This window comes from Homalodisca vitripennis, chromosome X, assembly GCF_021130785.1.
Source record: "Homalodisca vitripennis isolate AUS2020 chromosome X, UT_GWSS_2.1, whole genome shotgun sequence".
Taxonomy (NCBI): Eukaryota; Metazoa; Arthropoda; class Insecta; order Hemiptera; family Cicadellidae; genus Homalodisca; species Homalodisca vitripennis.
This window is the reverse complement of record NC_060215.1, coordinates 81,866,931-81,939,019: the sequence shown is the minus strand read 5'-3', so window position 1 is coordinate 81,939,019 and position 72,089 is coordinate 81,866,931. Positions and strand designations below refer to the sequence as shown.

Below are 72,089 nucleotides of genomic sequence, written 5' to 3'. Positions count from 1 at the left end.
CAATGCAAAAAAGAGTATGAAAATAAGTGTATAAGTATATAAGAATTTGTTAATAAACCGTTGTATGGTCATTAATGTTGTCTGGAACAAAAGTAACTCTGAAGAATATGTTTTACTCTTAAGTAACATTATTTTTTTAATTGTTTTCTGTACAATATTTAATGGCTCGAGAGAAGCTTTGAAAGCTGCAGCACCACAGAATATAATTTCAAATGTAATTTGGGATTGAACAAAAGCCTAATAAGTAGTTTTTATTTCCATATCTGTGACAACATCTCGAATTATGTGAAGGCAAATATGTATTTGAGAATTTTATATATAAATAAAAAACTAATGTGTTTAGTCCAATTCATTTCTGAATTAAAAATTACACCAATACATTTGTGTAACACGTCACTTTTAAAATTTCATCATATGCGCAATCGATATTAAAAGCATTACCACAGGCATGTATTTTAAGATTTACAGTAAAACCAATGCTTTAATGTAAAAAGGTCAAATAGAGATTTTTCACGAACCTCCGCCCAGTTCCACCCCACAAACAAATTTCCACGTCATCAGTGAATAAATATAATTTTCCATTAATATATAATCTAGACAAATCATTAATATAAATTTGGACAGCAGAAGCTCTAGAATAATGCCCTGAATAATCAATAGTCCAATTAAGATTATATCTGTGACACAGTTACCGAAAGTTTTCTTTTCAAGACTTGATTTTATCTTACCATTATTATAAATAATGTAATAGATCTTCTAAGCTTTTCGGAAGAATTAAAACTTGTATATTAAGAAACGTTTAAAATTTAAAACGTTTCCTTTTAGAGTTTGCATGTGAATATTAAGTTTTACAAAAGATACATGTGTGTCAAATTCTGTTTAAATATGTTGAGTCCGTATAACTGTCTAAGAATCTCCAGAGAGTTTTGTAGCATCCCTCTCAAGAGCATTCTGCAATCCCAAAACCCGCTGTACTCTCAATTCCTCATTCCTTCATCCTCAATACGGCAATGTTCTGAACGAGTGCCATGACTGGTCCTGAGAGCTTTCCTCCTTGTACCAGAGATTTTGGATGAGGAACCATAACGGCTTCCTGTGTGATGCGAACTAGTGAGTACAACTTCACGTCTACATCCTCATCCGTTCTCTGTACTGAAGACCAGCAGTGACTAAGCTATGCTGTAAGGGATCACATGTTAAAATATTTTAATAATGAACATGAAGTAAACACACCACAATTTTTATTCATTTTCTGAATATACTCTGATTCTTACTAGATAAGCTACTAAAAATCTCCGCACCAATCTATATAAGTAAAATATGTTTTATTAATTAGGTTCTACCTTCAATTGTTATAAAGTAATTACAGTACACCACCACAAGCATTTTAATGTATGTTTCAGCTATACAAAATATTATTCCTGGAATCTGGAGTCATCTTTGTCTCAAGAGATCCAACAAAAGCTGGCGACGAAAAAGCTAAATAGAAACTCTTTGTATCGTTTCGATATGATAGATACCTAGGCTACAAAATATAGGCTACATTAAGAGGTTGTATGATTTGCATTGTTTAGTTGCATTATCACAGTTTTCTTTGCTCAGGTGATGTACCACCATCGATATTCACGAGTTCCTTCAGTTGTCGCCCCATTGGTCTATCTTGCTTGCACAAGATCGAGGAGATCATACAAGAGAGTGGGCTACGCTCCATGGAGTTCTATGCTCTACCAATGAAGCTGCCCAACCGCTGTGTCACTCAACAAGCCTGTGTTGTTCCACCGAATCCTTTCTCCTTCGCTGGCTACGCAGGAGTCACTCACTTTTAAAGAAGTTTTACTGTCATAGAACAAATTAAATTACAAATATAAAACGAAACAGATTAAACAGAGCACCAATAGTAGTATGTATTATTGTTTTTGTTTTTTTTTTACCTTTTCATTGATTATTATGTTTATAACTTATATTTATTACTAATTCGCTGTTTTTTATTACTTATTTTAACACTGTTTGTTATTTAATTATGTATGTATACACTATATTAGTGCTATTAATAATTTATACTCTTTTTAACTTATTACATGTACAAGTGGTGTAATTCCGTTGGAAGAATAAATAAATAGTTTTTTGGAACGTAGGCGTGTTTCAAGATTAATTCAATTGGATACATTTTTGGTTTAGACAGTAAAGTATATAAGAGTTTTATATACAAAAATAGTATTTTATTTATGTAGTTATCAAAACTAGCCCTTTGAAGTACTTTTTAGACTTAGGTGAGCACACTTATGAATTTAATTATGCCTGCGATAATAGTTTTTAAAACATTTTTGAACATTTCTATACTTCTGAAGCGAAATATTTGTCACTTTCTTAAAAGTATGGGTCTGTTTAGTTTTAACAATTTTATGTACAAATTTTTACATAATGTACAATGTAATGTACATGTTGTACAAATGTTTAGTCCTCAACATTTTTTATGTACAAATAAAAATGAGAATTCTGAAATACGTGTAATATTTTTAAGTTGATTGGCTATATGAATTTGTATGGGATTATAATAATTTAACAAACACATCGGATTATTGATGTTCATCACTTTTAAGATGTATGTAATACAACTCCACTTCTTTTATGCCAGGCTCCTACAGATAATAAATACAATTAAGTTATCCTTCTCTAAAAATATTTTAAACGCCTCTGTAATGTGAGTGTTGACTGTACCTGCAAATTAATGCAGGGAAAGGTGAAATTGTGCAAAATTCAACATTCACATTAAATCAACTATTCCCACGATAGCCGTGCCTGCTTAATTCCTTTCTATCTAGATCTATTTAAAGATATTTCACTTTAGACTGCGCTGTAAACTAATTCCATCAGGTTTAAAAGTTGTTTTTTTTATCGAGAAAATGAATGTAATTGTTTGTACAATTATCATAATTTACTATAAAATAATATTATACTATTTCGATTATTTTCAGGTTTAAGGCAAAAAAGACAAAGTAATTATATTACTGTATTATATGGGAATATAAATGTGTTATATATTAAATATATAAAAGTATACTAATAGTAAAATAATTGATGTGTCAACTAAACAGTTTGTTACTAATCATTGTATTCTAACATTAATTAAACATGTATATATATATATATATCTATATATATAAAAATGAAACTGTTCGTGTGTAACAGCATCACTCACAAACGGCTGGACGGATTCGCCTAATTTTTTTTTAAATTTGTTCGTCTTGATCTGTAGAAGGTTATAGGATACTTTTTATCCCTTTCCCGATTCAGGATTCCGCCCCACTGGTTACAGAAATACCCGTAAGAAATGCATTGCAGCAAACATATGTTATTAAGTGAAAGAGTCTTTTCAAATTTTTAATCAGCTGTTCTTTGTAAACATATATAATGCGACAAAAAATATATTTATATATAAATTTCTTTACACTTATAGTTTTAAAGCATAGAGTAAGCTTAAGAGAAACGACAAATTTTGTTTAAACTGTTTCTGCAATCATAATATATAAAAATGAATGTTTGTGTGTTTGTCCTTTATAGACTCAGAAACTATTGGACCGATCACTATGAAAATTTGTATTTTTCTATGTAGAAGGTTTATACGCAATGCCCATTGATGTAACTAACCACCAGGCTGTACTGCAAGATATAAAAGTTATCAAAGCGCCTGCACATTATAAACTGCAATTACAACACAGTAGTTACGTATATTAAAATATCCAAACACTATTTGAAGGCAAAGAAATATACGGGCAAAGCTTAAGAGACGCGTGCGAAGCCGCGGGAAACAGCTAGTATATATATATATATTATATATATATATATATATATATATATATATATATATATTGCAACTTTCCTCGCAACCCTGTATATAGTTGAAATATACATAATTACGAAATATGACGTTAATATCAAAACTTACTTAACTAACCTTGTCGTAATACGCTTTATTATGTTTCAAATATATCCCTTATTTTAAAAGGAAATTCCAAGAAATATGGTACTTTATAACTTTACGGCTCGGCGTTATATTAAAGTGAAATCTGTGTAGTTTCTAAGTTGAATTTGAAATATCTTAAGAGTTAGGAAAGAGCTTGTAAAGATAAAATTTACTTAACATGTCGATATCTAACATTAGCCTAGCTCTAATGTTATACGGTTATCTAAATTACATGTATATACAGTAACCATCACACGCCTACATTGGGGGAGCAGTCTGCGGGGAATGCATGGGAATCTTTAATAGAAGCCTAAGTCAATATGCATATTGTTTTAAAGAGCTTTATTATTAGAATTAGACAGTGGTAAAAACCACAAATCATAAGCTTTATTCATCGAAAAATGGTGGCTTATGAAATAAGATCAGTATTGAACTTTTGACGGCTGCCATCACTGTAACATAAAATAGAGCAATTTTAGTACTTACTCAAAGTACTTGTTTTCTCTTTTGTTCAGAGGGTGATGTATCCCTATCCAAGTAAGGGTTATCCATTATACAGCTATGGACCCACGGTGCTCCGGACAGTCTTACCAATAGTTTTGATATGTATATATATATATATATATATAGTTGATCTTTCGGAATAAGCGCTGAAAAATCACATGAAGCTGTCACGGACCATTTATACTTCACTATAATATAGAAAAATGTCAAAGAAATCTAATTAGTTTTTACTACTAGATTTGCACACCATTCCATGATTTTCCTCGAAAATATTGACATAAAATCTAAACAAAATTATTTATAAATATACTAAAGTGACCCTAACAAAAAAACGGACTTACGTAAAGTCATTTCAAATAATATATTCGTCCTTTAAGTCTTTAATTTCTTCAAACGATATGTTTTAACACGACATCCCATTGCAATGCTGATTCAATGATGATTATCAACAACTAAAGTAACTCACACAACCAGTTTTGTAAAGGTAACTCGGTACTCGGTTGTAGTTTTGGTAATAACTCGGTTGCTCAACCTGTTTAGAGATCGTGTCGAAACGGTGTAATGAGTTAACATTTAGATTCTTCGTAGCCGAATTCTTAAATCTTTTTAGGCAAACATCAGTCAAGTCTTTGATAGCGTCAGGTTCCAGACGCTGCACTAAAAGGTAGGTGACCTTGTGCTAAAATTAATAATCACATTATATTCCTTAATTAAATTTAAAATACTTTCTAAATATGTTTAAAACTTCATAGTAATAATATATTTTCAATATGACTTAAGATTGAATTTTACCCTAATTTTTTGTCTATACTGTAACTTCCTATCGTACTGAAAAGGTTTTTATTTCAAAATATTAAACATGTATTATCTGGCGAGAGCGTAACAAAATATTTCAATAAGTCTAAACCTTCACAACGATATTATTAAAATAATCAGCAACTTCTATAAGTTCTTGCTTGACTTTGCTAAGACAACCTTTACAACCAAGTCGATTTCTAGAAAAGGGGCTATCTCAGACATTTAAATTTTATCAATACAACATCGTAATACACGGAATAGTAAGCAGAAATTGTTTTTAAAACAGAGTATCTATTTCTATATCAGTAATGAAATAGATATTTGAAGATTTAAATAATTATTAACACTTAGGTCTCCCAGCGGCACATTGTTTGAGGCTTGGCTTACACAGAAATATCAGCATGTGTAGGCTACGGGAATGAACGTGTTATATATTGATTCAACACTGGCAATAATATACAATGTTAACACTTTGTCTCCCAGCGGCACATTGTTGAGGCTTGCCTTACACAGAAATATCAGCATGTGTAGGCTACGGGAGTGTGAACGTGTTAAAATAAATATTAACAGTTATTTTCCAAAACAGGTAATCTTTTTTATGTGACTACGCCGATTATATTGTACTTGGATCAACTAATTAGAATTAAGCTTATGTATAAAAATTAAAGATAAATTTATTTTCTTACTATAAAAGGGTGTTTCCAAGGCAGCGTGTAAACAACAGTCAATGAAAAAGTATTGGTTGAAAATCCACACAATTTACGAACAACTATAACATTTATCACCCCCGATCGACCTTTTATAATTTTGTGCAGTAGATTGCGTCTGCTGATAACTCACGTATATAACAAACATTCATGTTACCAAATACCGTCGAAAGGTAACATTTTGACTACTGCCTGTGGGTTTTTTTATCGCCAGCTGGTACATTTTTAAAAGATTTCTCCATAACTTTCGAAATTCTGCCCTCTAGGTTAGAATAGGACAAACTCCTGCTCTATGATTTTTCAAATCGTTGGCTTATACTTTTAAATAACTTCAATTATTTGAACAATTGAATTTAACACTATTTCTGGTATCATCATCGCAAACGATATACAATTCACGGATTTCAATAAGTCCATCTGTGCTGCTTGTAATTATTTCTGTTTACTAATTAGTGTAAATAAACTCAAAATTGCTCCGATTATGGAAAATTGTGTAACATCGTTGAAGGCAGATGAACTTCTCTATCCTGGAACCTGTGTAATGTTGTGATAAAACTAACACAATAATTAGTACCTAATTTTTACCAAAGAATCAGAGATCGTACACAAAATCGTACAGAAAATTTAGCAAGGCTCTTCCTCTATTCCAGTGAGGCATCTCAGTATATGTTGTCTGTGATTAAAGTACCTAGATTACCCCCATTGAATAAATATAACAATGAATTCTGGGCACACATTGTACCTATTTTTAGCTATTCGTTATTTCCTACAAAATTATCGTTAGTTCAATAATAGCAATAATTAGAGATTTAAATTAACTATTAATCACCCAATTTACAGCACGACATTAAGGTTACTTACATTAAAGATGTTTAACTTTGCTAATCGCTTCAGCAGAAGCTAATACATTTTTAAATACACTAAAACTAGTAGAATCATTTATTTTGGTTCGTTTATTCATTTTTGGTGTTGTTCATTCAGCCTCAGTGTTTGGAATATAAAAAAAACAAAGTGGTTGAACGTAAAGAGTGTAAAACAATGGAAAACAATTGTGACCAGATGGAAGGACGGTTATAATATCTTTTTCCACCAAGAGAAGGGTTGCGAAACTTAAAAAGGAAGTACCTACCCCACCTCAAAAAGATATTTTTCTCACACGTGCAACTTTAAAAAAACTGGGACTTAAATAAATTAAGAGTTGAATATCTATTTTCACTAGTATACCGAATATGTTTTATTAAAGATAAGAAGCATTGCGGGTTATTGAGAATATTAACTACATGGAAGGAGGAATGCTCCTTCTAAGAAATTTGTGTTCTTGAAAGGTTCCATATTAATAACTGTTATTTTCATTCATTCAAACGTATTAGTATACCAGTGGCAGTCAACGTAGCATCAGCAATCAGTTGTGGTCGTGAATGTGCCGAGTGTTCACAAAACTAAAACTCCCACAAAAACACGATATATTGTTACATAGTAAGAGTGGAACCTGTATAATTATTTCTTAGGTTGTTAACGTACTGTTTTAGCTAATGTATATTTGTTAATGTATACATGCCATCAAATTTTAATACATAACATTTTTGTGGACTTACTATGTTAAGTTCGTGTTCGATTGGTTAGTTTATTCCCTTTCCAAAAACAAAATCACAGTCTTTAATAAAATAAGGTACGATTTATTTATCATTGTTTGCCATAAATTTAAGCTCGTTATTTTTCAAAGTGTAATGCAAATTTTTTAATGTTTTCTTTGAGGTAAAACCTGTTACAATACTTTATGTATATAATATTTATTAAATTGTAAAGTTTCAAACATCACAGTTAAAATAGCCTAATTATTTTTAGATTAAATTTTAATAAATAACAATTTTTTCTTTTATTTCTTATACCATATTCAAATAGGAATAGACTGATATAATAAATGATTAAAAATATATTGAAATAAAAAGTAGTGTATTATCTCCCTACATCTTTTTCGCTGTCAGTTTTGTTTCTTATGATAAAAGTGAGTTGGTAAGAAGATTTATGTATACTCTTTTATTGAGTCAGGATTATGTACTGGGTTTTTTTAGTTCTACTTGATCTCGGAGATGGTATCAGGACATCTTAAATATAATAGTTGTTATCTGGATTTTTGTGACTCTGTCACTTATAATATATTATCTAAGGTTGTGTTGAAGTTTCAGATAAATTATAAAATAATATGTTTGTGGAATATACCTACTTTCTCTTCAAAATTACCATACGACGTAATATTACATAATAAGTGCTCCTACTAACAAAGCTAATAAACATTAGGATTCTTCCCCTTGGCATATGCCACCTGCACAATATAGATATTCCGCAAGGAATCAGAAAAGAATCTCAAACGACAGAATAGGTCGAGTAGTACATCAAATTATAGATCTTTGTTAGGAGAGTACAATGGCTCAAATCCGACCTCACAAGGTTCACTCTTAAAAAAATTACGCTTGTTGAAAGTTTTACTTACTCTTACTTACTCCTGTGGCCACTCGAAACCCAGATGATTTTTGACCTCGCCAACAATGTCTCTCCAACTTCCTCTATCTTGAGCCACTTCCAGTGTAGCGCCAATCGTTCTTAAATCCTTCTCCACCTGATCTCTCCATCGCATCCTAGGTCTGCCCAATGGCCTCACTCCCTCTGGTTCCCCTCGCCACACCTTCTTTATCATTTTATCCTCTCCCCTACGGGCAACATAGCCCATCTATCTCATTCTTTTACTCCTGATCAGTGCAATCACATCGGGATCTTGGTATATTTCTCTTAATTCTCTGTTCTTCCTGATCCGCTATATGTCTCCTTCTTGAACTGGTCCAAAAATTCTTCTTAGTATTTTGTTTTCAAAGGTTATTAACTTTTTTTGGGGATTTCTTTGTGAGTGCCTATACTTCCGACCCGTACATCAAAACTGGCAAGATCATGGTTTTGTAAATTCTTAATTTAACTTTCCTCATTAATAGTTTGCTTTTGAGAAGTTTTGCAAGGATCCAGTATGTTCTATCTGCTGCTGCTAATCTACATTGGACTTCAACTTCTTCTCTATTGTCATGTGTTATCGTCACTCCTAAATACTTAAATTCCTATGTAGCCTTGAAATCATAGTTGAGTACTTCTAGCTTTTCTCCTTCCTGTTCCATTCTTCTGCTTATTTTCATGTAGTGCGTCTTGTCTTCGTTTATTTGTAATCCTACTTTTGCAGCCTCAACTAAAAAGGCTTCTACTAGTATGTTTAAGTCCCTCTTTCTCTCAGCTAGAATGGCTACATCATCTGCAAATGCCAGGATATTGAACTTATCTCCCAATTTTACTCCTTCAGACATCCCCTTTATCTTTTTTAGTGCTTCTTCCAGAGCAAAGTTGAATAGAATTGGTGATATTCCATCACCTTGCCTCACTCCTGTATTTATATTAAACAAGTTTGTGTACTCCTTTCCCACCTGTACTTTTCCTTTGGAGCTGCTTACACAGAGTCTTGCTAGACTTATCAGTTTATTTGAAATACTAAACCTTTTCAAAATGTTCCATAGACTACTTCTAGAGATACTATCGTATGCTTTTTTAAAGTCTATAAATATTATATACAGATCCTTATTGTATTCATAGTATTTAGAAGCTAGCTCTTTCATTATAAATATCTGGTCTATTGTAGATCTTTCTTTCATGAAGCCTGCTTGATGATCTTCAATGTTTCTATCCGCATACTCTTTGAGTCTATTCAATATTAGCTTGGATAATATTTTGTAGGTTGTGTTGAGTACAGATATACCTCTATAGTTTTTACAGTCCAATTTGTCGCCTTTTTTGTGAATAGGTACAATAACTGCCTCTTTCCATTCTTTCGGGGTTAATTCCGTTCTCCATATTTTTATTATCATTTTGTGGAGGTATTCTAAAAGTGAGTCACTTCCATGTCTTATTAATTCTATTGGTATTGCATCATCTCCTGGTGCTTTTCCCTGTTTTAAGCTTTTTAGCACATCCTTTACTTCTTCTAATGTAGGTTCTGATATCTGTTTGTCATAACCTGGTGGTCTTTCTTGTTGTTCTTCTGTTTCCGCTTTCTCTTGCTCTTCTTCTGTTTCTGATATTGCTTGTTCTTCCGAATTTAAAAGATCTTTGAAATAGTTTTCCAAGACCTTGAGTACTTCTCTAGGTTCATGTATTATTCTTCCTCTTTCATCTTTAACACCCTGGGGTTTTGGTTTAAAACCTTTTTGGAAGAATCTTATTCTTCTATAGAAATCTTTTGTATTGTTGTTAGTGAGGTCTTCTTCCGCTTTCTGGAGGGTGTTATTTATATATTTTCTTTTCTCTGTTCTTAATGTACGGTTAACACATCTGTTGATCTCCTGATACTCTTCTTTGTTTTCGATTTTTGGATTTGTCAGCATCTTCTTCTTTATGTTCCTTCTTTCTTCCACTAACAATCTGCATTCTTCTTTAAACCATGGTTTCTTTGGATTTTTCTTCTGAGTAAAGATTTTCTTTGCTGCTTCTTTTATAGCCATTTTGAAATTTGACCAAACTTCTCCTACTTCTTCTACTTGTCCTTCCCAGTCATTGTATTCAGGTTCTACTTCTTTTGTTTGTAGTGCAGCAAACCTATTACTCACCTCTATTTGGTACTCTACCACTTTGTGTCTCTCAAAGATTATTTTTCCTTCCACTTTATTTTTGTCCCTCTTTTCTATCTTTATTCTTTGTCTAATATTGGTTTTGACTCGATAGTGATCTGATCCTAGTTCTGCTCCTCTCAGGCTTCTAACTTGTGTAACAGTTCTAGCGTGCCTTGCATCCACCAAGACATGGTTAATCTGATTTGTTGTCAGTCCATCTGGTGAGGTCCAAGTTTGCTTATGTATGTTTTTACGGGGAAGTCGTGTGCTGGCTATTGAAAAATTTAATGCATGTGCTAAAGCTTAATAACCGTTCACCGTTGTCATTGGATTTTTCATGTAGACTTTCCGATCCTGCCGTCTTCTTCCACACCGCTTCTCTTCCTATTTTTGCATTAGCATCTCCCATCAAAATTTTAGTATCATAATTTGGTATGTCTAGTGTTACTGCCTGTAGTTGAGCATAGAACACATCTTTATCTTCATCATCACTTTGTTCTGTTGGGGCATAAAAACTAATGACGGATATATTGTTAAATCTACTTCTTAACCTAAGGTAACACATTCTCTCACTAATTGGTTTATAGTCTATCATAGCTTCTAGCCATGTTGAAAGTTTTAAACATTTAAAATGTAGGTCATGTTCTAGATAGTTTAGTGTTCTTGTCTTGGCTCAAATTATGAAATTTTAACTGAGTAAATGAATACTGGACTTAATAAATAGTTTTAGGTAGTTAGTGTCTATTCACAACCAATTAAAGAGGGAATACAAGGAGTTCGTCAACAAAATGTAACATAAGTATAGCTCAAGATGTACATCGTTGTAATGGCGTTGTTTAGCAGAGATTAATAATAAAAGGAAAAACCTAGTATCACTCATTGTGGGCCATCCCCCTGACATGACAAAAAATGGTAGTTATTTTAAAAAAAGGTTGATTTATAGGTTCAGTAATGATGTAAAGTTTTATTGCCTTACCTGTACCCGTTCAGAAATTATCAAGCCCGCGTGGGACGTTATTACATCCTATATATATTATATATATATATATATATATATATATATATATATATATATATATATATATTTCTGTACAAAATCGTAATGTGCTAGCTATGTGATGTGTATATTATTATATTTTCAGTCATGAAAAATCCTAATAAAATCATATGCCTAATGGTCTGAGAGTGAGTGAAAGGGTTGCAGCCTCCGTCCAGCAGTTATCCGTCGTCGCAGCAGTCGGATAATTTGAAATCACAACAGGATAGGAAAGGGAGTCATCTATTTATATATAATTGTATTTATTCAACAACACTGCTTTAGTGGAAAACGATATGCATGTCATATCCTTGCTACATATAGCAGCAAGCCAACGTGTAAATGTCCATAGTGTTTTAACATAGCCTTGTTTAAATTGTGTTCGTTTATTTGATTTAATGCTTTTGTAGAAAATAATGTATTGTACAGATACTTAGTGAGAACGATGGCAACAGATTCTTTGATAATAGATTGACAGCGCAACACTTTCTTTCATTTTAAGTAAATTTTCCGGTTAATTTGGTATGCACGATTTTTATACCTTATTTAAAAACGCAGACAATGAGGTTTTGTGACAAAATGAGAAAAGTATTTCTAAGCTCGATTCTAGTTTACTTGTTTTGCTACCAAATATTGTGCATAGTTAATTGCTATCATATGTGACATAATATGAGTCGCCTTTTGTTTCTGGATGTGTAAAAAGTCAAACGTCGGGTCAATGCTTTTTCAATATATTTGCGGATTTTTGTGCATTGCTTTCAGTTTTTAGTGTTATATCAATATTATAAACTTATTACAATACGATTTTTACACATACCTCGATAAGTGTTTTTGTTAATAAATACATTTTTAATATGATAAATCTCGATTTCTTAAGCCTACTGCAAAGAAGCTGAATATTTCATGTTTTCATGTCATTTCAAGTTTTATTTTTCTGTTGTGTTAGTTGTATGTCAGATTCACGTTGAAGTGAAACACTATTATCTCGAATGGAAAGCTAAAAGATTGATATCTGTGTTTGGAACGTGTGCAAACAAAGCTCAGATCAAGTAAATTAATTTCTTGGTCTTGTTATCACGAACAACTTTTTTTATTTAGTCTTTGCTGTATCCCCTATAGTTTCCAAGATCCCTTCAGTGTGCAAAACATTTGAAACACCTGGTATATTGCTATACTTAAATACCAATTTTAATGTTTATTCAAGTAGATTCATGTTATTTAATGACGACTATCAACATTGAAATGACATAGGATAATGTGCTTTCTAAATTTATGGTATATTATAAAGTATTTCTTGGCTTATAACACATTATATATGTCTGTACACACTTTATAATGATTTAAATTTTATGCAATGAAATATAATTTTGTTTATACAGGGTGTTCTGAAAAAAGGTGCCCATAAGTCAGGGCGTGATTCCTCACATCAAAATAAGAAAAAAAGGTCTAACTAACATAGGTCCGAAAATGCTTAGTTACCAAGTTATACAGGGTGAAAGATTTCGTCTGAATTTCAGTTTCCCCTGCTGCAACGAAGCCCTACGGGTATTTGTTGGCTGTTAATTAAGATGTACAATTTAGCGTACTTTATGTAAAATGAACTGAAAAATTGAATAAAACCGTTTCCAGACCTGTAGCTACAGTAATTTTAAGATATGTGACGAAATAACGCGAGGTTTGAAGCAGATTTACTATGTTAAATGTACAATAAAACACAAAATATTTTTTCACGGTACTTGTAGAAAATTTAATTTCGAAGAGAAAGATGTAAAATAAGTCTATAATATACAAACGCAAACTTTAAAAAATAATCCTTAATTACATACAAAACGCATGAAAAATAGACAAAATCTGTTAAGCTCTCTACAAATGTAATATTGAAATTAAAACAGCTGTTTTATTAAAATATTTGATTTGAGAAACAAAATAATTTCTATTTAAAACATATGTTTTAACAATGTAACATTGTTTATAATAATTTAAATAAACATTACAAGCAGCTATTTTTCCATTGCTCATTAAGTGCGTGTGTTGATCTGTACTTTAATACAAGTTAGTGCGAGTGCCGTTGAAGTTAATTTTTGATAGCTAATAATATCTTATTCATCATGGCAGGTAATATGAATATTATGTACACTAATGGTGAAATGGCAGACATGCATTTAATGTACGGTCTTGCACATTGCAACAGTCCGTCAGGCTAGACGACTCTATCAGGAACATTTTCCTCATAGACAGTTACCGACTCATAAAATGTTTTTCTTCCATTCATAGAAGGCTAAGCGAGACGGGAACCTTTAAATCTGGAAAAGTTGGTAGATCAGGACGGCCACGTACAACGTGTACAGCTGAAATTGGAGGAGGGCGTGTTGGACGAAATAGAGAATCATCCTGGAAGAAGTACTAGAGAACTAGCCTTGGATTTCGGTGTTAGTAATTCAATTGTCTGGAAGATTTTACACGAGCAGCAGTTGCATTCTTATCACTATCAAAAGGGTCCAGGCTCTTTTGCCTCGAGATTAATTTCCTCGTGTTCAGCTATGCCAATGGCTTATCCAAAGGTGCAGAAATCCACATTTTTTAAATTACATTATCTTTACTGATGAAGCAAAATTTTCAAGAATGGCTATTCTTAACACCCACAATACTCACATGTGGGCAATTGAGAAAATCCACGTGCTATTTCAGAGAACCGTCACCAATATCAGTTTTTCTATAAACGTATGGGCTGCTATTCTGGGTGATAAAATTTTTATTAGTTTTTTACCTGATACGCTCAATGGTGAAAATTATTTACATTTCTTGACGACTAATCTGAATGAGTTACTCGAAGATGTGCCACTATACACACGCAACAACATGTGGTTCATGCAGGATGGAGCTCCAGCTCATTACACATTACAAGTAAGAGAATTTTTAAATGAAGCATATCCAAACAGATGGATTGGTCGAGGAGCCCCAGTAGCATGGCCTGCAAGGTCACCTGACCTCAATCCTCTAGACTTTTTCTTATGGGGACATTTTAAAGACGCTTGTCTACGACTCGCCTGTGGATACCATAGAAGAGTTGCGAATAAGGATTGTTAACGGGATTCAAAGGATACGTGAGACACCTGGGATCTTCGTAAGAGTTCGGCAGTCTATGAGAAGACGGCTGGATGCTTGTATTTTGAAAATGAGGGGAAACATTTTGAACATCTACTGTGACGTGGTTAGTTTTTTTAGGACAAGTGTAACTTTTTTGTTGAATGATAATTCAGATAACTTTTTTATGTATGATAATGTATGATTGTTAGTTAAAAAATATTTACTTGATAAAAAATAATAGTAACTCATTAATTTGTTTTAATAAAACAGCTGTTTTAATTTCAATATTAACATTTGTAGAGAGCTTAACAGATTTTGTCTATTTTTCATTGCGTTTTGTATGTAATTAAGGATTATTTTTTAAAGTTTGCGTTTGTCTATTATAGACTTATTTTACATCTTTCTCTTCGAAATTAAATTTTCTACAAGTACCGTGAAAAAATATTTTGTGTTTATTGTACATTTAACATAGTAAATCTGCTTCAAACCTAAATGTAACTTGTTTTTTCAGGACCAAGTTTCGCGTATTTCGTCACATATCTTAAAAATTACTGTAGCTAACAGGTCTGGAAACGGTTTATTCAATTTTTCAGTTCATTTTACATAAAGTACGCTAAATTGTACATCTTAATTAACAGCCAACAAATACCCGTAGGCTTCGTTGCAGCAGGGGAACTGAAATTCAGACGAAATCTTCACCCTGTATAACTTGGTAAACTAAGCATTTTCGGACCTATGTTAGTTAGACCTTTTTTTCTTATTTTGATGTGAGGAATCACGCCCTGACTTATGGGCACCTTTTTTCAGAACACCCTGTATAAATACTGTTTTTCAGAGTTTTAATTTTAGTTCGGAAATACATCTATTTAAGTATTACTAGTTAATTTTGCTATTTCTCAATGTAAATTTAGATAAGTTAAAATAATATGTTACATATTTTCGTTCCACCCCTAGTACCATCACGATGGCGGATTATACGCTGTATTACGGATAGCTTTATAAAATAGAAAAAAAAAACATCACTGTGACATTGAGGTGATCACACTTTATTACGCTGCATTAATGAAACTAATCGTGCTGATATGAATAAATAGTCAACAACGATGGTTTTCCACCCATTGGGAAAGTGGCTTAAACTATCTTTTCTCACAGAGGCAAAACTTGCTGATTACTTAAAATTACAATTTGCATACCTATCAAGAAATAACCAATCACATTGCTTGTATTGTTTTTAAAGACCATACTGACAGTTTTCAGTATCACTTAAACAAAAATTGTGAACAATGTTTACGTTTTAAGACTTCAATACATATTAGTACTTTGATATTATTTAAATTACATTATGTCACTATGAGAACATTATTTTATACAGTGAATACTAACAGTATAAAGAACTATTTGTGTGTTCACATTTCTGAGCTTTACCATAACTTAGATCGGTAGTGTACCTTTAAACCACAATTTAGTGTATCTTGTCACTAGAGGTAAGTATTTAATTTCACAATTTTATCTAAGATTGTGCTATAGTAACTATAAGAAAAAAAATAAAATCTTATAATTGTTATAACATTTCGGGTTCAAACATGCTTTTAAAAGCTGTGTATTTATGTTTTGTTTCAAATTAATGTCATAATCAAAAACACTATAATTAGAATAAATTAACTGAGCTAGTTGGTAAAGAACATTATAAAAAATATAGATAATACAGTCCACCTTGTTGAGCGTGTAGTGCTGCAGACTTGATATGTGAGTAAATATGTATCTTCTTCTCGTTCTATGATTTATTGTATTTACCCATTCCAACATTAGAGATAGCGATTTTACTTGTTCGACTCCAGCTATAACGCTACAGAGTGTAAGTGTTTTTCATAACATTTTATCGGTATTTATTTAATAATTTACTGCTGTATATTATTCTTTAATCTACGACTTTTTAAGTCCACTGTTCCCACGCCGGGTTGCCAAATGAGTTCAAAATCACCCGAAGTCTACTGAGCTATTAATCATAAATCTAAGATTCCGAAGAAGAAATGGTTAATTTATTTACATGAACATAATGAATTACTTATGTTTGTTGTATAACTTATCGGTGTCTTTGTTTTTCTACAACTTGCTGAATAGAAGATTTTAAATAAATATTTGTGCGAAATCCTACGAACTTAGTGTTGCCGAAAATAAATGAAAAGTAATTTAAATTTTTTAATGTATATTCCAATAATGTTTTAATAATTTGACTTGGGATGATTTACTCAAGACCCAAGTTTTCAAAGCTGATTTGAGCAGTATTCGTTTATGTATATCTACCAGAAACATTTTTAAAATTTGCCTGGTGGATATTTTAGACCTAAATTAGTTTTTAATTTACTTAGCCTTTCGTTCCACCCATTATTGTTATCTGAAATCAAGCCAATATGAGCTAGATAGCTATGAATAATCTCTTAACTACAAGCTGATTTAATCCTGTTGTAAACGTATTTTCCCTTCCAGCAAATGCCCGGGTGATGTCTCGATTGACATTTATACTGATCTTGGCCTCAGCCATCATAGCGACCTCAGCATCTCGCCGCAACAACAAACATTGCCGCAGAAATCTCAATACGATCAACTTTAGCCTCCATGATGTAAGTAAGTACACTAAGTAGATGTATGCAATGCTGTATTAAGAGATATGTTTATTTTAACTTTGTTCTTTAAGTTATTCGTTATAGATTTTAGATGCTTCATTTGAATCTGATTGTATGCCTTTATATGTATGCAACATTGTAAATCAATAAAATTACGTGTGTGTGCGTGAGTTTTACTTATATTTATATTAAAATGAACAGTTAAATTAAAGAGCTCAAAATTGATTTTATAAATTTAGTAGAAGTTTAATTTGAAACAAAACGTACTATTAAGGGAATAAAGTCACTAAAAATTATGTTTTAGAGCTATTGCCAGCAACCTCTTTTCGTGACCTTCGCCCAAAAGACTGAGGAAAACCTTATGCTGGACAACATCTGCCTAACATTTTTCCCTTTGCCAGATGATTCTGAAACCTTCCAGGTGTACATGTCCAAGATCTAGTAAGTATGCAGAAATATTATAGTACTTCATTATTTGTGCGATATTACTAAAACTTTTGGACTGTAACATATAATGCGTTTTCTAATATGAACCTCTAACATTCATAAGATTTTCAACTGAAACATCTTCAATGTTCATGATAGTATCAAAACTGTAAAATTAAAGCTATAAAGAATGTTATATTATACAAAAAGAAAATAGCTTTTATCATTCGACAGTTAGATGTAAATTTTGTGGATGCTCTAATAACAGGCCTATAACATTTAAAACTATTTTTAGAGATCATAGTAAAATAGTATTCGGTTCAGTACATAATACTACGGGTGTTGCCAATGTAAAAAGCACTAAGAAGAAAAAAATTAGTAATTTATAATAATTTTATACGCATTACTGTTGACGTTTCTTTCAACATAAAATTATAATTGGAATTTGCGGTTGGCTTGATGAAATTAATAAAGACAATTTGACTTTGTATGATCTGAAAATTTTTTCGTGACCTAAGTGCCAATTAAGTAGAGGTAAATATTTTTTAAATATAATAATAAACTAAAAAGTTTAATTAATAAAAAATAGTTAATTTAAAAATTTTTAATTTTCAAAATGAATCTTGTTTTGCAGTTGTGATGGGTCAAGTGAGATCATTTCTTTTGTAGCAACTCAAATGGAGACCGGCATATCAAAGTTTGCATGTAAGTAATAATTACTAAAAATACTAATTAAGAATTTTAATAAACCTTGTAAGCACTATTTTAAACTTAATAGTAAATTTGCTCTTTTATGTTTTGTCTTTGTTTACCATTAATATTGAAGAGCTGTAGTAATAACTTAAATTTCTCAACAATAACTTTTGCTACCCATATATTTTCTTAATGTTTCAAAGACACGTGTGATAACATTCAGTGTTTAATATGTTTTGTTTTTAGCTCCGTATTGCACATTTACGGATACAGTATTCGGCTACGCTGGCTGTGACACGTACCTCGTCTACCGATGTTTTGAGTTCGGAGGTGAGTCTAATATTATAAATATCGCAGTGAACTGTGATCCTTATATGTTACAAAAATATATAACTCTACGTTTCAATGATTAAAATGTATCCTCTTCCTCAGGTGTTAAAGCCTTTCTGTTGTAATTACATTATTAATTGAGTAAACCGTTAATTGGAAAATTATACAACCTTGTAGGTACAAATGTACCCAATATTGCATACATTGTGTATTCTACGGATTTCAAAGCTAACAAATAGCGGCTGGTTACAGACTGTGGATCGGTGGACGGCACTTTGGTGTTCGGGTTGTCCAAGCAGTGCAAGACCATCGGGCTGTCATGTCTGCGCAAAGTAGAGGAAATCGTGGAGGAGAGCAAGATTCGGAACAAAGAGTATTATGTGCTGCCTATGAAGCTACCCAACCAATGCGTCACTCAGCAGCTCTGTGTGGCACCCCCCAACCCATTCTACAATCATCTGCCAGCTCACACGGCCCGCTCTTTGCATAAATAACAGCGGACATAGAGGGGCCGGCTATTTCATGATATTATCATGATGGTCAGAATTTACGCTTCCTTTTTACTATTTTAACAACAATTTTTGTTTAGTCATTAAACGAAAGCTACTTTTGTTAAATTATTTTCCTTAGCTCTTACGACTGCACTTATTGTGATAAAAGATATAGGGAAATGTGAAACAGATGTAACAGGAAATAACAAAAATAGTAGAAACAAACAAATTTGAACAGTGAAATTGGTAAGACAGTTTAGTTTAGAAAAATGAGTAAAACTACTTAATTTTACTAACAATTTTAGGTTTTAATTTTTAACCTCAGTAATGTATTGTGGTAATGCAAGAATTCAATCTTTAAAGATTCATAGTTTTCAGCTTGAGGCAATAATTCAAATTGCAATCAATATCCATAAAAAGTATTCTAATTCCAGTACTGAAGGATTTATATCAACACCAACAGTGTAATAAAATCTCATTATATTTTCTAGTAGAGATAATATAAGGAATGCGATATTTACTGATATTACTTAAACAATTTTGTGTTCCAGTCTATTTTCACAACCATCTTCAAGCTAGGTATATAGATTAAAACTGGAAATGAAGACCAGTTGGTTGATTGTTTTAAATGTATAAAAGTGCTGACCTTAACGATATGTTGGCTCATACATTTTCTCGATGGTATCTTCAACAAATTTACTCAATCCATAAAAAATGCAGCTCTAATTTTGCTAAGAAAAATATTTATAAACAAAAACCCTTTGTAATAGTGTTTTATGTATGCACGAGAAATTCTAATATAATCTTATTTCTCCTATCACTGATAAACACGATATCATTTTCATTGAACGAGCTATGTTCATAAGTTTCCGTAATCATTGCAACTGAGTGTTAGTATTAATAACTTTTATGAGCGGATAGCAATATTATATGCCGTTGATGTCACTGCAGGCATAAGGTTTTATTTATATGCCGAAGGTTAAGATTACGATTGAATAAACCACTACTCGTCAAGAAATCAAAACCTTATTCATCATGAAACGTCGTAAAAAAGTCTACATTCTTGTGTAATAAGTGTGCGCCCGGTTTTTCAACAGCTTTAAAAACTGTCCAAATTGAGATTTCACTAGACCTTATCGTATTTGATGTTGGAAGCAAGTTTGTTAAGCATCATAATAGGTTTAATAGGGTTGCTGATTTATTACTTACAAACTGCTCATTACTCATCTCCTCACAAAGTCAACAAATAGTAATGATATTGATCCTACAGCGAGAGAAACTACTTTGTTACAATAGCAGACACATTTATGGTTTAAATTATAAATTACATGTTGTAGATTTAGACGAGTCTAACGAAGTTAGCACTTGCCTGACAGTGATATCCGTTTGAGGAAAAATGTGTAATATGGAGGCTGGTAAACGTACCTCTCGTGTAAACAAATCCGACCGTACATGTTCTATTATACTATTTAATAGGTACATGTTTTAAAATCCCTTTAAACTTAATAAACGATTAATTATTAAATGTTGCGATGTGCGTTAATTATTAACTATAAAATTTATTTAATGAATGAATTACTAGAAGACTAGCTGCGGGTTAGCAGGGGGAGTAGCACTGAAAGCTGTAAGCTCTAACAAACAATTGTATCAGATATATGTTCAGGATGAAGACATCGGTAAGAACTGAGTGGAAATATCATGGTTAGATCTTACGTCTAACATCTTTCAGGACGAAAGTGGTGCCCTACACTTCTCCTAACCACACAAACCGTAATGGGGACATATTGTCGTACCATCTCCGCACAGTACGTACTCTCTACTCGGCCAAGGCTGTTTAATGAACCTCGAAGAACTCTTACTGCGTCTCCTGTAACGTTTATTTAAAATGTCAGACATTTTCTGTTCGACTGTTGCTTTGTTTTCTTGGCAGAAGAGAGCTCACTGTCCAACCGGGTTCCTACGGTATGACAATTTGTTTTTAACAAACTCTTTAGATGTCTAGAAGGTACATCGTTGCTAACCGGTGCATAAAGTGATGATTTATACCTGATTATGTTGGCTATTTATAACTTTAATTCATATTGGGAGAATATCTTTACAACCTACGCATTCGAAGTTGTTAAATTCTGGAATTCTATTATTTATGACAAATATAAGTAATATTACTTTAAAATATATATTCATTTGAATATTCTTTCTTGAATAAATGTGTGATGATGGTGTAAATATTTTTTCAAGTAAAGTTTTACTCTCCCGCATAATGGGAAACGGGCAATTATTAACTTGTTTTTATAATTTATAACAAACATTACATTGATTATACCTTTGATATTGATGAACCTGACTACTCAGTAGTGTTCAGGACCTTGGATTAAAGGATTTTTATGTCTTTTAACATCGCTCAGACTTTTGATATCAGTGCGTAGCTTTTTGAAAACTAATATTTTGGTTATATAATCCTTCTGGTTATTTAGAAATAGCATTGCATCATATTTAATGATGTAACTATTTTTATGCAGTTCAGTTTCAGAGTTCAGCAGCCTACCGTAAATACTTTACTTTAACAGAACAAATCTCCTTGTAAAGACATATTGTTTTCGTTCAATCGAATTGTATTTTTAGTCCCTTTATTAGTAGTTTCAATTCTGCTCTCAGAATATTCTTTTATGATAACATAACACTTATGTTTGTAGGATCTGTTGCTAATAGTTTCAGCTCTTTAATATCGAGAAAAATATGAAGACTATGCATCCTGTTTCAGTATTAAGTTTTGCGATGTTGATCCTCCGTAGTTAAATGTAAATCTGTTACTAATGTTTGATATCTACTTTAAGTGTAGGAACATTTTCCATATTTGCTACACTATGGCCATCATAGATTATATAAAATCAAAACTCATTAAAAGTTTACGTGTTGGACACATACTTTACTGAGTGAGCTAACGTCACAATCAACAAGTTCTAATCTTGAATAGTCAACAACGGCAGCTAGCTGCGTGGAGGTTTGAGGATCCGAATCATCAACCGTCAACCATAATCGTTAGATCCGTCATTAGGGATCGTCAGTACCAAACGGTTTGCCAGTAGAGATGTCCCTGGAACAATGTTTAAGACAGAAATACATAATAACCATTTCCAATTTATCTAATAACAAAAGTCAGCTGAACAAGTCTTATAATACATTGCTGTGTTGGTTTGATCTGAAGGATCTTTTCCAAAGAAAAATTCTAAGAAATTTTTTTATCCCTTTTATCCAACCTAACCTAAACGGTTATAAAAAGATTCCCATTTCCTCGCCCTATAGATGAATACAGACTATTCATGAAACTGTGCATAAAACTTAAGGTTCTTAAAATCTCCGTCATGAACATTCACATAAGCCTTTTAACTCATGTACATAATAGTAGATTATGCAATTATGTGTGTTAATGTGTTGTATGATCTTAGTATATTTCAAGGCCCTACCTCGAGAAAGGTCATTGTTGCTAGGAGATTAATAATAAATTCAAACTAAAAATGGACTGAATTTAATAGTTTTGAATTAAAAAAACTAGAATAAATTATTCTGTACAAATATTTAATGATAAAATTAAAAAAATAGAAATCTAATTATGTGTTTCTTTTTGTTTTTTTTCTCTTAGGACAAGAAGCTTATAATTTGCACTTAGTCTTGTAAGAACCTTTGAGCTGATTCCGGAGTGATAGGATATTCAGGATGAATAAGGTTAGGAAGTAGGAGCCGCCTCCTATTAAGATTTATGAGAAAGAATTAGGGCACTAAATCTTTAAAGTCATGTCTTCCGGAAGAAGAGGAGGCCAGCTCTGAACCAGCCTCTCCAGTCAAAGTAGGCAGGGGGTGGCAAACCCTTTTTGAGGTTAGCAGGAACCTAAGAGGTTAGGAAACAAACTCCACCAACTCCAATAGTCATCTCACAAAGTAGACTAGACCTATCGAATTGCCCATGAACCCCAGAATCTCGGCATTTACGGTTAGTGATGTGCTGCTCCTGGACATAAGGTTGTCCAGATTTAAGTGACACGTCGGTTTTTGCTGTGCCCAGTGGTGGGTTCAACTGGAATTTATAAACCAGCCAGACTGATTATGTGTTAGAAAAATATTAAACTCGTATAGGGAAGTGAAGACAATCAAGAAAAATTGCCTATGAAATAAACAATCTCGAGACAAAATACTTGCCAGTTCAATCGTAACCCTTGCTTTAAATGTTCATATGAATAAAAATGCAAAGCGATAAACAGGTCGGCGTGGTGCCCCAGTCTGTACTTTATCCTATTCAACTTTAAATATTTATCTAATTCAGAAAGTCACGAACAGTTTCATCGTAGTGAGGTCAATTATACATTAGTTACGAAATTAGTTATACATAGTAACGAATAGGTTTACACAAAAAATATTATTAGCAACATAGAACTGTCAGATGTTAAAGATCTCTGAAATATGCAAACCCTGTCACTATTTAACACTACTTCGTTTAATGCGTCAAACTAGGCATGAGAGTAATAATTATATTTGTGATGTAGTTACCGAATCTGATATTATAGTGATCGTATCAATCGTCATCACAGAAATTAAACCTTTTAGCAACTTGGGGCTGAAAGTCTTGGACTTCCATAAGTGTTATCAGAAACTTTGCTGAGGTAAAAGAAACTCGTGGGGAGGAATACATCAGGATTGCAGAAAAGTATTTAGCTGGAGAGAGAACCCGAGTAGGATAATTAATTATCACCATCCACAGCCGGCAATAAGGTGTGTGTTCTGTATGTTATGTTTCTACACAAAATTCCTTAGCTAAAGAGGGAAACCAAAGCCGAAACAGGTGAATACCAAATCAGTGATGTCGATAACATAGTCTTAAAGTAAAGTTAGCAGTAGCACACGCCGATACACATTTGCGTGATCAACGAATAATAAAATCAATCTTCAGTTTTAGAGTACCAGCTGTAAGGCATGATACTCCAAATTCCATGGCTACTTTGCTATGCTGATGAAAATTTTAAAAAATAGGACGGGATATACATATAAGAAGTCATATAGTACCCGGTCATAATTTAAATTTGTATTTGTTTTACACGTGTTTCGGCAATTATAACATGTTCATAGTGTCATAACCTAAATTTAAGCTATAAACAAATAAAAATAAAAATACATATGGTGATAAATGTAACGTATTCTTTGTTGGTGCAGTCAACTTTGAGAATTACTTCCTAATTTTGATACTTTTTAAAATATTTGAATTTTTTATTTACTTGGAGGAATCTGTCTCCTGAGAAAGAACCTCCAGATTGTTTCAGATTTAAATATTATGTAATAGTCATTACTGATATAAAGTAGCTTTCAGAAACGACTAAGGAAACTACTTCCATGGCTGAATCTTCTTCGTCAGCATAAGTTGCTTTTGATTAGTAAGCTAAAAGTCTATGACCAGATTTAGAGTAACTAAATATTATTTGAATATAGGCATATGTTTGTTTACTCAAAGAGTATAACTCTGTGAATAAAAGCTTATATAACTAATAGGCAACAGTATTTAAATTTATACACAATAGTGTTGAGTAAGTAGGAACGACATTGAATCTGAACGTTCACAGAAGGTTTAATAGAACTTGCTATGGTAATAATAGAATTAAATCACAATGGTAACTATTCTACTATTTTCCACAGTTGAACGAATCTACGATAGACAGGTGAGCACATATACATGTTTATCCTTACACAGGAAATTATAAGAACCATGATAAGTTATGAGTTGTACTGTTTTATCAGTAAGTTACGTAAGCAACTATGAAGACACTTTCAAGGTATACACAATAAAGCCCACGCAGCCACTTGAGTAGTACCTTATATGTGCATATATTTAATGGAATGTAGGATATTGTAAAAATTTCGAACAACTGTTCTAAATGTACACAGGGATAATAGTTCTCATACGAATTATTTTTGTATATAGCTATTTATAGTTATATAACATTTTTTCTATACCTTATTGTTATACATGTGTAACACTCTGAACTAATAGAAAATAAATAGTTCTGCATCGCTGGATGTAATATAAATTTACAAGTGCAATAAACTGATAGAGCAAGATCTTTAAAGATCAAACATTACAGGCTTTTGTTGAGGAGGAGCCTTCCGTTCCTGTTAGAAGTGGTATGTGAATAATGTGTTTTATATTTAATTAAAAAATCATAGTGTAAGTTAGTTAAGCGTTATTCAATATGCTCACATAAGTAAATACAAGTGAGTTTAAACAAATAAGTTTATATTTTAATGCCATGGCTTATCTTAATGGATCATCGTTAGGCTACGGGCCGGTGGACATTACACAAAACATCAGTTGACAAGCTAGTTGAATAAGTAACTCAATCAATGAACATCAGCTGTATAAACATAAGAGAACAGCTGATAAAAAACAAATTAAAACGACATTTAATCAAATTTATTATCTTTTATTTGTAAATGTATCCTGAATGCTGTACTGTAAATGTAATTCTAAAAGTAATTCAAGTTTTAAATTGAGCCGTTTAATCTTTTTGTGTATTTCCGGATGCTGCGTTTATAGTATTAACAGTTAACATTTTTGTGTATTTCTAAGTATACTACGCTTCTTCATTTAAGTATAGTATAATTGAAACAATGTTCACTGATAAAGGATGACAGATATGTGCTCTGTATAACAAAACCTTAAGAGTGAGTCATCATGACTTTAGTCATTACACAATACAGTAGGTTTAAATTTGTCAAACCAATAGCATAATGAAAATTGAGCAGCTAAATCTTTTGGATAATTCGAATGTACGCATCAAGAGGCAACCTTGCATGGCCTAACAATTGCCATAAGAGAACAGAGCGTTTTGTTATAAGAGCGGAAACTTGCTTAGCAGATTAATTTATAAGTGTATTTAGAGAGAGTTTTACTCTCAATCAATCTGATCTCTAATCTTAAATTGGAATGATATCAATTATCTTCATGGTTAACACAATGGTGTCTGCTATGCCAAGAGTTTTGGATGATAAGCTCCAATCCAATGAAGCACAAACACTGCGTATGGCCTTAATCAAATTTCACTAGATTTACAGTTCTCTACTAGGTAAAAGTAGCAGTCATAGATCTATTCGAAACAACTCGTCTGGTATCTCTTCTTCTTCAAACAGACTATCACAAGATCTTTTCTTTACTCTTCGATATACTCTTCAGAGATCGTGTCCAATAATTTAATCCTGGTCACCACTGGAAATAATAACTTTCATCTGAACTTTCAGTTGTGTTATGGAATATGTCACATTTATTCGAATTTTGAGCCAATCAGTCTATTGACATTTATAGTTGGATAATACTTCGTGGCTATGTTCACTGCTGAAGTCATGTTGTTACGAGATGCGGCATAGGTGATAGCCTTGATAAATTTTACCCTAGGGACCAACTACAAGGTCCTACATGCTGTCACCAACTTGCATATCAGATGGTAGAAGAATATACCTTAATATTACTCTGATTATAATATCAAAACCGTCTAAGAAATTTTCTTGAATAAACTAATTAATTCATTTCAGAGAATTTCCAGAAGATGTTTTGGATAATTGAAGTGGCAACTTTGACCTTTTTTGAACGAATTCTGGAGCTGTCTTACTCTGCAACAATTGTACTGCGATAAACATTTCCTCCGTGTGTGAGAGTTGCAAGAAGTGTTCATCTGTGATCACGGTGGACAAGTTGCTTGTGCACCGGAAATATCTTTGGATTCGAATGTAGTGCAAAATTGATTCTCTGTATTCCAGGTGTTGACAACTAGAAGTTAATGCATTCACTTTGAAGATGAGTTTATTTTAGAATATACACAAAGCGTACTACCCTCGTACATTAGTTCATAGCACATTCCACCTATGTGGCTTTGTAGTTTACCAAATACGACACGACACTATCAGTAGCATGAACAGTCTAGCCTTCAGACGAACTGACCATAAGACGGTATTCAGTTATAGATTGAATGGAGATTAAAAGAACATGAGATTAATGTGATATCCATGCTCCTGATTCAACTGAATTCATAAATCGTTTAAACTTTTTCTTAATGGAAGGATATTGGAGAAAACAGGATTTTTCAGGACATTTTTATCATTCAGTGATACAAAAAGTCAGTGACACCGCGTGCTTTGAATTCATTCTCTCAATTGTGGCCGAGTTCAAGAATCAGGAATCAAAGCCTTTATTGCTGGATTCAATGTAGCTGTAAAACTTAAAATGTCACGTTGCTAGGCGTTACAGTTGGTGGACGGTCATTCAGCGACGGTTCGCTTCGGTCGAATATCATTTTGACATCTCTACTCTATCGACACAAATTTTTGAACAGAACATTTATACCTCAGTACTGTGCTATAACTAGCTTTCATTTCGTCTACTTCTATATTCTCCTCAAAGTTGCTTTTAAACCTTCCAATTCCCTAGTAATATCTAAAACCTACCAAAGTGGCATGGCTGAGATAGAGAAACTCTCCGCCATGATGGCTGTATCATGTGATGAGATAATATCAATCATCACTTACTATCATCAATCACTACACTTTTCCATGCTAAATATCCTGTTGCTGTGGAAGCGATGCAAACTTTTATTATAAATTTATAAATTAAACTTAAGGGCAGTAGTTATTTTCAAATTCTTATTCTGCACAACAAAACATCACTTGTGGCTGATTTAGATACAGACCCATTCAGACGTGATCCTTCCAAGTCACCTACGAGCGTTAACTGCTAAATAATTATCGTAACTAAGCGAGGTCCCTATTATAGGCTTGATCGTATATTTAAGTAACGTTCAACCAAATAAACGTCTTTTGTTGGTTTTGAGATTTAAAAGTAATTTTCAACTATTTGCCACCTAAAGCAATAAGTACAACCACAGAGATCTTATCATCAGTTTTATATATATAACTTACATTTAGTTATATAGCTCAAAATTCAATATAAAAATGTATTGAGATGGTTGGAAATAGTAATCTCAATAAATCAAAGCTTAATTTATCAATTAAACATCAAATTTTGTCAGATTAAAATCAAAGGTTAAATTAAACTTAACTGAACATGTTGTCCTAGGCCGATATTGTAGTGGCAGATAACAATAATTTAGTTTAACTTCTCAATAACTACACAGCATACAGCATTACTTATTACTTAATGTATGCCATCGTATGTCAAATTTAACTAAATAGTCAGATTTAACGTAATCATTTGTTGCACAATTCTTAAAAACGACTTCTATCATTTGCAGAACCATTGAAATGCATAGTTGATATCAAGTAATGCACTTCCATAAGCACTATATTATAGTAGTCAGCAAACATTCAAGGAATGCAAATACATTTATAGCTGCTATAAAATGATAACACTATGTGTTCGTAAATATTTGAAGCAGTACCGAGTGGCAGTTGTGGGAATACACGTAAGTAAATATTACACTAGTGATTAAATGGATGTTTCAGGAAAGCATGGACAGTTGCTCACATTTAAAGAACCTGAAATGATTCCATATCTACACTAGCACATTATTAGATCTTAGTTGTAAATTTCACAAGGAATAAATAAGTAAAAAGAAGGACTGAAATAATGTTACGTCGTTGGTTTAGCCATAAATTATGCCTCGACAATATTATAAACTTTGATGTAAAATTGTACGGGTATAGGTAAAATTTTTTCCTGCCAGAATTTAACACTTAATTTCATTTCCGCAATCCTGTGATGTGAGAAGCATGTAGTCTAGTGATCTTCATATTAATCTAACTATGACCTTCAGAAAGACTCTTCTCCGTAAAACAGTACCATCCAGGAAGCATGCAACAAACATAAAAATGTACACATTTTTACATACACATAAGCATACAACAAGGTTTAAATTTCTTACCAGATTTTTAATATACTGATGTTTCAAGATTTATAGATCTAGATACATGTTAAAACCAGTTTAGTATAATGGTTATACGTTTCATAGAAATACCATTCGAATTTAACTAGGGGTAGTTTTTATTATTTAAGAAACAATAAGTAGGAATGGAAAAATTAAAATTTAGATAAGGATAGACCCAAACTTTTCAATCGTTACTAACTGTCTGTACGCTCAAGTATCAAAAATATAGGCTTGGGAAATTTGTTTCTGAATCCGAGCATAAAATTAGAATGTTCAGGAAGTTTCGAATAAGATATGATTGTTTAACAACAACAAATGGCAAACCTACCAAATTTACTTTTTACTTACTTCCCTAATACATAATACAGGAAAACATATTGTAATGCTTTAAAATAAAACTTATGTGAAGTATATTTGAAAGTCCATGTTGTTGCAGTCTCCACCATGAGATCAATAATACCTCTTCTCTCCGCCTGTCTGGTAGCATCGGTAGCTGCCAAAAAAAGTAGCGGTAACTGTCCCGACCTCGACGGCATAGACATAAGCATCAGAGATGTATGTAGACCTTATTAAATCAATAATTGCAATTAGAATATACATAAACTCTATCAAAGTATTATAAAATATGTACATTGCATTTATGATTATAGAGTCGTTGGATTGTGCTCGTAATCTAATGATTAACAGTGTTTATATGAACTTTGGTTACGTTTTACTTGCTTAACGACTTTTTATATACGTTGCAACTTGTACAGTTACAGTAAGATTAAAATATTGTAATAAAATCAAGTTGGAAGGTTCGATATAATAATGTATCACCTAGAATCAATGTAGGAAGTGTTTTGTAAATAATAGTCAACAAGGACAACAGAACTTTGGCATTTTATTAGAGAATAAATTGCCAATTGTTTACTTTTCCAATAGGCAATATCATATACTCTACATGTATGTAATCTTACCAAATGTCAGCGTATTTTATTAATTTGCGTGTATACCCTTTTGAAAATCTTAGGAAATATTAAAACATGTTTGTATTCGAAAATTAATTATTTTGGTGAATCGTTCAAAATTCAATGTCTAATAAATCAAACCCTTTTAGAAAAGTTTTTTTTTGTTTAGGAAAGGGAAAATGTTAGTCACATCTTAATCTATATACTTAAATGTCGAGGAAATATCTTATCCCCAATAAACCTATATGTAGCTTTAAATTATTAACATACATACATACTATATTTTAGCTTATATTTAAAAATTAAAGTTGAACAAAATAGTCCTGTAAAGGAATAATATAATGAGCCACGGTTGAGAGTATACAGTTTCTTAGCGTTATACATTACCGTGATATTGATCATTGGTTTAAAACCTGTATAATAACACTAAAGGGCTACGAGTCAGTCAATGAAGACCTTCCAGAGACAAATGGCCAATATATGATTAATGTTTTTTCTAACAATATAACCAACTGTAACAGAACAATAAAAGTGTAAAAGAGTAATAGGGAAATAAAAGTGTAAGTTTCGTTAATGGACAGATCTGTACAATGACGGAGCACTTAATGTGAAATTGTCATAAACCCTTGTAATCACAAAGAAATTACAGTTAATCAGGTACAGTTTCGTGCAATATTTCCTTACCGTGGCCTCCAATAAACTGATCAGTGTATTCCAGGAAATTCCTTCCGTTTTATTAATTCAAGAAAAATTGGATCTTCAATATTTGTACTGAACTTATCTAATTCATTTTCATCGATTAAATATTGATTAAAGATGACACACACACACACACACACACACACACACACACACACACACACACACACACACACACACACACACACACACACACACACACACACACACACACACACACACACACACACACACACACATATATATGTAAATATAATATATATTTAATATAATAATAGATGTATTTAAATTCGTTATAACTAAGACTAAATATTTGACTCCTGTGAACTTTTCTAATTAATCCCATGTAACGATATATAAATTTTATTTTACCTACGTTCCATGTTTCTTGATTGCAATAGACACTAAAATTATACTTAAAAAAAGAGTTAGTTCTGTTTTCTATTATATATTTTAAAAGTAGAATCGTGGAAGTTGATAAACTAATAGTGCATGAATAATTCTTTAGCTCATTAGTTAGTATATTGTTATGTACACATTTTACTCTCGAATAATAATTTTTATTTTATTTTTTATAACTAAATTATATTAAATTACTTGTATTTGTAATGCTACTTAATGTTGAGCTTACATAATTACTGTTAATGTTTATTACATAAGACGTGTGTTTTATATTTATTTTATGTTTTTCATTCGTTCTCAGTCATACTGTGACCAGCCTCTCTTTGTGACATTTGCGCCAAAAACTGAAGAATACACTTTAGTAGACAACATTTGTATCACGTTTCTTCCCGCTTCCAGATAACCCTGACACTTTCCAAGTCTACTATTCTCGTGTTTTGTAAGTAACTTACGTTTTAAATCCATTCAATTGTACTACATCAATGAACGAAGGAAATTGTATTAAGATTGGTGTTATTCACTATGAAAATACTAGGTTGCTGCAAAGATATATATATATATATATATATATATATATATATATATATATATATATATATCATGGGCCTTTCTTACAGTCAGACTGATAACATGTATTAATCTAACTTGGCACCATGTAACTTGGCGGTATATATCCTAGAGATACAAGAAAAGGAATAAATAGGAAATGGAATAATTTTATAAATAATCATAGTACATAATAGCCATAGCATATAGGATTAATGGCAATCCTATTCAGATTAGTTAATCTTTTATTTTTATCTACTTTTAAGTTTCACGTTTTAACGTCATTAAACCTTTATCATTGATTAGTAATTGTAATGGTTATTATATATTTTCAATAATTGTGAAAAGGTTGTTGTAATCGTTTTAATAAATAGAATCAACTATTGTCATTTCGTGTTAAGAAAGTTTATTAAAAAAAACTTAAGTAATTTAGTCTTAAAAATACTCTTCGGTAATATCATTAACATCTGGATAAAATAAGATAGTAATGTATGTATTCTCCGCTAAGATTTGAGAAGAATGTTCTTTTCATGTTTTTAATTAATACTAAAATCACATAATAGAAATACAGGAACTAACATACAAGAAAGCTACAGGAAACACGTTCTCACGGCAGACGCATTTCAAACCTTATTTTTATTACCTAGAAAAAAGTAAAAATTGTTCAACATAACTTTTACGTCTTAATATTTCTGAAATGATTTGGAAATGAATTCATACCTGAAACATGACACCTAAGAAAACGTTCGCAACGCTGATATTTTTATTTTAGGGTTCAACTGTCAAAGTATTTTGTTTTAAAGTTACAAGAAACTTAACATCGTATGAATGATAATGTTTTAATGAAAGATTACTTGTGAAGTCAGTCCCAGGTTATAACAGGAGTTATAATTTCAATATACCATATTTTTATGAAACGTAAACTGTGGTTACAAATTCATAAATGTTATTTTCTACTTTTCAAATGAATGTTTAGTTTATTTTATTAAACTTTATATTTGAACACATTATTTTATCTCGGTCAAAACATATGAAACATAACACTATAACAGACACATGGAGGTTAACAGTTAGTTTTTTTGCGAAGCTTTTTGATTTAAACGTATGATTATTTTAAATTGTATTCTTTTAGATCATCTTTTAGGCTGATATAATATATATTTTGATGTATATTGCTGTGTATTGTAATTGTGTTGCTGGGCAATGAAACAAAAGTTACAACATTGGTACTTCAGAGCTAAATCGGACTCTTGATTCTTTCATAGATTACGTAGTTTCGGTGAAAAAATGTGGGTTTAGGCATTACAGAGAATTGTAGATTTATTGGAAAGCCACGCACACAAAGCAATATACCTCTTGTTACCAACTTATAGTTTACAATTTCGGAGTCTTTATTGTTTTGTTATTCAAACAACTTTTCATCGTATTTTATTAGCATTATATTTTAAGTTAATAATTTTAGCATAAATATGACAAAGCTAGTTATGCAACAGAACTGTCTATAATTCAGTATTTATCTATAAAGAATTCTAAAATAATCATTTTTATGTATTTAAACTAATTCTTTGTATACGCCCTAGGTATCGAATGAACCTGTTATGTATCCATAACCCTGTTTTTGATATTGTTACTAAATCTAATAAATTATATGTAATGAATATTTTTCATATTTTTCAGTTGTGATGGATCGAACGACATATCTTCACTTATTTCCACTCAAATTGAACTTGGGGTCAGTAGAATAGCAAGTGAGTCTTTTAGCAACTTCATTATAACTTTAGTGTTTAACACTTCTTTGACAACCTAAAATTGAAGGAATGAAATAATAACTAGAGGATAAATTAAAATTAGTAACTCTAGTAGGTAAATAAATTTTAACACAATAATATTTAATATTATCAATATTAGTTCAGTTTTTTTTAAATTTATTAATTTAAAAAAAAATTATTAATTTCATTAATTTTTAAATGAAAATGACAGGGTGCTTAGCACTTTGAAGACAGTCCAGCCTTACAGTTTCTTGTTATATTTGGTGATTAATACCTATAACTTTTCTTCGTATTAGAAAACATGTGGGAATGCCTTCCAAAAGGTAGCTCTATTAAAAAAATATATGTAATATTTTCAGTTTTTATAATATCACCTAAGAGTGAACAACATTGAAAGGAATGAAAGAGAAGAGAGATTACGTATCACAAAGAGAAAGAATATCACAAATAAATCACCAAGGAACTATTTTATAGACTTACATAATTGAAACAAGGCACTTTTAACTTCGTTTACCATAATATTCTACACACAAGCTATGTTGAAAACCCTAATTAATACATCTGTATTGGTGTTATTGATTGGCCCTATGAAATGACTGGGCCCAGCTTGAACTACAGTAGTCGCGTTTAGTAGATCGTACTGTGAGCCAAAAATCGCTGTGTACCAACAGTATCAAAATTAGTTCAAAGAAATAATAAATCTAGTCTGAATTCTTAGAAGACTAAATAATATAGATATATAATAATAGAGTCAATTCAATGTAATGCAGCAAAGTTTCATAATACCATGTTTTTTAACAGTTGTGTAGCTTATAACACCTGAACCAACAAACGTGCTCCATCATGCTATATGGCACATTTTATTTCACACACTTTTCATAATTACTCTCGAAAGTGATCTATTATGGGGCGACATTGCATTTACGCGCGAGGCGAAGCCGAGTTTTGAAAATGGTCTCAGTAATGCATGATACTTTTCATCGAAATGGCAAAAAGAACAAGATATCTTTGGAAAGGTCACCATTTTATAACTAATTTAGGTTGTTTGAAATAGGGGAATCCAAAAAAATAATAGAATACTGATGTGTTTGTGCCTTCGATGTTTTAAAAACCTGCCAGAGAAATTATTAGTAATCCTGTTGGCCAAAACGGAAATATTGTATATACAGGAAAAGAGATATATATATATATTTATATATATATATATATATATATATTTACATATATATATATATATATATATATATATATATACATTTATATGCAAAGAAGTGTTTACATAGGGAAATTGGAAATCAGTTGAGTTAGCTACGAGGGAAACAATGACTTTTGCAAAGTTGTATTGGAAAGTAGCTCATTACCACGTAAAATGCCGAAAAATACTTATACTAAATACTAGCAGGTCAAAAAATCCATCGCCTCCTTATTTAAGAGAAACAGACTTGGAGATCACTATTGCTGCTGGATTAATCCAATATGTTATATTCCATTTTTATAAGGGGGTTTCCACAATATTTTGTCTACGATTTCAAATTGATTTGCAACAATGGAAGTGCAAGAAATCGCCTGGATCGTCTGTAGGTTCCATGTCATAAAACAGCACTGTTATTGCATGCAGAGCTTGGACTTCCTTTCCAGATAACATTTAAGAACTGGAAAGCAGGGCACAGTTTAATTCAGCTTTGATAAAACTCTGGATCGGATGAACGCGAATGCTGAGACCGATAGCGTGGACGTGGGTGCCTACTACGAGTATTTGTTTAGGATTTTGTTGAGGTTAAGTGCAAGAAAGGCCCATATGGCCCTAATCTCCTTTGTACTCATGTACTTATTTATTTATTTTACATTTCAACGGACATCTCCATTTTTACAGTTTTGAACAATAATTAAGCAATGAAAGTAAACAACCACAGTGACAAATAGAGCAATAACGATTAATAAACTATTTAAGTGACGAAACGGATATAAACTATGAATGACAATAACGTAATTAATTATTAGTGTACCGTGTTTTGAACTATGGAAAACAACGAACAATAACAATGTACTAATAATGAAATTATGACTATGACCTCTCACACTTTAAAATCTTACTTAAACGTCAACCAAACTAAAAATATACACCTCAGAAACATTTGTTTAGTACTTTTGTTGTATTCACAAATATATTCAAATGAAAAGGAAAAATTATTTGTGTTATGTAGATTGTTATATCCAAAAATATTGAAAAAACTGTTATTATTTTTTAGTAGTGTTGAGTTAAAGTAGGGAAAGGTTAAATTTTATATAGAAAACTATTTTTTCCACATTGTAATATAGGTGTACATTTTAATGTAGTAGACGTTTAGCGTGTGAGGGAGGTCACTGGACCTGGCTCAATCAGGGATTATCTTTATAAAAACAAACTGTAGATATCCTCTGTAACAGGAAACGTACTAAACTATAACACATGTGTGTGCTGTATGACATATATTAATCAAACTTAATGAGTAACAGAAAGAGACCCTCCCCTATTAGTAGTCAGTGGAAGTTGTGCTAGACTTGTAAACAGATAACATTAAAAAATATTTTATTAAAAAAAGTTAAAAAGCAACCAAACAATGCAATATTCAAATCCCAGTTTATACAATTAGGAATAAAATACATTCAAAAATACGCAAAATAATCAGAATTATTACCAATCTCTTTTTTAAAGACTTAAAGGTACCTAACTCAAAAGAAATGTGGGAAATATTTATGAAGTAACAAACCAAAAACCTACTAGGAGTCCTATGATCTCATTAGAAATTGGTAATAAAACGGAAACTGATCCTTAAATATTTTCCAATAAAGTTAATATTTTTTTTCTTTCGGTGACAGAACATTGAAATATGAATACAAAATGAAATAAAGCAAGTTATTTACCTACATTAAATTACAAAGAATACTTTATTGAAAGGACAATGCCACAATCAATGTTTGTTGCACCATTAATGGAAAGTGAAATTTGGAAATTGGTGCGCAAAAATTGGGACATCTCCTGGGATTGATGGTATAAACTCTCTTATTATTAAAACGCGTTATAAAACCATTATTCATATCCTAGTGTACATTATTAACTTGAGTTGAGAAACGGGAATTTTCCCTGAAAAGCTAAAAGCAAGGTGTGGTAATTTCTATACGTAAAAATAAGTCAGTGTTTTCGTGTAACAAAAGGCTGATCTCTTTACTGTCTTTCTTCTCAAAAATTTATAAAAAGCAATGAAAAATCACGTCTTTTGCTGATCATACTATTGTTTGTTATGTAGGCCACCAATGGAATGACACACAATTTCAAACGAATTCAGAAATTACTGCAATGGTGGTTTCAAAAAACCATATGTTCCTTAGTTTTGTTAAAACGAAGTTTATAAATTTTTGTTTAAGAGGACATGCTAAATTTAAAATCAATTATTTATAGGTGTATTGATTGCATAGGCAGTGGAGACGGAAGTAAAAGCTGTGAAGAGTATTAAATATTTAGAGGTTATATTGGATGGAGAATTAAAGTTTAGAATTCTTATAAACAATTTAAAACAAAAATTAAATAACATTTAAGGCTATTTCATTTTTTGAGAAAGGATTGCAGTAACGATGTGCTTCGAATGCTATTTTTAATTGGTGCATAGCAGAATGGATGAAATGGATTATGTTGCTGTATGTTTGGGAAGAACATACTCCTCAAATATTAAACCCAATGCAATAGTAAAAAAGCACTTTGTTAGACTTATTCTAAAAAGGAAAAATACAAATAACTCATTCCCACTTTTTTGTTCATTGGGGATTTTACTATTGCAATATATATCTTTGTGAATAAAGTTAAAAAAATATATTTTGTGTGGAGCGGATGTAGTTTAAAGGGAAAAGTCTATAAGTCTAAATTACGGAATGTAGAAAACTTTACTGTGCCGAAGCCAGCCATCACATTTTTCACAAAGACGTATAAGGCAATTTAAGGCCAAGGATATTTAACAAATTGTCATTTGATATTAAAAATTAAAAACAAAACAGTTCATTATGTTAATAAAAATTAAGACTATGTATTAGAACTTTAATAACTTTTTGTACAATCTTTGTTATACAGTAGTTGTTTCCAATGAGTAAAATTGTTGTATCCAAAGGTGCTCATTACACTTATGTTTTTTTTATTATATTGATTAATCTTATGTACCCAACAAATATTTTTTATTTTGTTTTATTTTATTTAGTACTTAGATTTAGTAATTAGTTTTTATTTCTTTAGTGGAAGTGCTAATATTGTAATTGGGTGCATATATGTGTTCGTGAGTGTGCTTAAAGCTATATAAATGTTTAGTATAGTATGTTTTAAAATTATTTATTGTATGGATTTTTAAAAAAATTTAAGAATAATATTTTCGGAATAAAAGAATTACTTCACAAAAAGAGAGATGCCAAGAAAATGTTTCGTGTTGTCTAAGGTGTATAAATAAAGAGCACTGTTGTTAATTATAATTACAATGGCATAAATTAAACTACTTGAACACACTCTCTAGAAAAAGGATCATGTTAAATACATTTATTTAGCATATTTTCAATAACAAGTCACATACTTATTATCCCAACAATCAAATGAAACACTTTCAAATTCATTAACAAATATTCTAAGGAAAAAATAGCACTGCTCAAAGCCAATAAATTGCTTGAAACTGGAAAATTATACTTATCTTTTCATATAATGTTTACAAAGAGTAAAAATTACAAGTTCACAAGTAAAACTTAATATATTCTCTGAATAATCTAGATTGGCAAAAAAAACTTTAGTGAAAATAGAAACCTATATTACAAAAACGTAATATATGGCTAAAACTAGAGGCTTGCAGTCTTAACAAAATATATTTTACTGTATTAAATACTTCGGGGGCAATAATTCGAAGCTACTACTTAAATAACATCTGTCTCATTGTGTGCTCCTAAATAAAGATTATGCCAAAAATAAACATGTTCGAACTTTTCTTTTTTTAACACACAAGCTAGTTGTCAACTATATCGCATCTATCTAATTGTAGTAAAATTTAGGAACAAAACGTATATAAATTACAAACAACAATCTTATGCTACTTTTATAGAGATAACCAAGATATTTGGAGGAATACAAAAACATTAATCCAATTAAACAAGATAGGGTAAAAAACTGATACCTGCATATTTTTCAAAGGGTTTGATACTTAAAAGTTGATATATGAATACAATCACTTATTGAAAATAATTTTAGCCCATCATGATGATCATTTTCAGGTTATTGGAAAATATTATCACAGAAATACACCAACATCCACAACAACAGCAACACAATGAGTAAACAAACAGAAGCAAAACCAAACACCACTACATGGAAAATTATCTATAGGTGAATGGCTAACTGACAATACTATTTATCAACTGAGTGCATTCACAATCTCCCTACATCACAATTGATTGTCATTTTGGTTGTCCTAGCGGGATTGTGACATGTCTTGGGTGGAATAATACATTTTACGGTAAGTTTAACTTATAATGATAACAATTTATAGTTAGTATACATATTGAATTAAAGACCAATGAAATATTAAGCCACTGGACTAGATTCCAAAATTTCGTATCTTGCATCTATGAAATGCAAATAAGTTTAGAATATCTTAACCACTTAACTTGACAGAGAATATATATTTGAGGTTGCCCTGTTTTGTCGATCAAAGTGCGTTCTTATACAGGGTATTGACATTCACTCCTATGAAACTAGGGGCAGGGAGGGTTACCGTTCTCAATAGTGTAGGGCTACTTCTAGGGCTGCTGACTGAACTTTTCCTCAAGGAAATGAAAAGTCCATGTTTTGATTTTTATGACTTATTTGATATTTGAAAGGTCCTGTATTGATACTCTTACGCTTTTATAAATCATTCCGGTACAAAGCTATCAAGCAATCCTGAGAATTCTAGAGGACCCTGTCTAACAACTGTTGTGCTTAACGGGAAAACATCATACTAAAATATTTTCTATTATCATTTACTAATTATCCAGCACGGTAGAATAGAAGAATGGAATCATATGGAGTAAATTTATTTGTGAAGTGACCTAATTGAAGTTAAACGCAAAATAATTTATCTAAACATTTTAACCCTTCTGAGGTTTTAGGTTAATAGATTGTGACATCCTTGTAATAATATACAGAAAGCGATAAGAAGGCATTTGCCTGTTACTTCCATAGTCAGAACAAACCTGTATAGCCATTTCCACTGATTCCTCAAAGGATACTTTTGCTACTTTCTTAAGGACAAAACTAATACCACGTACCTAAAAGACTTTTACGTTGTTGGCACTGAATTTTTTTGAATTAAACAAAGTTATTTCTTATACATTGCTTTATTTAACATATGCAACATGTAAATAGCTAAAACTATGAATAAAGTGACAGTTTTTCTGACTTAAAAATTAAAAAAATAACGCTACGTTTCTTCATCTCTTCTTGAGGTGAATAACTAACAGAAAACATTACTGCAATCAAGTTTAAATTAAATAAGTTGAATCAAAGTGCTGTGACACGCATAAGTCAGAAATCAGAACAACGTGTTTTGTGTTCAACTCCATGCACAGTACACTGTATCTAAAATATTAAATAAATGAAACTAACACAAAATATTATAAAATAAACTAAAAAACGCAAGTAGTCACAAGAACCAAACCTGACCAGTCGCTGACCGTAAAGGCAATCTGCAAAAATGAAGCAAACTAGGTAACGGAACTGTACCGTTTTTACTATCGTTTTATCCTAGATAACCTTTTTAAAACCATTTTGTGACAGCACATTGATTTATTTGCACTCTATATTCTGTTAAATCCTTTAGGTTACCTTTGAAGTTAATTTTTCAGTGCAGCCAACGAAACCTACCTGATTTCAACTGACAGGCGACTGAGTGGTTGGTAAAATAATTTATTGAATGAAGCACTGGTTAATTTTCTTTTAAAGAAATGATGTTTCAGCAGTTCAATCGTGACATAAAATTTACTATGAATTAGTAATTTAAAGTTTGATGATAGTTATTTATTAGTTATCCACCTGAGGAAGAGGTCAAATTGCAGATCCTGAAATGTGATACTTAATTTTTGTATTACTGAACGATGTGAAATGACCGGAAAAACCTGTTACATTCCAATTCCTAGTACAGCATCGTTAAATACAAAATTTAAACAAATGACAAAGTTATAAAAATGTATGTTAAGTAAGATGTAACTTATATATGGACTGTTGAAAAAACTATACCTGTAACTGTTGAAGCTTTAATTATCCTTGATTAAATATAGATATAATCAGCATGGGAAAACCCGGATAGATGTAGCTTCTTATATATATATATATATATATATATATATATATATATATATATATATATAATCAAGGATAATTAAAGCTTCAACAGTTACATACGTTGTATAATATATAACTATTTTATTTTGCCATTGCGTCTCTAGACTTCAATGTAACAAAATAATTACTGTTTCAGACCCGTATTGCACTTTGACGGAAACCATTTTCGGCTATGCAGGCTGTGACACGTACCTTACTTACCGCTGCGTCAATTATGGAGGTATGTACCATGGAAGTGTATAGAAGAATAAGTTTAACCATTGATTGTGATTTCAATGATTATAAGCTCTTTCGACCTACTAATTAAGCAGTCTTTAACTATGAATTAATCTGACAATCCAATCAGAACAGTATGAAGTTTCATCTCAAATGAATTAAAACTCCCTTTTAATAAATTTGTAAGTTGTTATAAATTGTTCGTATTTAAGGAATTTTCAATTTTGTTCTAAAATACTATAATCAGTTAATTCGAAAGTGCGTATATACATTAAACATATTATGTTCATATGTACACATTTTGTTCAAAGGGATATTGAAATGTATTTGATAGATATCCGATAAAAACCACAACACTAAACTTGTTAAATTTTCATGGTAGAAGTTATGACAGATATATTTTCCATTTATTAAGAAAGTAAGATGATAAATGTTATTAATTGCATGCTGTATTTGTATTTACTAATTGTTAGTTACTTTAAATTACAGAATATAAAGGGATGCTATTGAATAAACAATTAATAATGCACTTAATTATTTTAGGTTTAAAACACACGTTAAAAAAACTTTTGTAACTACCGTAGTAAATTTAATTTCAAAAAGGCATGTTAATGAAGTTCATAATTATGTTGGAAAATCTTTTAAGTTAAAATATACCGTAACTAAATACACTAGCTGATCATTTGTGTCAGAATTATACGTATGCTTATGGGTACCTCTTTATTGTAATACATTTTCAAGAAACTTACACATTGTTTTGGCGTTATAGCCTGCGCGGACGAACAGTCGAAGACGAATGTGTTTGGGGTTTCTCCGGTATGCCGCTCTATCGGACTCTCCTGTCTTCATAAAGTCGAGGAGATTGTCAGCGAAAACGGTCTGCCAGAACAGGACTTCTACGTGTTCCCTATGAAACTTCCCAACCGCTGTGTCACCCAACAACTCTGCCTTCAGCCCCCTAACCCTTTCTTCAATTCTGTACATTCGGGAGTCGCCTTAGTATAGTTACTGATACGGCCTTCACTTTTTAAATTTATTCTGAATACGTAATAAAATTATTAAAATAAGTATATCTTATAAATTCGAATCTGTAAAGTATACTTTGTATGAATACTTCGCTTTATTTCATAACACACACACACACACACACACACACACACACACACACACACACACACACACACACACACACACACACACACACACACACACACACACACATACACATATATATATATATATATATATATATATATATATATATATATATATATATATATATATATATATATATATATATATATATATATATATATATATATATATATATATATATATATATATATAAGTTGTAACTAATGTATCATATTCTTCTTTTGTGATGTTTGTATATCTCATATTTACAGGCAAATATAAATGTCTTATAAAAGCAAATAAAAACGGTCCTATAGACACATATTATAAAATGCTTCACTATAGCTCTGTATGTCTGTTTGTGTCTTTTACGTAAAACCTAACGTCATAACACAAAAGTTCCTTAAGTAACAAGATTGTGTAATTTTGCATGACTGTTTTTACATTTCAGACGTAACGCTTGGCAAAAGTTTAACGAAACACATTTACTAGTTACAAAATGGGGGCCTTTCAAAATTTCTATGTTAAACTTTTATAAAATCCATACGATAAAACTGTAATACACATAAAACAGCCTGATAGATTATGAAACGTTTGACACCTCAATTATTTGTTACAACCGGTTTCCAAATAACGGAGATATTGCACTTTTTTTATTATCATTATAATTTTACAATTGAATTGGTCATTTTAGTAACAGCATAAGTAAAAAAATCGAACTTTCGGAAAACGACAAAAAACTGTTTTAGTTATTTGCTGTCAGTATGAAGTGTTTACAATTATATTATTTATCTTTGTGTTAATTTAAACACAACTTAGTAAAAAAGTTTTTTTTAATAAATGAAAAATATTTTAAATCATTGACCTATGCTGTTTTTGATCGAATTGAGGTAAAAAAATAATAACCAACTATTTTGTTGAATTAATAAAGTCTTATTATAAACATTAAAGCCTATCAATACCTAAACATTATAAAACGTTTTAAAAGAACTGTAAATAGATTACACATCAATTTGTTCATCATTTCCATCGTAAGTCTCCCAGGCGAAGATTGCTTCATAAAAAGATTGAACTTCCTCATTTTCAGGTAGGTAAGGTCTGAATTTTAAGATATCATTAATTTTCTTTTTGTTTATGGGGATATATCCCTTAGAGTAAATGTTTTCTGAAGGCAATAACAGGTTTCTGTTACTGTTTCTTATGAGGAGAGTATGACATTGAATGACGTCAATGTACTCTCTTGCAAGAACTACTCCTGGTTTTGAATCTGAGTGTGTGAAGTCCATAAAATTTGAAATGCCAAATGGAATTTTGTTGTCTCTTGGAATATCTTTCCCGCGGGTTTCTTGAGATATTACATTTTTCTTAAAAAAAATTAGGCCACCAGCCTTTTACATCAAGAATATCATCAGAATCTGGTATCATTACTAAAAATGAATTTTTCGCTGATGATTGTAAACTCAAAGCAGCAAGTTCTTTCAATGTGAATATTCTGTCACACTTTCTAAGTTTTCTTTTGACCACTGCAAAATCACGGTCACAGGGTAAAAATGAGTGACCCCTTATGGGGAAATATTGATCAACACTTGTAAATCGATTCAAAGACTAAGGCATTAGCCAGTCGGATCAATGAATGGTTTTCATTCTGCCCCCCGCATCCGTCTGAGAATATATGAAGATTTTCAACACCTGCCATATGTTCTTCTAGGTAATTAAGTATAAAGGTACTGACTTCGTTTGGGCTTTTCCCGGCAACACCTTCATGGTACATATAAAACACAGCAGTGTTGTCTTTCAAGTTATGTATGAAGAACAAACTCACAGTTAACTGCCGTAAATAGAAACTTTCTTGTATCGGGATAGTAGGCAGTTGTATTTTCTGCATAAAATCAATGCATATACCACCAATTTGCCTTCACTATTTTTCACTGCAGTTGTAACTTGCTTGATTTTTTTGGAAAATTTTTTAGCTCGCCTAATATGGACAACTTTTTCTGCAACAAAAACATGTTTTGCAGTTTCATTAATGAACTTACTTTTTATTTTAACATCAAGTGCTTCACAGGTGCAGCATGTGGTTACCTGAGGGCGTCCAAAGTGTAGATTAAAGTCTTCTTTGAAGATTTTAAGATAGTACCTATAGCCTACATCAATATCTGGGTGTGCCTGCCTGAATGACTTGAACATTTCAAGAACATTGAGCTGTTCATTAAGATAATGATATTCTTTAGAGCTGTAGTGAGCGATCTTGACTGGGAAAGGTGCAATATGTGATGTAATAGCAGAAACCACAGTTTTTGGTTTGGCATTTGCAGAAACATTTTTTCCACGTTTATCAATGGGAGATTTCCCCAATAACAGTAAGCTGTTTATTCTGCGTATGCGGGCAGGAGTGATAGCATGAATGTTACAGAAAGCCTTCTGACATACCTGATGTTTACCATTAGGAGTGAAAAAAAATAAAGAATGTCTTATTTTACCAGGCGAAGTTAGGACCAAGAAGGCCTCTCTAACACTTAACCTGGGGACCAACGGCTAAAAGGTTTGAGCCACTTTTATGAGGAGTGTTCACCTCATAGATGAATGAAGCTTGCCGGTCAGGTTTATTTGATTCTGTATTAGGTTTTCTCCTCCTTTGTTGCTTAACCTCCGATGCTGCCATCAGTGATTGCAGGTAATTATCTTGTTCGTTTTTAGAATTTAAGCTTCTAAAATTGTCGTAAATCTGCTTCCTGGCATCTTCAGGCAATTTAGAGTAGCACTTTCGGCGACATCTGAAACAACACACATCATGTAGGCCTATTTATATAGACAATACGCAATTTGAGTTAGCTTAAATAGTGCTAAACATTGTGTTTGGGTACAGGGTATAAAATATGTGATATTTTTTATGTATGAATGTTACTGATAAAAATATCTACAGAAGTTAAAATAATAGGCTATGACAAATCACTTAAGCTAACCTCTTAAATGATGGAGCTGAGACAGTAGGCCTAGTATTTACATTGTCAACAACATACTTTAGAGTTTACAATACAGGATGAATACTAAACACTTGTCATACTTAAAGTAATTTTAATGCATAATTTACTTACTTACAATCATTGCCAGGTGTAAGTGCATCGATCTGTTTTCCTATGTGAGAAACATAAGCCGAACCAGTCCACTCTTGCTCTTTTTATAACTTCAAACTTGTAGTTTTCTTTGTGTCTCTTGCCCCTTTTCCTTATAGTAATATTACAATTTTGACTTGTTACCGATACTTCTAAATTCATCTTACAAACAATAATTAATAATGACAACAAAGTCAAGCTGACTGTGATTCACATTCACATTCACTACAGCTAGCCTCTGCAACTGAAAATAAATGGCATCAGCTGTTGGCTGAGAACAGCTGACTGCTCAGTTCATCTGATTCTAGCAGAAACAACACAAGTCACTGACTTATGCTGTTTCTGAAATGAGTTAAAATTTCTATTATGATATTAATAGTGATAGAATACCTGACTCTGTGTTGTTTTTGAATGGAAAACATGTATCTACATATGAAGATGTAAAAAACATTGCTAACTCAATTTCACAAAAAAATGACTTATGCTGTTTCTAAAATGACCGATTCAATTTTTTAAATCAATATTAATAACCTCTATAATCAGAAGTTAAAAAAATTCAACAGGTCTTCTTAAAGCAGCTTATTCACCCCTTAAAAATGAATCTATTGTTGAGTAAATCAATACTAATGCAGATAATATGAATTTTTAAATACTTGAATTGCGTTCGAAATAACGTAGTTTTTCACATTTTTACCGGTTGAGAGGATTCGGAAAGTTACTTTTATATTGTTAATTATTTTATTTTTTGAAAATGACATGTAATAATATTTATTAGTATTCTGAAAAAGCTGACATGCATTTAATGTATGAGTTAGTACGCTAGCTGTAGTTCTGAAGCAAGACGGTAGTACCAAGAGAATTTCCCTAATCGTATGAGCCTATTCAAACCATTTCAACCATAAATAACGTCTCTCTGAAACTGGTTCTTTTGCACCCAATCAACACAATAATACCCGTTTAATCACGATCCATTAGAACTGAAGAGTTTAAAAACATGGCATTTGAATAAATTTCTGAAAACCCTTAAAAGAGTAACGTACAAAGCGGCCTACATGTAATGTACGATAACACCAGTGTTTTGAGGGTACTAAAGAGCAACTTTTACATCCTTATCTCGTTCAGCGAGTCCAATCTCTATAGCCACATGGCTATCTTTCTTGTGTAATTAATCTTGAATGGTTTTTAGAGAAAATATGTTGATCCATTTTATTTTTTATTATGAGGTTTATTAACTGTTGATACTGAATTTTCAAGGGCAGATATAGTTAACGACCATAACCAATGACTATTGAAGAATATGTTTAAGATTATTTAAATCAATTCAATGAAAATGACTTTGTCTGTGTGAATGAAACACCTAAATTTGATGGTTTTTTGGAGCCTAGATTTTTGGGATGATGGGCTGCTGATGAATACCTCAGAGCAAGAACTCGGATTTTTTAGTAACCGCAAGGGCCTAGTTAAGCTATATAATACCCTTTACCTGATCCCGTGTTCCAGATTAGCATTATGTATGTAAATGCTCAATATCTTAATGACAAATGGACATTCTGGACATAAATTTGGTTGAATCTCGTGTTTTGGCTCTTTGTGTCTCTAAGCATTGGTGTTATGAAGAGACTCGTGGCATGGTAAACATATTTAACTTTCTCAACTAAGGATGTAATGTAGTAGGTTTACAATAGAGGTCGCTCAGGCATACTAGATGGAAATAGCATATACGTTAAGAATTGATTTCAGTGACATTTGTAGTGAAATTAACATTAAACCTTCAGTGGTTTTAGATTTTAATTTGGTGCTAGTCTCTTTATACAGACTTTCAGGAGATTTCGATGCATTTATAAAGCTTCTTGACAAACTGTTTTTATTCGTAATTAACTTTAGATTCCCTATAGTGATGTGAGGTGACTGGAACATTGAAGTTAGGGACAATAGACATACTTACTGCCTTCGCTCTAAAAGAGTTACTGAGAGCTTACGACTCTAGATGGCTGGTTAATGTACCTACAAGAGGTACATCCATATAGGTTAAGATCTTCGAGGAATGTTTATCCGACGACAATACCGAAGTCTCTTTCGCTTGATGTTACAGCCAAGAAGAGCTCTAATTAAACAATTGAAAGTAGATGACCATCGCAAAAAGCGTTCAGAATCTCAACGGCTCCTTGTATGTGTTTGACTTGCCTAACTTACTATGGATCCTGGACCCAGTGAATCGATGTTTGAAGTCTGAACTAAAGGAACTCCTTGCTGGGTCTCTGCCAACATTAGCTGGTGTCCTTTGTCTTGTGAGGAGGTGCTTTGTGTGGTTAAAATTGAAAGCGTGACATAGCAAGGTACGATGTCTCCAGTGTTCTTTTGATGAAAAATATATTTTCAATATTATTAACGATCATGTAGTGTGTAAATAATTGCCTCTTTTCATTATTTTTCTTTGAGTGTTCAAAAGTACCTCAAGTTGTTCCTATTTACAGGGGCCAACCTAGTTCATATAGGCCTGTATCTTTGCTACCCATTTTTCAGAAATGTTGCAAACTGTGATATATATCCAGAGAAACCTCTGGATTTTTTAGTTAGCTAATTTCCACAGTTTGTTTTTTAATTTAGCAATCTCTGTTCACATTCTCAGTTTGGGGTTCGAGCAAGTAGAAACACCGTGAATGCAGTAGAGGTCTTTTTGAACTCGGTAGTGGGTAGTTTTGAAGCCAAGGCCACCCACCACTTTGGCTACTGTATTCGATCTCACCAAGGCTTTCGACTTTGTTCCTAGAGACACACTGCTCACTAAATTAAATCGTGGTATAATTAGAACTAAATTGGCTGTCTTTAAAATCATACCTGACGGAACGTAAGCAAATGGTTTCTGTTGATGGTTGTCTTTCTTAATTGCGTTGGGTTGTGTGTGGGGTTCCTCAGGGAGCAGACCTAGGCCCTTTACTATTTTTAGTTGTTATGAATGTCCACACAATGTCCAAGCCAATGTAATAATGTTTGTGGATGATACTAATTTTCTGAAGTTCTGAATCGGATATAGATAGGCTAACCAAGTACACGAATACAAGTATATTACACTCTGAAAGGTGGTTTAACTACAACCAATTACTATTAAATGAGAAAAAATTCAACAAATTTGTAATAATGTAAGGAAAATGTATGACACTTCCACTTGTAATGCCAATTTTTGTCAAATTTGTAAAGCGTTTAGGCATATTTTTGGATCGATTTCTTGGGCGGATCATATAAATTATGTCTGAAAGACTAAGTAGAGTAGTATTTTCGATGGGACAGCTTAAGAAAAATGTTCTCAAAACATATCTGAGACATGAGTGTTTCAATTCCATTTACTAACATTTTTATTTAATTAATCATTAAGTGAGCGAGAGAGATCAGTTGTTGACCAATTCTACATTTATAACAACCTACGTCAATTCACCACCGCCTGCGTCGTTCGGCTGGCAGTGGGGTATCCTTGGATCGACCCCATCTAATTCTCCTCTTATTACTCCTGTGAGTATTTTCCACAAATTCAGTTTTTTCTCACTATACCATCTCGCCCTTTTGAGCTCACCATTCTCTTGTATTGCTTTAACTATTTTTTATACCTTGTTACCCTTTATGTGCCTCGATGTGCGTACTAAAATGTATGTTATCACGAGAACGCGGACCTCTGGAGCCCCCCTCCCCGGAACTCTCTCTGGTCTCATATACCTCTGTTCTCGTGCGCATGGTCCAGAGACTCCTCTTGTGGTGGTATTCGGATAAGACAACGAATCGTGCTCGCCTCTCTCATTACTTTAAGGTCGTTGTGAACCCTACATATCTTTTGCTTTAATTTTCCAAATTTAACATGGCGAACACAACATTAGAGCTCTCGACTTATGAACGGTCAATTGTTGTAATAAAAACAAGGTGGAAAACCATTAAAGCAGCGGTTACTGAGCTAGTCAATCAATGTGTCAAATATGGTCGTCCTACATAAACCCAACCCCCACTGCAATGCGTCGCCCTCCAATGTAGCAAAGATGCAACATTTCTCCACGCTCAGTAGTGAACCGCTGGCGTTACTGCAGAATCTCTAAACTTGACAGCTGCGAAATATACCAATGCGTAAGACCTGTTATGTGATTGTTATCATAACCCTCGTTGTTTGACAAGTCCAACCCCTTGCTCTCTGAGACGATTCTTCACAAAATAGTTTAAGAAAGAAACTCGAGGCTTATCTTACACGTGTTGGCTACGAATTTCATGCTTTACCCAATACTCAACGTATAGTAAAATGTTTAAACGAAGAATGCTCTCATTTTGAATGGAACGAAGAATGTCCCTCACCTAAAAAATGGGACTCAAGGAACAAACTTATGGGAGTATGTGTAACTTTATCCCTGAGTACGCTACTCAGCTTCAGGGTACTCGTTGCTTCAGCTCCTCACTAAATAATAGGTATACCTCAGACTCCAACCCGCTTTATGTATATTTCAAAAGCTTCTGGCAGAAAGAAGAACCCCTTTTATGCCGAAAACATTCGACAGAAGAGCAACTTTATGATCTACACTTTGACTCATCCCACTCAAGAGATCCTGACAGTCGTTATGTTGTTCGATTGCCTTGTAAAAGCAACCAGCCTTCCCCTCGGAACATCACGTCTCAGTGCTGACGTAGATTGAAGCTAAGTTCCGTGCTCAGCCTCAATGAATTCTATACTAATTTCACGAATGAATATGAATAGCTAGGGTGTATGAGGAAATGGAAAACTTTGATGAAACCTCACCTCAGAAACCTTACCCCATCATGGGGTCTTCAACGAAAGCAATAGCACCACTAAATTGCATTTGATGCAAATTGTATTTGATACTAGCTCAATATCTAGCAATGGAATCTTTCTTAGTGGCAGGTTTGCAGACCAACATATGTGAGATCTTACTCTGATTCAGGACTTAAAATATTTTATTTTTTGTGACATCAGGCAAATGTGCCGCATGATAAGCGTGCACCTTGCTAACCAGATGTTTCAACTCATCCTCTGACGTGACCCGCCTTCTCAAAAATCTCTGTGTACAAACTAAATACTGTCACTTACGGTGTAATTAGTTCACTCTGTTCCTTGCTCTGTCTTAACTTGTGGCTGACGAAGGTGAAGATTTCTTGAAGACAGCAGAAGTACTGCTATCTCAGACCTACGTGGTGATACTGACATAATCACTGGTGCAAACACCGTGTATGACACGTTCACCTACAGCTAAAACTCAACGGTTTGCTCAATCTCAGTGGCTTCGAACTCCGGAAATAGTCGTCCAACTGCAACAAGCTTCTCCAGGTTCTACCCCAGGACCACCTCCAGACTCCAGTGTGTTTGGAAGAATCTCAACAACTCCACGTCTCCATCCTCGAATTTCACTGGTCTCCTAACTCTGATAACTTTTCTTACAAGTTCAACTTCCCCAAAATAACGAGCACAACACGCGACATCCTGTATATCATCGACATAATATACGACCCCCATGGATTTTTAGCTCAAAACGTCGAATGCAATTTATATGAGCTTCCGGTTTAAATTGGGATGACTCTCTTTCCCCTGATCTTGCCTCTGGAAACATTTCTGAAATTCAGATTCCAAGCCCTTTTGAAATTTACCTTTCTCATCTTGCTACTCCGATGCAAGTGAGAGCAGGTATGTTTCTGTAGTATAGAAGTGTTGTATTTTCGGTGTAATCTGTTCAGTGGCGAAGTGGAAGTGCGCCAAATACTTTCGGAACTCGTGTAGCTCCTTTTACATTCGTTACATTAACACTTTATGAACTATGCGGTACTTGTGGAACTATGCACTTACGAGTTTAACTTGTGGCATACTGCCACACAATTCTTAAAGAGAAAGTAAACTTCTCTAAAACATTTATGTGGTTTGATTCTTCAGTAGTCCTCGCGTGGTTGCGAGTCCCATCGTATCGTCTAAAAGCAGTACGGTTGCACCCTTTTACTGGTGTGGTCGATGTCACTCTCCGACGCTATCTAACACTGTAACTTATTACTTCTGTGTGCAACTATCTTCTTTTCTCATTATAGCATCCCACTCTTACAAGCTCACCATTCTCTTGTAATGTTTTACTTAATTTTTATACCTTGTTACTCTTGATGTGCCCCGATGTACGTGCAAAAGTGTATCCCGCGAACGTGGACTAACCGGCAGTGTGGACCTCTGGAGCCTCCCTGGAACTCTCTCTGGTCTCGTCTACCTGTGATCTCGTGTGTCTGGTCCAGGGACACCTCTTGTGGTGGTAATCGAAAAATACAACTCTTAGTGAATAACTTTTTTGACTATTCCATTTTCTTACCCTCAAATTGTCTTCTTTAAAATTCTCGGAAGGTGGAGATCCTGACTGGTACTGCGAACGTTTCTTTAAAACAATAATTATCAAATAATTGATGATTTTATTTTATTTATTATTTCTACATGACATTGTTTGGTCCGCCAGGGCCGAATGTCGCTCTTTTTTGAACTTAAAGTTGTTTAGTCCGCTGGGCAGGATCTCTAGTTTTTTAACTGTAATGCAATTACTCACGTACAATTCCTATTTTTTTATTAGTATTTTCCTCTATAGCTTGCCGCTTTGTGGAACTGGTTCAGAGATAAACTGAGTGTCAACCATTAAAAAGAAGGCTGTAAGAATCCTTATTGATTCAGGTTAGAGTACCAGTTGTAGGCTCCTGTTTGTCGTAGAGTCTGTATACACTGTTGTTAGCATACATATTTATCTATGTATTACTAAAGTTAAGTCTAATATTGGTAGCTATACTTTAACGGGTCAACTGCACTCTCATAACACAAAAAGTAGCCATCTAATAAAATATGGATTTTGTCAGACTTAGTTAAACAAATTATAGACATACAGACTAACTCAAACTTTATGTCAGTCACTATTTTTAATAAATTAGGGTCTAGTGCTCATTTTGTGGAAGAAAAAAGTTTTAAGGGATTACTGTTTTATTAGTTGATAAAAAATCGTTTTATACTGTAAATGAGAGTCCGATGTGCAACGAAACTGAAATACATTAAATTTATTTATTTGTTTTATCTTATTAACAGTTTTAAAATTGTATATTATTTTATTCTTTGTTTTTTATCGCTCTAAAAATGTTTTTGTCAGATTTTTTCAGTAGTCGTTAGTTGGTGTATAGCCCTATATTTTATTATTATATAGTTTTTTTTTTATCATAATTACTTTTTTTAATTTTGTTACTATAGCATTGACCAATTAACTAATTAATTACTGTTTCCTTTTGCTCTGTATTATGACTATCATGTATGTATTGTACCTGACGATGTTCATTACCAATCATGGCCTACAAACTAAAAAAGATTCTGATTCTGAATATGTTTTCGCAGGCGAGAATCTACGAGAATATGCAGACATACAACAGAATTGTCTGCAGAATTGTTGTACAGAATTGTCTACACCATCTATTTTCAGTAAATATTTGGGCTAACATTTTATGAGTCAATCTATTTATGCTATTTCTACTTCCTACGCTCTAAAGAATGGCGTTTTGGACTATTTGAGAGAAGAGCTACCTTCTTTGCTAGATGATATACCTCTTCAGATGACAAAAAATATGTGGTTTATGCCTGTGAGGCACTTGTATACTGTATATTGGTATCCGTGAACACCTACATTGCAGTTTTCCAAATGAATGGATAGGTCGAGGAGGGCCTGTTCAATGGCCAGTAAGGTAACCAGACATAAATCCAATGGACATATGAGGTCTTTTGAAAACCTTAGTTAACTTAACTCTTTCTAATAGAGACCGTTTACGAATTACGATTGAGAAGATGTAATAGGATGGAATTAATCCAGCAGAGGCCAGAATCTCTGAATGAGTCCGTTAGTCATTAAAGAGAAGCCACCTACATGTGAGCGTTTAGAATAACGAAGGTGATTTTGAACATGACCTGTGATATTTAAATGTTAAGTAAAATAAACTTAGTCTTATTTATTTGTTTTATAAATGGTTTTGAAAATGTAATAAGATTTCATTGCTTTCAATGAGTCATTCATTCAGTTTTATAAAAGTTAAAGTATGAGATTTCAATTCAGTTAAAATCACCGATAGCCCTTTAGGCTACAAATCCAATTTCTACATAATATGTGAACCAATTATAAAATTTCATGAGTCAAATAAATGTGTTAGTGTTTAATAAGCTGTAATTGTGTTTTTTAAATTTTGTTTTATTTACTATAGTTTCATTTTAATTTTCGGCAATCACGTGAAATTGAAATTGTAGATCTTCAGCTTACACAGTCAGTGTCATAACTAAATTCTAAGCTGTCTTGCTCACGCACTTTCAGAATTGAATTCTTGAAATATTTTAGCCTTACTGTTATGAGCTGCCATCTGAAAAGCAATGTGCCAAAACATGTTATACTCAATGTATATCAGCAGATCACGTAGTAAGTAATCAAAAATCCAATAAAAATTTAAAAATGCATGTGTGTCTTTCATGTCATAAAAGAAAACATAATTGGTGCCCATGGAGGTGCCCATGGAGAGTCATAACAGATGCTAATGAAACACATTTCATTTTAATTTTACGAAGTATTACATTATATTTTATGGTAAAAGATGTATTCTATAATAAATCAAATGTGCTAATATAGAAGAACAATTAAAAATTTGATAAGGAGTTTCAAATGTTACCAAAAATTTGTATTCACTCAGTTAAAACTATATGTGTAATGTAAATTTCAAAAATACCTCTTGATATTTTACAATATAATCTTCTGTTTTGCAAATATTTTAAATTTATTTAAGTATATTTAACACTTTAATGTATATTTCAGAAGAATAGTACGTACTGTGTAAAAATAAGCAAAAATCGAAAAATATATTGATACTGCATATCTGATCTATAGAAAACTGGACTAAACCCTAATTACTAAAATAATATGTTTGCTTAAAAAGATGCATTTTTCACGTTTATATGCATTAACAATAAAGAAACCTGCAATAAACCAACAGTGATCCTAAAAATACTTAAGATGTCGGTAAAATTTAGACATATACACCAACAAAATCAATCGTCTATGATCAGTCATCACCAGCTCCTAAATAATAAAACATGTTGGTTCTTGGTGTTACATTCTCCAACCGTGGATGACACTAATGGCATGGATGCATGAAGTGGTTGCAGATTTTATAAGTCCTATAAAATTAACGTTATATATTTATTTTACGGCACCGTTGACCTAGGTGTATAGCAAAACAAATATGATTCCTTTCCATCATATCACGCTAATATTATATTACCTAAATTCTCCTCTTTTCATAAATAGAGGCACAAACTGACATGTTTGACAATAATGCAATGTCTTCGACCTTGTGTGGCATCGTGCAACAACTCAAATGTAAATTACATCAAAAACATATAAGGAAACTAAAGTATCAAACAGATTAGATATTTGTAATTAACCAATGCGGAGTCACAGTATGGATTTAAGAAGTACACCCAGAATGGACCAATAATAACAAAGTCCCGTTTCCTCCCTTTATTGCCACCAACTTGTTTCTGCTTCGACGATCGACATTTACTACTGGCCTCTGGGTAGTTCTATATGTTTTGATGGTGAATACAGACCTATTTTGACCTGTAACCCGTTGTTTGGTTTTAGTTATTATTACATTGTTATTATTAAATTAATTCTTTAGGTTTTAGCGTTCTTTAGGTATTTTTTAGGAGTTGACACACAAGATGGCTGTTGTGATACCAGATTTATGCTTTCCACAACACTGTATCCACTATTTTAATCTAGATTGTAGCTAGACTAGGTATTTAATTGAGAAAAAGATCAGATTGCAGATCTTGAAATTTTTCATCAATGAACAATGACAAATGTCCAGAAAATCCTGTTTCCTTCACAATCTTTCCTTTTATCGTAAGAAACAAATTTCAAACAAAGAAAGAATACTATTTACATGATTGAAACACAGTACGACCTAAAAGAGATATTTTAAAAAACGTTAACAGTATAAATTTCTAACCGTACTGTGAGTCACGGGCCCCACAAAGCTAATATGATCTTATGGGATCTCAAGTGCAAAAATACTGACGAAACATTTTGTGGTATTTGAAATCAAACCTGAGATAATTTCCAGCAAAATTATATACATGTAGTTTTTAATTTGGTCGATTCTCTTATTCAGTTACATAAAACGATATTGCTGGGAAAGTTCCTTGTATTATTTATAAGGCAACAAAAAGCTGTAATGTTAATCTCCATTTGATTTCCGACTAATATATTGGTTTATGAATTAGAAGTAGCAGAAAGAATTTTTGCGTTGTCGCCGTACCCGAAAAAATTCCAAGTAGGTATAATTGCTCAAAGTAGTAATAATGAACGATAAAGTATTTTCTCCTATAAAGCCATGTTAATTTCTTTGAAAATAAGTACAGAAATAATTATTTACCAAGTTATTTCAATAATTCGATTTCATAAAAACGAATCTTGATAGGATACTTTTCACAGTATTAGTTAATTAAATATTACATAATTGTACCTTGCAATGTAATCATACCTCTACGACATTCTTCTGGATTAGCTGAATTCAGAACGTGTTACACAGATTTCAAGAGGAGGGCGATGAGACTCAACATAGATGGGAAGTCTAATTCCAATAATATACCAAGGTCATCTACATCACTATTGTGTTTTTGCACTAAAAAATACGAGAAAGATTTTGAATAGAGGTAACTAATGAATCCTGAGTAGCATCACTTAAATGGTTATTTCGAGGAGTAAAGTCTCTTACTATGAGAAGAGGCCAAACAGAATTGTTATGTATAACAGATATCACTATAATCATCAAAATCCTTATTAGGTTCCGTTAAAAAAACACATTTAGGCAACCGAAAAATTTTATATAGCTTTTACGATCAATAAGGCTTTTAATATTGGCCGCTATAACATATCCATTATGACTGTTTATATTGGTCGCCCCGATGCACCCTTTAGTCACTAAACCCAAGTTGCGCGTCTCAGAATTCAGGAATTTAGTTCGTATCATACAATGTCATCCATTAATTCCCAGACAAAGAAGATCTGCACTCGTTTCGTTTAATTCCATGAGCGTTTTCATAGTAAACTTAAATCGTCTAGACATTGTCGTTTGCTCGTTTTTTAAGGATTCTTGATAATAGTGGGAACTTCTTGAAGGTTCTTAGTTGTAACAGAATTCTATCCTACGTTCATCTTTTACAACTTGACTGTGCAATCTGTACTAAAAGGTAAGCATAGGCAGCAACAACTGCATAAACTGATTTATTGCTCTTCTTTTAATGAACATTCTTGTTTCATTATCTAAAATATTACCTTTTGTCCTCGATTTCTTCCCAGAAAGGACTAACCAAGCCTGTTGTAAAATATTAAAAATGCTATCTAAGGCTGACACATATTGTGAGACGAGATAACTATCATGCTCTTGAGATTTTCTTTACAACCAAACTCGATGACTCAGCCAGGTTATACATTTTGTCGTTTTAGTTTATCATACATTTCATTACACTATCGACACGTCCATAATTTAATTTTAACTTCATGTTACCTTTTTATTTACCGTACTCTGAGACTGGTATATTAACACATTCGATATAAAACCATTGTGCATAGTAACTGAGAGAACCAATGGTTTTCTCGAAATTCAGCATCTTCTTCATACGGATAACACAAGCACACACTTTAAAGGCTATAGTGTTTTCCATGCCCCTCAATAATAGATGCATACAAATAGAGAAACACAAAAATTAATTTACATATTTAATAATTAATCGATGTACACTACTAAATTTAACCCAATTGGCGGTATGTTTCTTGTTACCTATGAAAAGAATATGACAATGTCTATAGAGCAGTGGAAAAATGTAGTATGCTTTGATATGTCTTGATGCTAGAAATAGACATTATGCTAAAGTATTTATGGGCTATTGACTCAATATTTCGTTTTTAAGCAATAGGAGAGACCAATTTATATTTTAGCCTTATATCCTCTCTATCCTCATGGACCATTGACTAGGGTATTATTTAACAGAAAACGTGGGAGCCGGAACTGTACAATTTATACATTACTGATAAAACGTGCAATATGTCTCGATAGTGTTAGAACCTGCTCATGCTTGAAGTCGGGAGAAGGGCTTTTCATATGTAGATCCAACACATTAGATTTTTCCTCACAAAAAAATATTGTTCTGTTGGTAATTTAATGTGAAAACTAAAACAGCTACTAATATCAAGACTCATATAAATGAATGTTATAAGCTGTGTTCCTGTGATTTAGCGATAGTGTATTTTAAATGCAATTGTAAAGATTTAAATAAGTTTGCGATAGTAAAAGGAGTTTTATATATTTATCAAGAGTTAGTAACAAGTAAAAATTATAATTTCCTAGTCGCAATTCAGTTGCCTCCAATGTCTGTATGAAGAATATCTTTGAAACCAGGGTCTTAAACTGAAAAATCCCGAGACATCATAGATAGAAGGAATTAATGCGCGTTACGTTAACAGACCATAATGTAGTGTGTATACAGTATGTATAAGCTACACTCTAAAATACTATAACGCTAAAAAAACTATAACTATCTGTATAATAGTGAATTTTAAACACAACTATAGCCGAATTCGATGTACACATGAATAAACTAAAAACATAACCTTATATCTCAATACTTTTTTACATATTACAAGATTATACAGGCCCTAACTTACCTATTTAATCCATAACAGTATCCTTCTGTAACAGCTCAAGCTTAAAAACTTCAATATAATCAAAATTCTGCTCTACCAAAATGGACCTGGATCAAAAACAGACATGTAAGTAGATCAATCTGTAAGTTCTTTCTAGATAGTTTTTTGTCATATTTATAAATTTAACTATAAATCTAGGCGGGTTTCTTACATTATGTTCAAGAATTCTTGATTTTTAAAATGTTAAAGCATTAAAAGGCAAGAGTTTGGCTAGAGGCTAATTGGTATGCACATGTATACTACTCAGCCATACTTTGTTTATTTGTTAATTAACCCTCGATAAAATTTTGAATAAGATCAATGTTATTATGCTCTAAATTTTAATTATATTGGACAGTATGCTACAGTTCAATTAACTGTATATTTGTGTTTAGTTTTATTTCTTGAATCCTAATTAATGTAAAGGATAGAGAATGTCTTATATCTGCTTCCTTATTGAAGTATAAAATTATATTTTATACTATACAAGATATTTTTTTAAAATATTTGGAACTTGTTTCTATTGTCGTCTCCCTTTAAATCAACCTGAGTTTGTGATTATTACCTATAAGCTCATATTCCCAATTAATTTTATTTTGTTTTATTACCTCTTATGTTATTTAGAAATAATGTTTAATATTATTGCACCAAATTAAAAATAAAGGTAAAAATATAGTAGTGATACAAATTTTATTATATGATGGAAATTTGGTTTGATTTTATAACCGACGATATAAGAGTCTGAGTTGTGGATATTTTTTAAACCCCAAAACCATAAACGAAAGACTTTGTGGTAAGTGCATTAATTAACATACATAGAGAATAGTGGATTTCTGAGACAGTTTCCATGTAAGGGAGGTTTTATCTTGGTATATCACAGAGTAAATATATATTTATATATTGTGTAAATATGAAGCTCATGTTTACGTAACGCTCGTTATCCACACATCTATTACCAATGTAAAAATTAACCACTCAGACCTCAAAGAGTTGATTTCACGAAGCGTAAGTACATGTATTGTGATATTCTCTTATTGGGCTTGCAGTCGGCATTATAATTAAAATATGCCATGATTATTTAGATTCTACAACGCTTAGAAAATTTTACATAAATTATTACTTAATCATGTATATCTTAAATTTTGGATTTAGTAAATATTCATGTACCCTGCTATTAAAAATGTATTTATTTTCATCCTCTACGACTATTGTATGTTTATTCTAAAAGTATTTGAATTTAGATGTTTTCCAAATATATTTGGATTTAGTAAATTTTAAATATACATAAAACAGGCATATTCAGTTTTAAGTAAGAGAGAAATTGAGTATTACGTGATTATTTGAACGTTGGGAATTAAACTTCACGTGTTCATTGAAAAGCTCACTTCTTGATTAAATTAGCTAGTTGAATTTATCATGTTATAAATAACTTATTTTGTCAGTTATTATTTTGTAACGTACAATGTACACGACTTTAAGTATGTAATGTAATCATATAATTCTCACATAATTACAAACCAGTTTTTAATGTAATTTTATGTTGGTTTTTATTCTTCCCGAAACAGGATGAAGGCCATTCATTTCTTCTTTTCAATAACGTCAAGAACATGAAAAATAATTTATTTTCTTGTTTTTTGCAGGTCATGATTTCTGTTGTTATTTTATATTGTCTCATCTTTAAAATGTCCTCTGCCCGATTGAACAACCTTTATTTGCCCTTGGTAGACAGGAGTCTCAAGGATGTAAGTGTACAGTTATTAGTTTATATTATATCAATTACACTATGGAAATATGAGTTGTAAAAAAGTAATATATTCGAATTATTAGTTGTCAGTTATATATTCAGGTCGTATTATTCTATTTGCAATTATAAACACTTAAGGTATATTTTAATAACGGTTTATATTGCTTGCGGCCTGTATATAAACAATAATGTAATATAAACAATAAACTCAATTACGCCGTTAGAAAGGCAAAAAAGATTATTTTGCGGCAAAGTTAAAGTGCAGTGACTCAAAATATTTCTTGGCAACCTTGCGCACAGGAGATCTAAAGGTGGGCACTGCTGGCGGTTCTGTATCTGTATGTAAATATAAGTCTGTAAATACAGCAAATAATCACTATAAATCTGCATTATTTTAGTATTGTAAGAATTTAAAAACTCGTGTATTGAAAAAATTTTTTTACAGTAAGACCTTTTAGAAATATAGATTGGTTAAATAATTAATTATTAAAAACCGAATGACCTTGACAACTTGAAATAACCTGTACAAAAGGTTAATGTTTATATTATTTGTTCGGGTTGTGAGCAGGTATATATTTCGCGTAATCTTATAAATGTGTATTGGAACATCTTATCCACACACGTACATTAGTCCACCAATAAAACACTTAAATAAACCCATACAAAGTATTGAGAGCCGTTCTTTTATGCTCTAAAATTAATTGAGCTCTTTTCTTTTTTGGAGCATTAGGAACCAATATAACAAGTTATATTCTCTAGGACCAACGAGCGTTATTCCACAGACGGGTAGACGGACAAAACGACCTTTTTGGGTTCTTAATAGTATTTTAGCGTTTAGCACCGTATTTATTATACTCAGATCCGTATTAAAAATGTACATCAAGATTTAAGTTACTTGTTTGGAAATTAGTATTAACCATTTGGAAAAAAATTTGTTTCACTAATTAACTCGTCCTTTTTCGCTGAACCCTTAATTCAGAGAGCATTCAGATTACCAGCTTAAGAATCTAAGTACAATAAAGGGGAAACTCGGTTCTTTCAAATTAATTCACTAGTTTTATTTAAATTTACTCTCAAATTGAAAACATACAATAAAAAATCACTCTTGCTTTATTAACTATGTTTGCCAATAACGAAAACAACAAATATAATAACTTAATTTTATAAAGAATGCGATCGGTTAATTGTGTTTACTTCTCGGCCTTTAGCCTGAAGGTCTTACTTTTTTCAGCTCAGAATTTTTAGTACAAGATATTGAGTTATTTAGGCTGTTCCCATCTCAGAGGAAGCCATGTACAACCTCATCAGTTAGTGTATGACAGCTATGGTAGAACGGTGGGATTTATTTTATTACTAAAAAAGTGATGAAGTTGACGAAGTTGATGAAGTTTCGTCAGAAACTGTTGGACGTGTTCCTTTCATAGACGAATCTAAAGCGCTCATTGACGGATCGGCTGAAGTCATGGACGAGATCACCAATGGTAAACTTTCTTCATAGTGCCCTGTATTTAGGAAGGGCCGTCGAAGCCCCCTGATAACCGATTAGTCTAAAGAGCAACGTTGGAACTATTACTATGGTAATAAGTGATAGAACAGAGAAGATCGTATCATTAGTAAAATGAAACACCCTGGTTGTAACTAGATTTCAGCTTAGTGTCACGTTGTAAATGTCTGATTTTTACAACTAATTCTGATTCTTAGTTTTGTATTAAAGTGCGATTTTGTAACATTTTCTAAACTCAATTACGGTCTATAAATTTTTACTATTAAATCTTAAACATTGAGACCGTTATAGACTTATATATTAAACTTAATATACTGATAATAACAAACTTTAATCGAAAAATTGTTTCAAATTTTATACTACAAATTAAAGTTGCACCCACATGTTAAACTTTATTCCAATTTAACCGTTACTGTTGTATATAACAGTTTTCGCACATATCCAACAGGTTCTTTTCATAATAACTATTATGTACAGCTTTTCTGGCGCAGTTTTCCAATTCATCCTATCTTGCTAGACTTTCTTACAGTTCTTGTCTAGAATGCCCTTATGCAGTGAAAAGGAATAATTATTTCTGATAGGCCTACTTACTTAATGTGTCTAAGGTATTCTTATACTTCCATGTAAGAACCTAGATATCTAATTGGTTAATTTATGCAATAAAACCCATTTATAATGGGGTTATTTTATTTTTTCTCCTATATTTATCGCGTGTGAGCAAGTTTAAAACAGTTAAATAATCTTATTTTAAAGTTATACACATTGTTGGGTTCCCACTGATTTTTTTTACTTTTTGCAATAAAATTAAGAATTTTAACTATGTATTCATAATAATTATTATATCGAAAATATTTATATATATAATTAAGTCATCATCAAACAAAATTAATATAAATTATTGGTTGCATAATCTTTGATTTGATATTAGGTATGTAAATAAGTACACAGATAAACATTTATTAATAACTTGCAGGAAAATATGTTCTTACCAGCACTAACTCAGACTTTTAAATGCAAACTTATATTTTACGTTTACAGGATTTCTGTAATCAACCCTTATTTGTCAAATTTGGGCCAATTACTCCCAATTCGAAGAAGATAGACAATATATGCCATACGTATTTCCCTCTCCCAGACGACCCAAACACATTTCAACTTTACGTTTCCAGAGTATTGTAAGTACTTTTAGTAATTAACATTGAATTTCACGTTTAAATCACTATCAATAATTAAATGAGTTGTTATCAACCTTATTCACATACATCTACTACTATTCACTTATAACTTATAGGTTTATGAATTAAACGAAATCGATTAACCTGATGTAGTTTTAGTGCCTTTAAAACCTTTCCTTATGAATTGCTTTAACTATAAATAATAAAGATTTTTTTATCACATTGTTGCCTGTCTCTAATGTTCTAAACTATGAGACAAAATGGTACGCATAAAAATATTTAAATTACCAAGCAACCTCATGTAATGTCTTGGTAGTTCTGTAAGTTAAGTTTTATGCAATAATAACTACATAATACACACATATATAAAATATTACAATATGGTTTATATTTTAATTTTTTTTAATATGAAAATATGTTTCCTCTACATATTAATCTGCTTATAAAGATATTAGTGTTAATGTTATCTAATATGATGGTTCTAATATGTGTCATAATTATTTTCCATTTAATTTTTAGCTGCGACGGATCACACGACATTATGTCTCAGCTTGTAACCCAGATGGAGTTAGGTATCACACGTAAAGCAAGTGAGTATAAAACACCTATGAAAATATAATAAATGTGAGAAAACACATATTAAAAACTACTGGCGAAGATTAATATACGATGTACAAAACTAAAAATTCCAATTGTATATAGAGACAGACAAATACTTTCTCAATATTATAGAACAAAATGGTTTATTATAAAGATTCCGTGATAAAAATGTGTTAAAATTTATATTTTAGATTCTGAAAGTTCTGTTGACTTTAAACTACCTCTATAGTAATGCAATTCAAAATAGAACAATTAACCATATTAACGTTTGTTTCAGATGTATATTGCACTGTTAACGAATTCATATTTGGATACGCTGGCTGTGACACCTACCTAGTGTACCGTGAAGATGTTTTCGGATGTAAGTAATGCTAAATATGAAAGAATTGTCATAAAATACAGCTATTGGTCAAAATAATTGTAACATTTTTATATGTAATACTAGCTGTCAACAAAATTAGATATAGTATAAAATAGTAGTCTTATAATCAGCCTACTCATACTAAATCTATAGCATGAAAATAAGTGTAAAAAATACCGCTGATTTGGTACAGATAAATCAATTTTTTTACTATCAGTTTATCTTTTACACATATTACACTTACATTAAAAGACCACGCGTGTTTTAACATCCAGCGATTATTTCTCAACCTGTATTATATTCACCATAAAAACCAACACGACTACATTTATTCTATTACAAGTAAAATCCAAACAGTTCAGGGAAGACATATTATTTATACCGCTACAAGGTTTACCCACTCATTTTATCTGTAAAACTGTCTGGATAACTTGGTGATGGTACTTACTAGCTTCACCAACAACCTCATCTAAAATCCGCTATGATGATGAAACTCTTTGCTAGATAACCTATCTACCTACTAGAATACGGAACTTGAAGTACACTAACTTCGTTACTAATCCTCTCATCATTATCAAAGTTTAGATACAAATAGAACTGTTGAGACTAGTTACCAAAGCTATTTTCTAGTGTATTCCCCAGATCCACATTAAATATAAAATATATATTTAAGGCTTCTAATTAGCGCAATATCTTAATTATTCCATTACCTAATAATGTCACCTAAGGATTAATGGAAATTTTTTAAATTAAAATGTCAAAATCAGATATATTCTAATAACATAAAGAACTTCGAGTGTGGGAATAAACAACTAAAATATTATGCACATGTCTTTTTCACATTTAGAATGTCCCAGTTCCCTATATTCAAACAGAAAAAAGTAATTGTGATGTACATATATCTACAATTTGAGTCCTATATTAAGAACAACATAGAAAGAACGGGATTAGAGGTTAACCTTAATATTTTTTCTCCACATAATTGATTACCTCATTTTTTTCCCAATTCTTAACACCGCACCGGTTCAAGTTTTGTCTCTCTACAGATTTATAAAGCATTAGGAAAAGAACATTTTTTGTTCAATGCGAACCACAAACACGACCCAAGATGAAGCCGGGTGCCAGTAATATTGCAAAGGACCATTCAACTGGGTATCTGATAAATTAAAACAAAACCGGTTGCATACAGAAAGCAATACGTCACTACTGCAATGCCTTCGAAAAGAAAATTTGATTGTTGATATAGACCAGTCACACTCACCATTACTCAATATTTCTTCCAGCCTTCATAAAATAGTGCTAACTGTTGATTTAAGACAGGCTTGAAATCTATGAGAATGCTCCAATCCTGCACATTGTACTTCTCTTCATCCCATTGACTCCAATATAAAAAAGAAAACTGACCAGTTTTAGTGAGAAATATAACTATCACACAACTTGTTCAGTAAGATTTATATATTTATAGCCGTTTATGTCATCCCATACTACAACTAACTGAATGACAGATTGCAAGACAAAATTGTCTACTAAACTGGCATTCGGTAGTAAGATCATCGGTAGCATACATTTCGGCCTCGCTATGTATTTTATGATACACAAATAGCAGAACAGAGATCACAAATTAGAGTCTTGAATCACTTATGATTTGGTGTCGAAGCAATATCGATGCACTGTAAACTACACAAAAAATTATCTATTTAAAAAATAAGATTCGATCTACCGACCAATAAAACAAAACAAAAAATATATATTTATTTATTTATGTGTGTCTTAGTATATATTTATTTATTAAGACACAAAATTCAAAAATAACCATAAATAAATTTTACATCAAAAAACGTAATAATTATACCTTAAATTAAACAGAATTACAGTAAAGGGTACATTGGGTAGGAGGAAGGAAATACTGTTTCCTTCTAACTATTGTAATCTCCTATCTCGTTTTTCTTATCTCTATGGCATAATGTGCATCGGAATTTCCTTGGATGAGGTTCTATAACTTTTTGAGTTTGTTTCCTCTTCTTAGTAATTTTTTTGTATTCGTAGCAAAGTGCTCTATTTTTATGGAAAATTGGACTATGAGGTTGGTTTGTTAATTTTATATTATATGCGACCTCAATTCTTTTACCCTTGAAAAAAGCTATCTTAACGATGTATCATATCTCCATTTAACTTCATGTAATGTATTGTAAATCAGCAACAGTTTGTAGCTATTTTAATTGACCATTTTATTTTTCCCTCGTATTTTATAAACCTAATGATTAATATTATTCTTTTCTTACCCATTCATTTCCTATCTTAAGAATATGTTACACTGTAAATACAATTTATTAGTCACGAATTAGATTTTTTGTTTCATGCTACGAGGCTTTTCAAGAGTACTTTTTGTTCTAAACGCCGGTTTAATGTTATGTGTTCTGATTTTTTCTTAAATTTTGCCCACTGTAGGTTAATAGTTTTTTCTGACTGGATTTTTCTTTTATTATTTTGCACTTATTTCCGCTACAATTGCAACTATGGCAAATAAATATAGGTTACCCCTTGAAATTATTCATCGCTAAAAAAAACTTATAAAATCCTAAGAACCTAAGAAGAAGAATAAAATCAATTCAAAATATCGAAAGATAATACAAGATCCAGAAACATTGTCAAAAGTAGATAATGAGGAGCTCATACATAAGTATAATTTAATTTTAGGTTAAGAATATAAAGGTTTAAAATTGTAAGTTTATGTACATATAGAGTGTTTCAGAACTGTATCCGATGTTTTAGAGCATGGTTCCTATCGTTATAGTAAACTTTATTTTAGTCATAGTTGGATATTCATTTTTATTCTGTATGTATGCATTAGTTTTTTTAAAACATATTTTTCCATAGAACCCTTACACATAGACTAACCAAATATTGCTTGGATTTTAACATTTATAAGTCCTATTTATAGAATGATAACGAAAATCTATTCGATTGGAGATTAAGTTAGCACGCTTGCTCGGTGGTTACTCGAGCCAGTTCTCCACGCAACAATTACAATGATGAAAGTGACTGGGAATTTATTATTAGAAAAGTTTCATGGTGGCAATATTTATATTATAAAATGAATAAAGCATATTTAATACCCACTTGGACGTATTTGTATAATGCAAAATACCTATAATGTTTAAATAACGTAGGCTTGTTAAACAAAGAATTTAATATTTATCATATGAATTATAATATAATTTAATACAATATATACAGGCAACAATCAAAATAATTTTTGTTTTACCTATATATGAATAATAAAGGATTAGGCCCTAATATATGTGGGTACAGTACGCTTGCTGTTAAGTGTAGCATATTCCACAATGAAACTATCTGTTAATCTGAAATAAACTTACGTATATTTCACAAAACTACTTTCTTAGTATATGTGCCCTGCAAGAAAAATTCCAAAATAAAGATTACAATCTCTCTAGTAACAGAACAATTTAGACTAAAAAACATTGCGCGTGTTTATGTTAAAAACTTAATATTACTATACTACCATTTATGACTATTCTATCCCTATAATATTTCATATATAAATATATATATATATATATATATATATATATATATATATATATATATATATATCATTAAATCCATTACAACTCTAAAGATCTTTGGATTCTAAGAATTCCAAACATGGTTTTGGTTTCTCCATACACGTATTATAAAACGTTTAGCACAAAATTTATTCCACGAAAGATGTCACATTATACGGCGTAAATGAATCCTTTAGATACAATAAACATACCTGTTGCATGTATAGTTAAAAAAGATTGTTATTGTTACTTAATATATATTTCTAAATAAAGTTCATATCGTTGGATGCATTGGAAAATTCACTTGTGGTACAAAATCCATATTTGAGGTTGTTTTAGCAAAGACCAATTTAATTTAAATACATATGGTATTGGTTTATAAACCAATTTAAATTAAAATTAGTTTTAGAAAACTGAAACGACTTTTCTTCTCACTGGATTCAGGACTTGAGTTACTTGAGTGTTAATTTAGTGGCTTTTTAATATAAAATCTATTTTTAATAAACAGCAATTAAATTCTAAAATGCTATGGATAATTTCTGGACTAATGTAAAATATAGCCTAAAATATATGTTTAAAGTGTCGGTTCTGATTTGCTAAATTATTCTTACGACTCTCGTGGTATTTATGAAATTTCAAACCATTTGCACAGTATGAATGAGAATACCATTATGTATGTTCAGTATTTCAGTTAGACTGCTCCTTAGATAATACGTTAAAACTGGATTAAATATTGATGAACAGTTAGATACAGATAATGTTTCAATAGGCACTGAAATATTTAGATGGAATGTATCTTGTGTCCAAGTAGAGAGGGTAAAGAATACGTAAGATACTAGATACAAGAAGTATACAAGAATACAAACACGAATACAAGAATATCTATATACAAGACACAGATACCTATACAACATTGCGTATTCAATAGACTTTGGCTACGCGTTGGAATAATATCACTTAAAGCATGTTATTATTAATTCATTGCTTATTCAGTCACTTTTTGGAAGAGTTTCTAAAGTACATTCTACGAACTAAAAAAAATTTAATGCCAAAAAAATACTTAAAAAAATGCATTTAAAAGTACACGCATCACACAACGTCTACACCTAGTGTGTAGTGTGTTACAGTTTCAACACTGTTGGTTTAATAAGGCCATACCGGTTTTCAACACTTTCTTATGTATAATGTGAAATAAAATTAACTGAAAAATGTATATACTAGGATAAGTTTATATCAACAACTAAACCACTTAAATAGCTACATCTTTGGGCCCTGTTATTACAAGGTTCTTTTTTTTACATTTTAAAATCGTAATCATTAACCGATCATTTACCAACTAACTTTACAATTCTAAAGTAACTCAAGAATCAAGAATCTTTATTTCCAAAGTACACTACAATAATCTGTTAACACATAAATACATCACAAAAGTAGATAAAAGTACAATGGATAAGTACCTCTGGTAGCTGAGTTAAGGTTACCATCACTAATTAATTAAAGACAGGTGGGCCTGGCAGCCCCTCTTTCAGAGTAAAATGTACACAATTATAATAATGAATAAACCATACCAATACTTAAAACAAAGCACATATAATTAAGTTGTATTTCATAATGAAATGCAATACATTACAGTACCAATGCATTACATTACCACAGTGAATAAAAAATACATAATACATAAATTCACAAATATACATATACATTCACGTACATAATGTGTGGTATGTGTATATATATATATACATAATGTATAGTTATGTTATATAATTTAAATTTAAATTACTAGATGCGAATAAAATAACAAAAGTAAATTTGAATACAGAATAATTCAAATGAAAACATCAATAAAATACAGTAATATCTATTGGATTAATTCTTGTGACTAGATGGCGTGATTGATTTATACCTGTAAAAAACTGAAATTTTATTATATATTCAGAAGGATATAAATATTATATATTTTCCATTTTCAGCTTGCACCGATGAGAGTATCAAAACCAACGTTTACGGAGTGTCTGAGGACTGCCGACCAATAGGACTCTCCTGCCTTACTAAACTTGATGAGATTTTGGCGGAGAACGGGTTCCTGCCGCAGGAGTTTTATGTGTATCCCATGGATCTACCGAACCGCTGCGTGAACCAGCAAATATGCGTGCAGCCCCCCAACCCATTTTTCGACAAATTACCAAACCACGTATCTAATACAGCTGTGCTGGCATAAAGACAACGCGTTATAGTGACAGATTGAAGGAGTAGCGAAATAGTAAGGCGCATATAAAAATAAAGCACATCCTGTTTTGGTTTCCCACAAAACCCCCTGCATGTTTGATTAAACTTATAAGTCGAACATACAATTATATATCTAGATACTTTTCTATCTGTAATATGTTTGTAATGTTTTACTAACTCAACTGTGTTTTAAGATGGGTATTTGATAGAAAATACCCACAACGTATAATGTTCTGTGATAAATAGTCTTACTTACTAAGAACTACACTATGTAATTGGAGTTATTGTCATTATTCAATTGTAATTGATTCCTATGACTTATTCCAAAGATTTTACACCTTTAAAGTCATCTTTATATTAAACTCTTCAACATACACAAACTAAGCGATGGATATAACTAGTCGATACATTTTGTGTCCATTTTCCTGTAAACGTTTAATAAATTACATGAGGCACACAATGTTGTATAATATATGCGTTCAATAGAAATAATAATTTCCAATCCCATGCCAATATTATAAAGGTATTATGTCTATAATATTATTGTTTAGTATAAATAGAAGTGATATTGCGTAAGAACATTATAGAATTGGGTTTCCATAAAACACGTAATTTTCAGTTAAAGCATTCAGTTTTTGGTGAAAATGAATACCATGAAAACATAATTAATATAAATGGAAAAGCTGAACACAATAGATAACATTTTTGTTGGCTTTAAAAACATAGTCAGTTAAAAAAATCTGTATTATTGCAAAATGTTTGGAAAAATTTAACATTTTATACTAAATTTAACAACATTTTTTGTTGCTTGGATGGTGTATGCAGAAGTTTGTCACTGTATGTAACAATATGTGTGTGTGTGTTTTTAGATAAATTACACAGCTCATTATTTTTTATTAAATTTAAATTGCAAGTAAATGTTTAAACATTTGACCTGCTTTCTGTGTAGACAAATAATTAAAAAAAAATTACTAATGAGCATCTTAAATATTTATTAATCTGATTCCTGAGTTAAAGTTAATTATACTAAAGTCCGTGTAATTATTTAACAGAATGCCGTAAAATTTTTTGCGTATTTTATGAGCTTGAAATAGGTTTGTTATGTTTCTTCAACAAACACGACTAGAGTACTTATAAGTGCAATACCTTAAAGACGTAGCTTAATTGTGGTTATTGCCATCCATGAATTTACAATAAAAGAATATGAACAGAAGTTTGTGCATGTGTTAAAACTGTTTGTGTCATAAATTTAAGTTTGTGTTTCTTCTAAAGTGGTGCTATATTCTAATATGTTTATGTTTTACTTGTACAACCTTTTTAGTCAACTTTGACTTTGGTATGCTTATTACCATGTGTATTTTCTTGCATGATTAACCTTTTTTGTGTTTTAGGATTTACATACAAATAATAGCGCAGCTCGTACAGCTCTGGAATCGTTATGTTTCTGTTATTGTACCACGTAACGATGGAAAAATTCATCTGTCAATGGTAAAATTTTGACAAGAGCCAAATTTCTTGTTGCATACATTAAAATTATTGACGTTAATTTAGTTCTTCAGTCTTGAACAAAGGTTTGATTATTTCTTTTGCATATATAAAACTTGTAAATTATTTAAAAATATATAATTTATGGCAAATTAATTGAACGTCGTTTTTATAAAATCTAGGAGTTTTACTATCATGATATGATTAGAATTATTAGGTGACGATATAAGGCTATCATCCATGTATTACGTTAAACAGTTATTGTAGTACTAATTGGTAATTAGTATTTCATACATCATGAATAAATTATTAGCTTATTCAATGATAACATTTTAACACAAGTTCTTAAGTAATACTTTAATTTTCAAGCTATTTTCTTTAAGGGTAAGACAGGACAAAGGTGTGAGATGGAATTAGGGCTTAATGGATTTTTTTAAATTACCTGAATTCTGTAAGATAGTAATTTAGGTAATTTACTGATTTTCCACAAAATGAGGTAATAAATAACTAAATAATAACTTTTTATTATTGTTCTCTATTCTTGGCAGGAAAGTGATTAGTGACAAATATTCGTATGCAGAATTATTAACCATACGATGTCGGTGAATCTTAATGAGAAATATTCTAATAAATATGAAATGAATGAACACGGTTCCTTAAAATTTGGGCCATACATATATTGAATTACCTGAACAAATTAAAGTAAAAACAAAACTTGTATTACTATTAAAAAAAGGTGATTATTGCTGTATTTATAATGTTTGATGTGGTATTAAAAACCCCGAAACTCGTGTCGATAGACCTATACAATATAAAAAATGATTAAGTTATGCGATATTTTTGTAGGATTTGACTACCACGCGTCATTTAGAGATGTAAAATTGTTAAAAAAAGAAGTTATGGCTCTAAATAAAATTATTCAAAAATGTCAATTAATATCTGTAACTATGATTTTGTTTGTTATTCGACTTTAAACATTTTCAAAGGTGCGATTTTGTAAATATTAAAGCAATTCACATAATTATTATTTGTTTTTTTAGTTTTTCTCCTATGTTTAGTACTTACTACATGTTTGGGAAGTTTCGTATATGAAGCTTAACTAGCTCTTGAGATAATTATTGCATAATAAAAATGGTGGCTAGCGGCTAACGACACATTCTCGATCTATGTTTATAGCACATTTTTGGTGTGGAATATTGGAGTAATAGGTTTTATCTGCCACAAAGACCCTTTT

At 31.6% G+C, this 72,089-nt stretch overlaps 3 protein-coding genes and 1 long non-coding RNA gene across 6 annotated transcripts in view; all 4 read left to right on the top strand.

The window, feature by feature from the left end:
• The window catches only part of LOC124369264, a 7,479-nt gene extending 5,578 nt beyond the window's left edge, over positions 1-1,901 (top strand). The window contains exon 4 of the mRNA XM_046827163.1: positions 1,603-1,901. Within this exon, the coding sequence (XP_046683119.1) occupies positions 1,603-1,826 (224 nt within the window). The 3' untranslated portion in view covers positions 1,827-1,901. The remainder of the gene's footprint in view (positions 1-1,602) is intronic.
• A 14,613-nt stretch (positions 1,902-16,514) lies between these two features.
• LOC124368533 lies at positions 16,515-19,419 on the top strand. 2 transcript variants are annotated; one of them, XM_046825774.1, is made up of 6 exons: positions 16,515-16,591; positions 17,224-17,357; positions 17,665-17,801; positions 18,421-18,491; positions 18,726-18,809; positions 19,062-19,419. In XM_046825774.1, exons 2-6 carry the CDS (start codon positions 17,238-17,240, stop codon positions 19,301-19,303), a joined length of 654 nt encoding a protein of 217 aa, XP_046681730.1. In that variant the 5' UTR covers positions 16,515-16,591; positions 17,224-17,237; the 3' UTR covers positions 19,304-19,419. The 2 variants fall into 2 exon arrangements, with proteins under 2 accessions (XP_046681730.1, XP_046681729.1); XM_046825773.1 differs by lacking the exon at positions 16,515-16,591 and adding an exon at positions 16,604-16,921.
• A 9,290-nt stretch (positions 19,420-28,709) lies between these two features.
• Positions 28,710-42,369, top strand: LOC124369262. 2 transcript variants are annotated; one of them, XR_006923060.1, is made up of 7 exons: positions 28,710-28,752; positions 29,651-29,769; positions 31,567-31,704; positions 33,489-33,559; positions 38,855-39,096; positions 41,098-41,181; positions 41,947-42,369. It is a non-coding gene; the product is annotated as an uncharacterized LOC124369262 (long non-coding RNA). The 2 variants fall into 2 exon arrangements; XR_006923061.1 differs by lacking the exon at positions 38,855-39,096 and having other exon boundaries at positions 41,947-42,368.
• A 16,987-nt stretch (positions 42,370-59,356) lies between these two features.
• LOC124369261 lies at positions 59,357-69,842 on the top strand. Its single transcript, XM_046827161.1, has 6 exons — positions 59,357-59,401; positions 59,832-59,933; positions 62,478-62,614; positions 63,134-63,204; positions 63,492-63,575; positions 69,115-69,842. The coding sequence occupies exons 1-6, from the start codon at positions 59,372-59,374 to the stop codon at positions 69,360-69,362; spliced, it is 672 nt and encodes a 223-aa protein (XP_046683117.1). The 5' UTR covers positions 59,357-59,371; the 3' UTR covers positions 69,363-69,842.
• The last annotated feature ends 2,247 nt before the right edge of the window (positions 69,843-72,089 follow it).

Bases quoted from the DNA above. Each gene is read 5' to 3' on its own strand.
- LOC124368533 (XM_046825773.1), top strand. The intron at 17,358-17,664 runs GTAAGTAAGTAC...ATTATGTTTTAG, and splicing joins TCAACTTTAGCCTCCATGAT to AGCTATTGCCAGCAACCTCT. The intron at 18,810-19,061 runs GTGAGTCTAATA...GGCTGGTTACAG, and splicing joins CCGATGTTTTGAGTTCGGAG to ACTGTGGATCGGTGGACGGC.
- LOC124369261 (XM_046827161.1), top strand. From the start codon at position 59,372: ATGTATTTATTTTCATCCTCTACGACTATT. The intron at 59,402-59,831 runs GTATGTTTATTC...TGTTTTTTGCAG, and splicing joins TTTCATCCTCTACGACTATT to GTCATGATTTCTGTTGTTAT. The intron at 63,205-63,491 runs GTGAGTATAAAA...CGTTTGTTTCAG, and splicing joins AGGTATCACACGTAAAGCAA to ATGTATATTGCACTGTTAAC.